Consider the following 72,089-nt stretch of genomic DNA (forward strand, 5'->3'; position numbering starts at 1 on the left):
ATAGGCCACAACCTTTCCAAAGATCCATCGATATTAATATTTTCACAACATTTCACTTATACTGAGTTTAACTGTTGAACTTGAAAGCATGCCTACATTTTTGTACCATTATTTATACTGGATTGTACCTGCGGAGCTCGTCACTACTTTTAGCCCAGAGATTAGTCTTGTTACTTATTGAGTTGGTTGTACTCATACTACACTCTGTACCTCGTGTGCAGATTCAGATGCTCCCGAATACGTCGACTGCTAGATTTCAGAGTTATTTTTGTTGGGGACTATCAAGGTAGCTGCTTGACGTCCGCAGACTTGATTCCCTTCCTGAGTTCCTATTTAGTTATTGTACTGTTCTATATTTTCAGACTGTGATTTTATCAGTCAGACTTTGTATTCACTTAGATGCTCATGTACTTAGTGACACCGGATTTTGGGAGTGATTATATCTGTATTGTGAGATTTCTTCCGTTGAATTTAAATATTATGTTTTTCAAACTTAAAAGATATGGTGGTTTATTGAGATTGTCGGCTTGCCTAGTATTGAGATAGGCGCCATCATGACATGTGAGATTTTGGATCGTGACAGACTCGTGAGACCTAAGTGAACCTAATGCTCTGATACCAAACTGTCACGACCCAAAATCCACTAAAGGTCGTGATGGCGCCTAACACCGACGTTAGGTAAGCCAACGGTGATAGATCAACTTGTTTACTCATTTTATTACTTTGAAATCATAATTTCCATTAATTAAATAGTATAAAAATAGAATTTACTGGTAAAGGGATCATATTTACACGAACTACAATGATGAACAACCTGTAGGAACCCCCAAAACCCGGTGTCACAAGTGCATGAGCATCAACTAGGAACTATAATAAAATACAACATCTGTCTGGAATACAAATTAGACAGGAGAATATAAATAACTCTAATGGAGGCCCTGCAGGTTGCGGATCGTAACATAAAATGCAGCTCACGGTAAAGTCCCTGCAATAGCCGCGCCTTTGTGCCCAAAGACCACCAGACATATATGTACCTACACAATAAGTGCAACAAGTGTAGCATGACTACGTAAATCAACGCGTACCCAGTAAGTATCTAGTCTAACCCTAGAGAAGTAGTGACGAGGGGTCGACATCGACACTTACTAGTGGTCCAATAAGACATGTACGGTAAGAAGTAAAAGAATATAGGGCAGAGCAGATAAACGACATGAACAAATATAAATACGAGGTACAACCTATGAAAGGTAAACTCAAGCTCTCATTAAGCGGTTACCTCCTCATCTGAAGTATATCTAGAATGGACCTCACCAAATAAGTCATCACAACTCAAATCAGGAAAAAACAAATACACGGATATGTTGGTTTCTTGTCAAATATTGCGTACGACACTGCCGAGGCGAACAACCCGATCCACACGAGTGTTTTATAAAAATGTCGCGGCGAATGACCCGATCCCATCATACTGTGCAGCAGAAATGTTTTCTTCGCAAACGCGAATCTGCCTCCGCGAACGCGATTCATAGGCCCCTTTCTCCCATTTTTCTCTTCGCGAGCGCGACCCTTTCCTTGTGAACGCGAAGAAGGGCGCACCAGACCTTAGAAAATAACGGCTCAACATGGCGAAATGACCCGTAGACCCTCTGAAACACACCTGAGGCCCCAGAGACCCCGTCCAATCACACCAACAAGTCCGAATACATGACACAAACCTGCTCGAGGCCTCAAATCATACCAAACAATATCAAAACTACGAATCGACAATCGAATCTTTCTTTAAACTTTCAGACTTCGACGAACGCGTCCGATTCATACTTAAACATTCCAGAATGACACCCAACTTTTGTACAAGTCATAAATCACGATACGAACCTATTTCAAGGCTCGGAACCCCAAACGGACATCGATAACATCAAAGTCCACCTCAAATCAAACTTTGGAAATTCTAAAACCTTCAAAATGCGAACTTTCCATAATAAGTGCTGAAATGCTCCCGGGCGACCCGATACTCAATCCGAACATACACCCAAGTCCAAAATTATCATACGAACCTATTGGAACCTTCAAATCCCGATTACAGGGTCGTTTACTCAAAAGTCAAACCTTAGTCAACTATTCCACTTAAAGCTTCCGAATTTAGAATTTAACTTAATTAGTCTCTCAATCAATGATCCAAAATACACCCAAACCTCTCGGGGCCCCGTCAAATCATACCAACAAGTCCCAAAACATAACACGAACCTACGCGAGGCCTCAAATCCTGAAACATAACATCAAAACTATGAATCGCACCTCAATTCAAGCTTAATGAACTATGAATTTTTAATTTCTACAACTCGCGCTGAATCATATCAAATCAACCCGGAATGACGTCAAATTTTACATGCAAGTCTCAAATGACACAACCGAGCTATTCCAACTCCCGGAATTACAATTCGAACCCGATATCAATAAAGTCAACTCTCGGTCAAACCTCTCAACCTTCCAAACCTTCAACTTTCGCCAAAATGTATCAAATTAACCTACAGACCTCCAAATCCAAATACGGATACGCGCCTAAGTCCAAAATCACTATACGAAGCTATCGAAATCATCAAAATACCATTCTGTGGTCGTCTACACAAAAGTCAAACTCCGGTCAACTCTTACCGCTTAAGCTTCTAAAACAAAAATCATCTTTTCAAATCAATCCTGAATCATTTGAAAACTAAACTCGGCTACACACGCAAGTCATAATACATAATACGAAGTTGCTCGAGACCTTAAGCCACCGAACATGACGCAAATCCTCAAAATGACCAGTCGGGTCGTTACACAAAGCATCTGGTCAATTGGTTGGAGTCTCGTGTTGATAACGTGTTATAAAACAATAAGAGAAAGAAGAGTATTGCATAGAAAAGTAGAAAGAGAATTCTTTTTGATTTGGGATCAATTACAATGAGTAAAACCCCTCTATTTATAGAGAAAAAGTGACTACTTAGCCACAAAGTAAAAAACTCTAAAATCTCTCTAGAAAATTGACATTCACCATAAATAAAATACTATTTATAACATTTTTATTATTTTTATAGCAGTAATTAGAACAAGTACGAAGAATCAGTTCCTTCTACTAAACTTTTGTTGACTACAACTAAAATTAGATAAGATTCTAGTGTCTAAGTAGTGTAATAACATATATGACTTTCAAGGTTTAATAACCGTATAATAAAAAAAGTATTTATTTAAACTACTATTTACCTCTCTCTTAACTACCATTTATCTCTCTCTTAAAAAGTAATAAATACTTCTTTAAAAAAAAATATTAAGTATTTTAAAACAAATTCAGTTTGTTATAATAATTAATATTTGTAACCAAAAAAATATCATTTATCTCTCCTGAAACGTCTTACTTAATTAATCTTACACTAAATAAATAAAAAATCTAAAAGAAGCAAATCATACGTTTATTGGTTAGATATTAATTTTGTTTTCTAAAAAGTAGAGAGAGAAAACAAAAACTCAAATTTACCTACTTGAATACGCTATCAACTTACATTCGGTCTTTATTTTAATTATTAGACACAATCCAACCATGACATGGTGAGCTCGCACTTTTTGTATTAATAGCAACGTAATGGGATATCCCAGACCAATCAAGATCACTCAATCACATAGCTCACATGGAGTTGTCAAAGTTCGAGATCACGTTATAAAGTTTCACCTACAACGACAAAATGTCATCTTATTATCAAAGAACTTTGATGTCCAAATTCAATGGTATAATGAAAATGAATCTTTGCCTAATTCAATTTAAAAAGTTAATTCAAGGGGTGATGATTTGTAGGCATCTAAATTTTATTGGATTTAAAATCATAAAATTATTTAGATTATATTTTAAAATTCAAGATATATTAGTTCAAATAAATTTATTGGGCTAATATAATTGGATTACAAGTCCAATATATATAGATTAAATAAATAAGTCTTAATCCATTAGGCTAGCCAATTTAATTGGGCTAAAGTGATGAGCCCGCTTCATTAAACCCAAGATGTCATCTTCCTAGAGGCCCAGTTCGGCGCTACGTGGCATATGACGTGGCACGCCAAGTCAAGCGAAAGAGCCAATAGGACCATGCCACATGTCAAAATGACAAGGCATGCCAAGTCACATTAAAAGGCCAATGCAATCGCGCCACATGTGCAAGTGATATGTTCTCGCCAATCAAATGCGGCCTTGTCACACTTCAATTTGATTGGTCGGAAAGAGTTTGTTCTTATCATAACTCTTCCCTCCCACAACTATAAATAGAGGTCTTCATAACTCAGAAAAAGGACCAGAAGTTATAACAAGAAGCAAGAGGGAGCTCGTGGATCAAACGCTGCAGATTTCTCTAAAAGCTACAAGCATCCAAGTGTTCTAAGGATTAAAAGATCAAGACGAAGATTCAAGAACAAGCTGCAAGCCCTTGGATTAAAAATACGTCAAGATCAAGATCGGGCCTCAAGCACTTGGATTAAAATAAATTAAAATTCAAGATTAAACTCAAAGGCTCTTTTATTTACTGTTGAAAAGAAGAATCGGAGGATTCATAGAGATTGTAACACTCAATTATTTGAAATAAAATACTACGATTGTTGTAATATTTTTCAGTCTCGATTATTTTTCCTGACGTAATTTATTGTCTACAAATTCTGGCACGCTCAGTGGGACAATCTCTACCTCTTATCTCAACTTTTCAATCACCAAAGTTCAAGAACATTGAAATGGCTTCAAAGAAAATCAACTCTGGTTCAACATCCACCAAGGCTGCTAATTCCAGGTTCTATGCTGATGTGGAAAGCATCCTTGATGTTACCTTTGGAAGCTTTGGACCAGTTACGAGGAGCAAAGCAAGCTCGTTAGGACAACAAGCATCCCAAGTGCCGTCTGCATCAACCCCTGTTTTCGGATCTTTATCCTCAAGAGAAGCAAGATCTTCCACAAATTCACCCGAAGGAGGAAGCGATGTTGCTAAAAAGATCAAGAAAACTCTTGCTCTGCTTGACCTCTCCGCATCCAAGAACTCTGCTGTGAAGGAAGATGATGATGTTTTAAGTGATGAATCCTCCCCACTTACACCGCATAGCGTGAGACATTCGAGAATCAATCATTGTAATAATCCATGCTACTCCCCATCATCTACAACAATCATGCAAGCCATGGTGACAAATACTTCATCTATGGAAGAGCAGTTTGCAAACTTGACGGAAGCAATCACTGGCTTGACCAAGTGCATGCAAAATCAAGATTCTAGAATCGACAAGCTAACAGATAGGGTGGGAATCTTGATGGAAGAAGAATCCACCCATGCACCTGGCAAACTCCCGGAAGTTTAAAAGATTGATCCTCCCCCACGACAAGTTGCATCCACTAAGGAAATTCCAGTCTCTTCGGAAGGGATTATTCTAATCAATCAAGTAAAGGAGTTCATTGAAGGGGCTATAAAAAAACAAATATGAAGTCGCTTCCAGGTCCTCCTTTACCTATGCAAAGACGTACACTTCAAGGATCGATATGTTGAAGATGCCTGCTGGCTATCAACCTCCAAAATTTCAACAGTTTGATGGCAAAGGAAATCCAAACAACATGTGACGCACTTCGTTGAGACATGCAATAATGCTGGGACTTATGGAGATTACCTCGTCAAGAAGTTTGTCCGCTCATTAAAAGGAAATGCTTTAGATTGGTATACGGACCTCGAGGTTGGATCTGTTGATAGCTGGGATCAACTAGAGCAAGAATTCCTCAATCATTTTTATAGCACGAGACGTACTGTGAGTATGATAGAACTTACAAATACTCATGAACGAAAGGGTGAACCAGTTATTAACTTTATCAATCGTTGGAGGAACGCAAGCCTCAACTGTAAAGACAGGCTTAGTGAAGCTTCTGGCATAGAGATGTGCATCCAAGGCATGCATTGGGGATTGCACTACATCTTACTAGGTATCAAGCCTAGCACATTTGAAGAACTTGCAACTCGTGCCCATGACATGGAATTGAGCATGGCCTCCGTTGGAAATGAAAGGCTACCCATCTATGAACCTCGCAGAGGGAATGACAAGCAAGAAGTTAGAAAATGGAGCAAGTTTGTACCAAGATCTGAAAACAAAGAATCTATGAATGTCAACACATCACCTGTGAAGTTCACGACGAAGGTGAGCACGAAGCAGAGTATGAAATCCACTTCGTTTCAAGATAAGCCAAGTGGAAAGTTGACTCTAAAAGAAATGCAAGAGAAAGACTACCCATTTCTGGATTCTGATGTGCTATCCATTTTCGAAGAACTCCTCGAGTTAAATCTCATTGAGCTTCCGGAGATGAAGCGGCCAAATGAAGCTGGGAAAACAAATGACCCAAATTACTGCAAATACCATCGACTTGTAAGCCACCCTCTGGAGAAGTGCTTTGTCTTCAAGGACATAGTTATGGACTTGGCTCGCGAAAAGAAGATCATGCTTGAAGATGAGAAAGCAAGTACAAACCAAGTATCTATCACTTTTGGCTCATTCAGTCCGGATGAATTATGTGTTTTTAAAGAAAGTAAAGATGAAGAATTACTGGAGAACGACAAAGCTGAAGTCAATCAACCTGATGATAATGAAGGTTGGACGTTAGTGACTCGTCGTAGGCACCACAGAAGGAGCCCACGAAAAGAATCAGTAGAACAACCAATAAGAAAAATAATGGTAAAAAGACCAAGAAGATGGAATCCGGTTAAGCACTTAAAGAAAGAAAAAGTGGAGGTGCACCACTCCCAAAATCCACGAAATCCAGTGACCTTGGAGGAGTTTTTACCAAGCTGGTTCCGCATGAAGATTTCCCATGGGGGTATCGATGCCTCTTGTTGCCATGCTGACGAAGGGAAAGAAAAGAGTGATGACCTACCGTTGGCACCATATTCGGAAAAGCTCATCGATTCCACTCCTCAAGAAGTTAATGCTTGTGAGAAAAAAGTCACGTTGATCTTTTGCTAGGTGACACTCTTCATAACTGCCCATTGTACCTGGTTGGCTATATGTGTGATGAAAGGGTAAATCAAATTTTGGTTGATGGCGGATCCTCAGTGAATATTTTGCCAATTCGCATTGTGAAAGAACTTGGTATTCCCATGAACGAACTCTCAGAAAGTCGTGTGATGATCCAAGGATTCAACCAAGGGGGGCAAAGAGCCATATGTGTGATCATGTTGGGAATCACCATTGAATATATGCAATTAAGTGCATGGCTGCATGTGATCGATACAAATACTTCATACAACGTCTTGCTTGGAAGGCCTTGGATACATGAGAATAAAGTGGTTCCTTCTACCTACCATCAATGTTTGAAGTACTACAAGGGTGAAGTCAAGAAGAAGATAGTTGCTGATGATGAGCCATTCACCGAGGCTGAGTCACACTTCGCCGATACAAAGTTTTACTTGAAGAACCGTATTGTGAAGGAGCTAAAAGCTGATGATGGCATGAAAAGCAAGAATGACGAGCCCACAACTAAAAGAGCTGATGTGATTGCTGGTAGAGCCAAAGCTGTTACTGAGGAGGTACAACCCAATGCGAATAAATCTCATAGAGGGGATATTGCATCTTATGGCAAGAAAGTAAGTCCTGTACTCCAATATGTCCCTAAAAGAAAGAAAGATGAAGGCGAATCATCTAATCTCCAAACTAACATGCTAAAGGAGTTAAATCTTCTGGTAAAACGAATTGAGGCAGTAAAGTTGTCCTCAAAGCCACTTGCAAGGTTTGTAGCCCAAAATGGTTTACAGAATGTGGCACTCCCTACAAAGCAAACAGATGAAGATTTTGATCCTAATGACAGGCTATTTGCAAAAGCTGGATACAATCCCAATGAGCCATCAAAGTGAGGGAAGCTCCCATCAGAAGATGCGACGGCGCAACCACGTGAAGTTTTAGGATACAAGCAACCGTCACCAGTGCGCATCTCCATGAGAAGGGTGAGCAGCAATTATATTACTGTAGAAGACGAATCTGCCGCTTCTAACAGGCCTTCTGTCTTTGATCGACTTAGAAAATCAACTATGAGAACTTCTCCATTTGAGAGATTGGGTCCATTAAAGAAGGGGAATAAGTTCCAGAGAAATTATCGAAATACAAAAACAGCCACTTTGCCCAAAATTCAGAAGATCTCTAAAGATTTCCAAAGTTTGGTTCCTTCTAGAATGAACCGACAAACAAAAGTCATGGTTTCGTGTGATGAGGTGCTGAAGGTGAAGCTATACATTGTGATCTACACTAAAGAACGTGATGAAGACGAAGAAAGTGTGGGTTCTTCGTATCATGTTACTGCACAAGGCGAGCATGGTATTTTATTTCTAATGGAGGATAACAAGATATTGGATGATGTTTCACCGTGTAATCACAAATCTTTCAATAATGGGGACCCTCAAGAAGATGAAGATGCAAAATATGCTCCACCTGAGCTTGAAGAAGGAGTGAAGACTACAATTGATGCCTTAAACGAAGTTAACCTTGGCACCGATGAAGAACCAAGACCCACCTACCTAAGTGCTTTACTAAAAGTGAATGAAGAAGGCACTTATATTGAGTTACTCAAGGAGTTCAGGGATGTCTTTGCTTGGAGCCACAAAGAGATGCCTGGCTTGGACCCGAAAGTAGCAGTCCATCACCTTGCCGTCAAGAATGGTGCTCTCCCTATTAAACAAGCCCAAAGGCGCTTTAGGCCGGACTTGGTTCCCTTGATTGAAACCGAAGTTAACAAACTCATCGAAGCTGGCTTTATTCGTGAAGTTAAATACCCGACATGGGTTTCAAGTATTGTCCTTGTAAGGAAGAAGAATGGCCAGATTCGAGTGTGCGTCGACTTCAGGGATCTCGACAATGCGTGTCCCAAAGATGAATTCTCGCTTCCTATTCCAGAGCTGATGATCGATGCTACTACTGGGTATGAGCCAATATTGTTTATGGATGGTTCGTCAGGCTATAACCAAATTTGCATGGCACCAAAAGATGAAGAGCTTACTGCATTCCGCACCCCCAAGTGTATTTATTGCTACAGGGTAATGCCTTTTGGCTTGAAGAACGTTGGTGCTACTTATCAAAGGGCTATGCAGAATATTTTTGATGACCTTCTCCACAAAAATGTCGAATGCTATGTGGATGACTTGGTGGTAAAATCAATAAAGAGGGGCGACCACTTGAAAGACTTGAGAATGGTGTTTGAGTTGCTCTGGAGGTACTAACTTAGGATGAATCCATTGAAAAGCGCCTTTGGAATTACTTCCGGAAAGTTCCTTGGTTTCATTATCCGACATCGAGGGACTGAAATTGATCAAGCCAAAGTAGATGCAATTATGAAAATGCCTGAGCCTCGGGATATTCACGAATTAAAAAGTCTGCAAGGAAAGTTAGCGTACCTTAGGATATTCATCTCAAACCTAGTTGAGAGGTGCCAACCATTCAGTCGCCTTATGAAGAAAAGTGTCGCTTTCAAATGGGACTAAGCGTGTAGCAATGCCTTTGAGAGCATTAAATCCTACTTGATAAAGCCTCCGGTTTTGGCAGCCTCTATACTTGGAAAGCCGCTGATACTATACATTTCAGCACAAGAAAGGTCTGTTGGAGCATTGTTGGCCCAAGAAAATAGTGAAGGGAAAGAAAACTCCCTTTACTACTTGAGCAAGATGATGACACCAAATGAGCTGAATTATTCGCCAATTGAAAAGTTATGTTTGGCACTAGTCTTCTCAATCAAAAAGTTGAAGCACTACTTTCAAGCTCATGTCGTCCGTCTTGTTTCTAAGGCAAATCCCATCAAGTTCGTGATGTCAAAACCTGTTCTTAGTGATCGACTAGAGAGATGGTACCTCCAATTTCAACAATTTGAGATTTTGTACATCCCTCAAAAGGCTGTAAAAGGACAAGCATTGGTAGACTTCTTGGCAGATCATTCGATACATGATGACTGGGAGCTAACTAACGAACTACTTGATGAGGACGCAATGGTCGTTGAAGTTCAACATCCATGGAAGATGTATTTTGATGGTGTTGTGCATCGTGGAGGAGCTGGTGTGGGCGTAGTATTTGTCACTTCCCAAGGTGAAGTCTTGCCCTACTCTTTCACCTTGACACAACTCTGTTCCAACAATGTTGTTGAGTATCAAGCATTAATACTTGGGCTTGAAATAGCCGTTGATATGAATCAATTGCAATTGCAAGTCTTTGGTGACTCCCGGTTAGTGGTCAATCAGCTTTTAGGTAGTTACGAGGTCAAGAAGCCTGAACTACGCCCATATAATGATTACACTAAAAAATTAATAGGGTGGCTCGATGATGTGACTATTCAGCATGTGCCAAGGAAAGCAAATAAAAAGGCTGATGCTTTAGCTGCCCTAGCTTCATCGTTAACCTTGCCTGATCAAGCGCAAGTTACTGTCTGCCAAAAATGGGTAGTACCGCCGCCAAATGAGGCTGAAGGTGAAGAAAATTAACTCAAGCATCTTGTCGTTGTTTCTGAAGTTGAGAAAGAAGAATGGCGACAACCCATTATCGACTACTTATGTTATGGGATACTTCCAGAAAATCCGAGGAGAAGGACCAAAATCCGTCGTCGTGCACCTCGCTTCCTTTACTACAAAGATACTTTATACAGAAGGTCATTCAAGGGAGTACTTTTGCGATACTTACGGGAAGAAGAAGCACTCCAAGATTTGCAAGAGGCACATTCTGGGGTATGTGGGTCACACCAGTCTGGACCAAAGCTTCGCTTCTATATAAAAAGGATGGGATATTATTGGCCAACGATGGTAAAAGATTTCTTGGACTACAATGAAGATGCAACGCTTGTCAATTCCATGTGAATTTTATTCATCAACCTCCTGAAGTGTTGCACCCGACTGTTGCATCCTGGCCGTTTGACGCTTGGGGATTGGATGTTGTTGGACCACTGCCAAAGTCCTCTGGTGGGCACCTATCCATCTTGGCTACAACTGACTACTTCTCAAAATGGGCTGAAGTTGTTGCTCTTAAGGAAGTAAAGAAGGAAAATATTGCAAGTTTCATCCAAGTAAGCATTATCTATCGCTTTGGCATTCCTCGTTACATAATAACGGATAATGGCAAGCCGTCCGACAATAGGTTGATGAAAAAGATTTGTGAACTCTTTGGCTTCAATCAACGTAACTCTTCTATGTACAATGTTGCCGCCAATGGTCTAGCCGAGGCATTCAACAAGACTCTATGCAACTTGTTAAAGAAAGTCATCTCCAAATCCAAACGGGATTGGCATGACCGTATGGAGGAAGCTTTGTGGGCATATAGGACAACTCACTGCACGCTAACACAAACGACCCCTTATGCACTCGTTTATGGAGTTGAAGCCGTCTTGCCACTCGAGCGTCAAATACCTTTATTAAGATTAGCTATTCAAGAAGGCATCACTAATGAAGAAAATGCTCGACTTCGATTAGCAGAGTTGGAGGCTCTTGATGAGAAAAGGTTGGAAGCTCAACAGAGTCTTGAATGTTATCAAGCTCGATTGTCTCGCGCCTTCAATAAAAGAGTTCGCCCAAGATCTTTCAAGTAGGAGATCAAGTCCTTGCCATAAGAAGACCCATTATTACTTCCCATAAACCTGACGGGAAGTTCACTTCAAAATAGGATGGGCCATATGTCATGCAAGAAGCTTATTCAAGTGGGGCTTACAAGCTGGTTGATGCAGATGGCATGCGAATCGGCCCTATCAATGGCAAGTTTTTGAAGAAGTATTATCCTTGAAGTTGCAACGCTCCTTGATGCATGAGCTTAAACTGCACGTTCCTACACTCCTAGCCCGCATGAGTCAAAACTGTGTACGGCCCACCAAAATAAATAAATAAATAAAAGAGTCTGCTAGGTTGAAAACCTCGAAAGAGGCGGCCTAGGAAAAAGTTAGGACAATAAAAAAAGATCCTGCTAGGTTGGAAACCTGGAAAGAGGCGGACTAGGCAAAAGTTAGGACATAAAAAAAATTAAAACAAAAAAAAATAAAAAAATCACCCATTCTGAACTACGGTATGACTTGATCCTCTTCACCGAGGTACGTAGGCAGCTTAGAGTTTCATTCTGAGTTCAATCGCATGATTTCAAAAGATACATAGTGCCCCAATCATTGTTCGAATGAAGTACGATGGAATGTAATCTATTCAATCAGCACTTGAAAATCGAGCTGAGATACCATTTTTCTGTTAAACTTTGGATCCCATTTGATTTAAAGGGGCAACCACTATCATTATAAATCAGTGTCTTCAATAGGGCGATTATAGTCTTTTAGGAGGCTACCAAGTATTTGCACTGAAGTTCATGGATTTACTATGTCTTCATGTTCACCAAATCTTTAAGTCCTCCGGTCATCAAGTTTGTTGCTCTTCAAGTTGAAATGTTTAAACCCTCTAAGTCTCCAAGTTGAAGTCTTCAACTCCGTCGGTCTTCAAGTTGAAGTCTCCAAGTTGAAATCTTCAAGTCTGTCGGTCTTCAAGTTGAAGTCTTCATGTTTGCCACTCTTCAAGTTGAAGTCTGCAAAGTCTGCCAAATCTTCAAAGTTTTCAAATATTCAAGTCAATGTCGTCAAGTCCACGAAGTCTTCGAGTTGAAGCTTTATAACTTTCCAATCTTAAGGTGGACATATGAGTCCCTTTTGCACCTTAAGTTGGCCTCTTCGTGGGTTTGTCCTTAAAAGAAAACTATAACTTTCCAATCTTAAGGTGGACATATAAGTCCCTTTGCACCTTAAGTTGGCCTCTTCGTGGGTTTGTCCTTAAAAGAAAACTATAACTTTCCAATCTTAAGGTGGACATATAAGTCCCTTTGCACCTTAAGTTGGCCTCTTCGTGGGTTTGTCCTTAAAAGGAAACTATAACTTTCCAACCTTAAGGTGGACATATAAGTCCCTTTGCACCTTAAGTTGGCCTCTTCGTGGGTTTGTCCTTAAAAGGAAACTATATTTTCCAATCTTAAGGTGGACATGTAAGTCTCTTGAGAGTAATCTCTCCGATAGTCGGGGCACATTGAGAATAATCTCTCCGATAGTCAAGGTACATTGAGAGTAATCTCTCCGATATTCGAGGCACATTGAGAGTAATCTCTCCGATAGTCAAGGAACATTGAGAGTAATCTCTCTGATAGTCGAGGCACATTGAGAGTAATCTCTCTGATAGTCGGGGCACATTGAGAGTAATCTCTCCGATAGTCGGGGCACATTAGAGTAATCTCTCCGATAGTCGGGTCATTTTGAGAGTAATCTCTCCGATAGTCGAGCCACATTGAGAGTAATCTCTCCGATAGCCGAGCCACATTGAGAGTAATCTCTCCGATAGCAGAGCCACATTGAGAGTAATCTCTCCGATAGTCAAGCCACATTGAGAGTAATCTCTCCGATAGTTGGTTCATTTTGAGAGTAATCTCTCCGATAGTCGAGCCACATTGAGAATAATCTCTCCGATAGTCAGGTCGTTTTGAGAGTAATCTCTCTAATAGTCGAGCCACATTGAGAATAATCTCTCCGATAGTCGGGTCGTTTTGAGAGTAATCTCTCCGATAGTCGAGCCATATTGAGAGTAATCTCTCCGATAGTCGAGTCATTTTGAGAGTAATTTCTCCAATATTCGAGCCAAAATAAGTACTCATCCCTTCACACTCTAAAACATCCTTTTTCATGTGTGGATCATCTTGTTAAACAAGAACATATATCTTTCTTGTTTGACCTACAAAGAAAACAGTAAAGGAAAAAAAGCACAAGAAAATAAGAAAAAATTACCTTCGTGTCAATGCTTTCAAGTCGTCAAAAGTAGACTTCAAGTGGTTTGCAAACGCTGAAAGTGATGCTAATAGAATAAAAAGTATACTATATTTATAGAGATTTCAAAAGGCATTATAGAACATATGGGTTCGATGTGGGATTGGGTGTAAGGCGGTCGAACGCTTTCTACTCCAAATAGAATTCGAATTGTGAGATACCGTGCACTTTCTACTCCAAATAGAATTCAAATTGTGAGATTCCGTGAAAAGTTACCTTAATTTGGAGTCTTTCTCCTTAAAAGTTCTAATGCAGTGTACTATTTGTTTGACTCACGTGTTCCACATCAAAGCAATACAAGGACTTTTCCTTGGCAATAATCACAAATGGGACAATTGAGCATGCCGTTTTCTGATTTTCTCTTTATTTGAGATGTTACCCATTTCATAAATAAACTTTCCAAACAAAAAGGGATTGGAAAGTTTAAATAAAAATGGTACTTCAAGCCTCATCTTTTAAGTTGGACATATCTACGTATCGATAAGTCTTGAAGTAGAGGGCACTTGTAGGCATTTAAATTTTATTAGATTTAAAATCATAAAATTATTTAGATTATATTTATAAGTCCAATATATATGGATTAAATAAATAAGTCTTAATCCATTAGATTAGCCCATTTAATTGGGCTAAAGTGATGAGCCCGCTTCATTAAACCCAAGATGTCATCTTCCTAGAGGCCCAGTTCGGTGTCACGTGTCATATGACGTAGCATGCCAAGTCAAGCGGAAGAGCTAATAGAATCACGTCACGTGTCAAAATGACAAGGTATGCCAAGTCACATTGAAAGGCCAATGAAATCGCGCCACATGTGCAAGTGACATGTTCTGGCCAATCAAATGCGGCCTTGTTACACTTCAATTTGATTGGTCGGAAAGAGTTTGTTCTTATCATAACTCTTCTCTCCCACAACTATAAATAGGGGTCTTCATAAGTCAGAAAAGACACCAGAAGTTATAACAAGAAGCAAGAAGGAGCTCGTGGATCAAACGCTGCAGATTTCTCTAAAAGCTACAAGCATCCAAGTGTTCTAAGGATTAAAAGATCAAGACGAAGATTCAAGAACAAGCTGCAAGCCATTGGATTAAAAATACGTCAAGATCAAGATCAGGACTCAAGCACTTGGATTAAAATAAATTAAAATTCAAGATTAAACTCAAAGGCTCTTTTATTTACTGTTGAAAAGAAGAATCAGAGGATTCATAGAGATTGTAACACTCAATTATTTAAAATAAGATACTACGATTGTTGCGATATTTTTCAGTCTCGATTATTTTTTCTAACGCAATTTATTGTCTACATGATTATTGAAAGCTATATAAAGAGACCAAAACTCGCATTCTCAACCGATGTGGAATATCTAACAACCCCTCCACACCCAGACTACAACTGGAGTGTGGACAATATTAAATGAGGGCTCAATATTGGGCAATGAATTCGGATATGCCTTGCTCTGATACCATGATAAAAAAAAATAGATCTTAGGTCGAACTTAATTCCAAAAGTTAGCTCAAGAAATGAGAATTATCCTAAAGTCATATAATCATATTCCCATTCCAACCGATGTGAAATATCTAACATACAATTTAATACTCCACCTAATAAGAGAAAAATAAGTTACTCTAAACGTATTTATTAAGTAGTGTACTTATAAGGCATTCCAATCCATTTTATATGAAAAGTCGATTTATCTTTTTAGATAAGATAATAACACAATTCAACATGGCATAAAGTTAATTAGACTCATTTACTTGGTTTATCCCTTGTTGGCCCCTTTATATATTGTCTACGCTTTAGTTGATAGTACTGGGCGTGCCGAGAGTGTTAAATTTCCACACCAATTGTGAATGATAGATTTGATCTCCTTATACAATCTTAACAATCCTCACCTTATTATGATTTAACTTCTGGAGTTGAATAAGGCTCAAAGATCCAATTCTTAATATGACATCATAGCAAACAAAAATTCTAGATTCGCATTTCACTTCCGACCATTATAAAAACGGCAAAGGTCCAAATATACCCTTGTATTTTCGAAAATGGTCTAAGAATACCCCTCGTTATACTATTGAGTTATTTATACCCCTGCAGTCATACTTTGGGTTCAAATATACCCCTCATTTAAATTGAGGGATACGTGTCATCGTCCTGTTGGTCAATTCTAAATATCTCCTAATTAATTAAAAAGTCCCATTACCCATACCCGAAAAGTAATTTTCTAAAGCAATATTTTTTTCTTAAAACTGGAAAAAACTGAATTTTTTTTACTAAAAACTGAAAAATATTTTCTAATACAATGTTTTTATAAAAACTGAAAACAAAAACTGTAAAGCAATTTTCTAAAACAATTAAAAACTGGAAAATTTTAAAAAAAAATTAACTAAAAACTGAAAAAAATTAAATTATTTTTTCAGTTTTTACAAAAACAGTGCTTTAGAAAATTGCTTTTCAGTTTTTGTTTTTAGTTTTTACAAAAACAATTGCTTTAGAAATTATTTTTCAGTTTGCTTTTCGGTTATGTGTAATGGGTTTTTTAATTAATTATGAGATATTTAGAATTGGCCAACATGACGGATGACACGTGTCCTTTCGTTTAAATAAGGGGTATATTTGAATCCAAAGTATGACTGCAGGAGTATAGATAACTCAATAGTATAACGGGGGTATTCTTAGACCATTTTCGAAAGTATAAAGGTATATTTGGACCTTTGCCGTTATAAAAACATACTTGGCACCCAAAAAAGATGAAAGCTGGCACGTGATCGGGCATGTTGAATATGTCATTAATTAAATAAATAAAAGTATATAATGTCTAATAGTTGCTTTTGATAAGATAGTTCACAATTCAATAATTTTATATTTTAAAGTTGCTCTGTTCTATTTTATGTGATGGTGTTTAGGGGTGTTTGATTGTATATTAAATTTAAATAATAAAGGTAGTTCTTTTGAGACATAACCTAAATAGATCTGACCTACCAATATGTAACCTATTAACAATTAAAGGTGGCAAGGTTCCTCATGTCAGTTGTCACTTCCTATTTCTCTTTTCTAATATAAACACGATCTCTATATCATGTGGTATCCCAAAATATCATGTCATATTTTAAGGTATCATACAAGATGGTTACAAATGTGCAGCTAATACTTATACACGTTCAGCTTTGGCCTATCACTCTTTTGAGGTAAGGAGAGATCGAACGTGGCCATAATCTTGATAATCAAATCATGAATTTGGATATATTTTTTTAACCGACTCGCCAAACATGACCAGTAATTAGTGAATTTGATTCCAATATTCCATTCCGAATCTCATTCCATTTAAAAGCTAAGGCATTGGTGTGGCAAAATTTCCAACCGTTGCAACAAATAAGGTGGTAGTTACTAGTTACAAAACAAAATAATTAAAGAGATGCAAGACACTATAAATAACGCAGGTTTTCACCGCATGTTGAATGCTCCAAATATTTACAAAGAATTCTGGTACAAAAATAACAAATTTAAAAAATATCCAGATCATGTGTAATCAGAAGCAGATCCAGAATTTTTACGCGATGGGGGCACATTATTCTGCTCAACCAATGCCCCATAAATATTTTTAGTGTTCAGGGTGTCAACTGCTTTAAATTAACCATTTTCAAGGCATATACGTATATATATACAAGATTTTGGCCGAAGTTTACGGATTCCGGTGACCCCTCACCATACACATGGGTCCGCCTCTATGTGTAACCCCTATACTGGGTTACATGTACGCTGTTCTGTAATCGTATTAAAAAAGATCTACAATATTCATAAGATACTAAATTCTTCCATTTGTTAGAAATGCTCAATGTTCCATGTAGGTTTTTATATTGGTGCGTAACACATTAAAAGGATTTATAACCTTCTTTGTTTTACTTCACCGCCTATCATCTAACGTTGCAGATCAAATGTTCAAGTTTTTATACCAAAGTAAAGATCAAATGTTAAAGTTTTTATACCAAAGTAAGCAAAGATCTTACATTTGAGTGTCATTATCCTCTACTAATAGACGATTTCATCAGAGGTGAAGCCAAGATTTTAACTTTATAAATTCTAAACTCTAGAATAATATGTTAATAATAAGGTATTAATTTTTATATATATTTAATGAATTTTTTATACGAATACAGGAATTTGACCAAACCCTTATTCCTCATCTTGTAATCATGATATACCAAAGACTAACATATAATTTGGTGATCTAATTAAGCTAATTAAGGGTGACTTGTGAGTGGTGACTTATATAGATCCAATTGGTATGAATTAAGAGAATGTAACATTAATATGTGAGGAAACAACAACGTGAATATACGATGGGATATAGTTGTCTCTTGTCTTAACAAAAAACAATTAAAAGGCATGTTTTATGAATAATAGTGGGGACAATACCACGTGGCTCAATGCTCAGTGTACGGTACAAAGTACCCATCAGAGTAAGAAGAAAGTCTACGATATCATACCTAAAAGTACTTAAACAATCAGTTAGGCTTGCATGGAGATCCTAAAATATGACAGTTGTGTATGACGATGTAATCATATTATGTTCTGATTATTTCTTTGTTTTGTTTACTCGAAATCATTACTTTTTGGGGGGCACGAACTTTTTTTTTTTTTTGAGATTTGCTATTTTATTTTATATAAGAAAAAACAACAACAACAATAACCCATTAAAATCTCACTAATGGAGTCTGAGAGGATAGTGTGTACGCAGACCTTACTCCTACCCCGAAGGAGTAAAGAAGTTGTTTTCGAAAGACCCTCGGCTCAAGAAAATAAAAAGACAAAAGGACAAAAGGAGACAATATTAGTATCACTACAGCAATCATAAATTTTATTTAAGGAAAAAATCTAATGTAAAGAGACAATGTAGCCTTCAAGTAGGGGTGTTCATAAAAATCCGAAAAATCGAACCAAACCGAAATCGAATCAAACCGACCAAAAAAATTGATACTTTTTAGGTTTGGTTTGGTTTTGGTTTTGAATTTTAAAAACCGATCAAATTTGGTTTGGTTTCAGTTTTAATAAAAAAATCGAACCAAAACGACTCTAGAAGTATGTATTTAAATTTATATATAGGTATATATTAGTTATTTGTATTTGTAGTCTAGTTCTTTACTATTATAATAATCTAATTCTTTACTTTTATATTCTAGTTTGATCGGTAGTTTTCTTTTACTAAGTACAATAAGTTATTTCATGCTAAAAATAATCGATTTTTAGTTGAGTAATTAAATTATTCATTAGTATTTGATTCAATTGCTATCAATATATCTTGGTAAAAGATAGATTACTCAAAGAGCAATTGATTTGATAGTGTTACGTTGAAAATGTACTCGCCGCAATATGTGTTTGGAAGTGTATGTCTCATATTAAAAAAAATACCGATAAATAACTGAAAAAATCGAAAAACCGAAAAAAATTGAATCGATAATAACCGACCTAATTGGCTTGATTTGGATCAAATATTTAAAAAACCGACTTAATTACTTGGTTTGATTTCTTTTTAGAAAAAAATTGATCCAAACCGAACCATTAACTAACGCCCCTACCTTCAAGAAATGGGGTCATGTGGGTTTAGGATTTTGACTTTGTGCTTATAACTCGAAGGCAGTGAACCCAAAGATTATTTATGGCTGCGCGTTACAACTCAAGTACTTAAGGGTCGTTTCGTTCGCGGATTAAATTATCTCGGGATTATAATGTCTAGACTAATTTATTCCACTAAAGAGGTAAGATAAAATAATAACTAGTTTTGATGGAATAAGACGGGATAAGATGAGATATTCAAGATTAAGTCTGACACTACGTTTATACCATATTTAGTTGACGATATAATTTTATCTCAAAAACAATTTATACCATCAATCAAACATGATATAATTTAGTACCATACTTTAACTTATCTTATCTCACCTTATCTCGTGTACCAAAGACCTCTTAGGTTTTGTACGAACTCTACCTTCGTACTTCTGTGTTGAAAGATGAGAAAATAAGAAAATAATTTCTTATGTTTTGGGATAGGTTTGAAGTAGTCCCTGAAATATGCTCCTGAATACGTTTGGCCTTTAAGTTTTAAAAAGTGAGCACTTTTGGTCTCGGTCAAATATTTAGTGAATTCCAACGACTGAAACTGTAAAAAGAAAAAAGGAATTAACCATGAACACTAGAAAAGTCCCATAAAATCCTAGAAACTGCACAAACCACAAAAAACACATCAAAAATAGCAAAAATTGCACCACAAAAAACTACATCAAACTCTAAAAGTATACCAAAATAGTAAAAACTGCATATCCAAACATAGTTTGTTAAATATTTGACAAAGACGAAAAACATATTCATTTTGACAAACTTAAAGGGTCAAAGCTACGTAAGAACAAATATATATTAAGGAACTATTTAAAACTTTGGACAAGGTGGGTTGCTCTGATGGTAAGCACCCTCCACCCTCCCCAGACTCCACTAGTGAAATTATACTGGGTTGTTGTTGTTGTTGAACTATTTTAAACTTACTCTAGAAATAAGGGATCATTCTTGTTATTTTCTTGTTAAACCACATTTACAATTTCTACTTTTTATGCAGCATGCATGTGTACTTGAAGTGTAAAGCGTTGCAAATGAGACACCGTTCACACGAAAGAAAACTTATTCATAAACATCTGATTCAATATAACACATGACTTGTTCTTTTATCAAGAGTAGCATGAATTAACCATAGTACTTAACTAGTACACATTCTCAGCCGATTTTTAATCATACAAATTAATGTACTTAAAGTGTAAACATCATATAGTAACAAATTTTAAAGGTTCGTATAACAGATTTTACATGCATTGGTCAATGGAAACTTTAGCTAGCTGTTGTGTAAATAGCTTTGGGGCACTTAAATTATGTCAACAGAAAAAGTACTAACTGGACACTTTTATACCAGCAAATTAATGTTTTTATTAATTATTACTCCCTTTTATTCATTTTAATTGATTTTTTTAGCTGTTTTCACACATATTAAGAAATTCACACTTTAGCATTAATTAACAAAAATATTGATCATACTAACCTTATTGTTCATTGGAAATACAACAAATACTCCTAGACTATTTATTCCAAGAACAACTTTCGAAAAAAGAAGTTAATTCCTTTTTGATAAGCGATAAAATCAAATATTATGAACTACAAAAGAAAAGTCAATAAATCAATTAAAGTGGACCGAAGGGAGTATCAATTTTAATATATCTATACAACACGTAAGTACTATTTTATAAAATCAATTTCAACAATTAAAAATATTTTTACGCATTTATTTGTAATTAACTACTTTCAATTAGTTAATCAAGCCAAATGTGCTCTTAATAGGACGAAAATGCATTTGATCAATTTAGTTAATTCAAAAAGGTTTTAAATTTTAATAGAAGAAAGAATAGAAACGTCAAAATCTTGGAGGCAATTATCCCTGTTAGCCCCTTAATTAAATATCGGGGTCGGGGGTTCAGAGTACAAGGTCAGGGTGTGGGTTCAGAGTTTGGGTTATGGAGTATAGGTTTCCTAAGTCGAGGTCCGGGGTACAAGGGTCAAAGGGTTTGGGATCGAAGCTCGAGGTCATGGTTGGAGGCAAGGGCGAAGCTACATGTTTTAAAGGATGGTCAACTAACCACCCTTATCGGAAATTACACTTCATATATAGGTAAAATATTAGGTTTTAGAGGTATGTAACATATACTGAACACTCTTTGTCGGAGAATATTTTTTACTTCTTTCAAGTTTGAACACTCTTGAGTAAATTTTTAGTTTTGCCACTGGTTGGAGGGAGAGGTAGGGGTCATGTTTCAGAGGTTAGGGTCGGGTGTCAGTGTCAGGGGTCCTGGGATTGCGGTTCAGGGGTAGGGGTTCCGGTGCCTAGGGATCGAGGGCATGCGGAGAGGGTGGCGGGATTGGTGTCGGGAGGGGTGGGGTAGGGTGGGGGGAGGCAGGGGCATGAGTTGGTTGGTGGGCGAGGGGTGTGTGTGTCGGAGGTGAGGCAGGGTGGGTTATGGTGGGTCGGGGCCGAAGAAGGGGTGGTGTCGAGGTTAGGGGTATGGTGCGGTGTGCCAGGGTGCGATGATGGCGGACGCTGGATTGTGGTAGGGGTGGGGTAGGGAGCGTTGAAAGAGAGTTTTGAGAAATATTTTTCCTCCTTTTGGGAGGGAAGTTATTTTTCTTAAATTGGAAAAAATAAGTTCATAAAAAAAATAATTTGTCAAATATTTAATCCAACCAAACATGAAACATATTTTTTAGAATATGTTTTCCTCCATAACAAATACACCCAAAGTGAACTTGGATTTTATCTAATAGAAGTCCAAGCATGAAATGGGAACAATTCAAGATATCTCAACATTCATGGTAGAACAAGAATTTTCTAGCATTATTTCTTATTAATCCTCTTCTTTCGGTTAGTTTGTCGCATAATAATTGTTTAACATGACCTTTTCTAGTTTTCCGATAGGTTGTAGGTTATCGGAGGAACTTCAAGACTGGGTACACACATACTAAGAAAGAGAAAGCATAATAAATTGGTAAAAGTAGCGTTTGTCAACCACAAAATTGAATGCACAACCCCCAATAATTTCTTTAAACATTTAATATTGTTAAACCTATAAAATAATCACTAAGACAGGGCATATGAGTATATCAAATTGGCACTATATACGTAGAGGTTTGAATGTTTCTTTGAATTTAGTAATTAATCTGTCCTTTTAGACTTATCTAAACACTTTTTTGTTGGTATTAACTCATCAAACCCCTAGTCTTTTCTCTTTATGGGGTTTTCTAGTCAAATAGTGGGTCATCCAAGAAATATGTATGGAAGTTTCATATAACTTTGAGCTTCCACTTTCTGCAATATACTACTACTATTGAAAGAGGCGTGTCTATTTCATTAATATTCACCAACTCAAAAATACCTATCCTAAACACATGTAACCTAAGCAAATGCATCATCAAATAATTGAACACTTAAAAATTCCTAAATAAAAAATTGTATAGAAGATCAGAATACACAACTCAAGATATAAATTTTAATGTATTTTACCTTGGGGTCATGAATTGGTTGGATGGATTAAGAAAAATAAAATCTCATATAAAATAATTATACAATATTTGGTTGGACGGATTAGGAAGAATAATCATATTCCGGCATAACTAATGCAATATTTGGTTGGTTATATAAGAAAAATAATTTCGCATAACTAATACTATAATGCAGTATCTGGCTGCATGTATTAAAAATACCACAATTAAGCTATGCAGGGATAAATATACTACTCTATACAAGATAAACTAACCCATACACGTGTTAGCAATGCAAAAATTAATGTATTTAAAGAAAAGTGTTCTAAAGGTAGATAATCTCTTTCCATGTATTACTATTTACTGTGTAACAATTTATACATAACTATTCAACGCATATATAATTTCTGCATTATAATATATGCATATAACTTGCATCTGAACAAAACAGCCCCGTAGTGATATGTCAATATTTGTTTTTCCAAAAAAAAAAAAGAATATGATTAAATTTTGAACATCTCTATTCTCTTATCACTAATTTTGACTTAAAAAATGAGGAATTATTGTATTCTTTTGTATAGCTCGTAGGTCATGCGACTAAATTTGTCAATGTTATTAGTTTTAAAACCTTGGAGGTTAGGCTACGTTTGGCGTTTACTTGGATGTATAGAGCTTAGCATTTACGTCAGCAATGGCGATTTCTACCAACAAGGTCAACGTCGTCAGTGTTAAATTTCCTAAGAACATACTAGAATTTGACTTGAATAAGAAACTGATCAACTTCCAAGTAAAAGTAATTTTTCTTTGCAAGACGATTTAAATATGCAAACAAAGTAAACTTGCTTCCACGATCCATTAATATTTTATTATTTGTCACTCTGATTCATCTCTAGCAAAAAACAAAAGTAAGATCATAATACACAACTCACAAGTTATAGAATTTTCGTGCATTTTATCTTTGTGCATGATTTGTCAAATTTTAAAAAGAAAAATATGAATATATTTTGAATATTTTATTCTCTTATCTAGTCTTGTTAGAGATTCATACATCAGTATAAAATATAGCTAGATCTGGAATATATTTTTTATATATAATTCGACTGAGATGAGCTTAAATGGAACCATATGAATGGTGACATTTTATATAGTCGATTTTGACTTGTTTGGAAATGAGATCCAATAATTGTTGTTGTATTACGATCTTATCACAAAATTGATTTGAGGAATTATTGTATTTTTTGTTTATTACTTTTAGTTTCACGCGACAAAATTAGTTATTGTGATTAAACTTATCTAAATTGTTTTTGTAAAAAAAGAAAAAGAAAGAATCTTGGAGGTTACGGTACGTTTGGCGTTTACTTGGAGATATTGAATTTGAAGCTTAGCAGATTATATTAGCAACTGCGATTTCTAATTTCTACTAGGTCAACGTCATCAGTGTTGAATTTTCTATTGAAGATACTATTATTTGACTTCAAAAAAAATAAATAATAAAGAACTTCCAAGTAAAAGTCTTGTAATTTTCTTCTTTCATTTCTCCACAATTTCTGTTAACCTATAATGTCGCTATAATCTTTGAAATGTGGGGTAAACGCGTTATTCATTTATTTAGGGTAAAAAATCGATATTTAACTGCTAGCTATTTGCTTCTAAAATTCTAGCAATTTGCAAAGACTTTATCAATCAAACGATGCTTGAAAGTTCTAATAAAGAAAAGACAAGTTACACTGATTAACAAAATACTAAAAAATAAGTAAGAAAACAATTTATTTTTTACGAAAACAATTTCCCTGAAAATATTCTACCAAACACGCATAGTCTTAAATGTAAAAGAAAAAACCAACTTGAAGAGAGAATTTGGAAAATCAAAATAAAAGTTAAAAGAAGAAAACTAAAGTGGTTAAGAAAAATGATTTTACATTGAAAGAGTAAAAAAGGTTAAAGAATTCCTTTACTTTGAAAGAGTAAAAATTGGTTAAAAAATTCCAATTTTATAGCGTCTTAATTCCCCAAAGTCTATTCCACGTGCTTTACCCCACTCGTCCAACTAACACAGCCCTACGTGTGGTTAGTGTTAAATTTGGGGTATTATTACTTTTACTTCGCGCCATAAATAATTAAATATAATAGTCAAAAAAATATATAAAATTTGTATAATTTTTATATATAATATACATAATATATATACATACAAAAAATATAGCGACTATATAGTGTCATTTTTTCGTTAAATTTCCTATAAACATACTAGAATCTGACTTCAACAAGAAACTATACTTTCATGTAAGTAATTTTCTTTTGCAGGCGATTTAAATATGCAGGGATATTATTAGTGACATAGTGGTCTTGCAGCCACTATCTACTATAATAATTTGTCATTTAACTCCACAATTGATATTAATCTAAGTCGTTATAATATTTGAAACTCATGCATAAACGCGTAATTTGTTGAGGGTGAAAAAAATACTCCCTACGTTTCAAAAGTCTTTTTATTCCTTAAACTTTATACCAAATCAACTATATTATCTAAATTGAAAAGGAGGAAGTATCATTTAATTAATAGTAACTGACTATTTCTAAGAATAGCATGTTGTAAAGGCTTTTATCCATCAAAAATGCCTATCCAGAGTACATGAAACCCAAGCAAATGTATCATAAAAAAATCGAACACTTAAAGATTCCTAAATGCAAATGGTATGTAAGATCATAATACACAAGTCACTAGTTATAGAATTTTAGTGCATTTTATCTTTGTGATTTGTCAAATTTTCAAAAGAAAAATATGAATATTTTTTTGAACATTTTATTCTCTTAACTAGTCATGTTAAAGATTCATACGTCAATACACAATATAGATAACTTCTTGATCTGCAGAAATAATTTTTATAAAATTCGGCTGAGATGAACTTAAATGGAACGATATGAACTACGAGGTCTCATATAGCCGACTTTGCTTGTTTGGAATTGAGCCTCAAATATTATTGTTGTATTATGATCTTATCACAAAAATTGATTTAAAATTTGAGGAAGTATTTTTGATGATTTATTACTTTTATTTTCATGCGACAAAATTAGTTATTGTCATTAGACTTATCTTGATTTTTTTTTATCTTGGAGGTTACGGTACGTTTGGCGTTTACTTGGAGATATTGAAGCTTAGCAGATTACATCAGCATTTGCGATTTCTAATTTCTACTAGGTCAACGTCATCAGTGTTGAATATTATACTATTGAACATACTAGTATTTGACTTCAAAAAAGAAAAAGAAAAAAAAGAACTTCCAAGTAAAAGTCTTTTAATTATCTTCTTTCGTTTCTCCACAATTTGTGTTAACCTATGACGTCGTTGTAATCTTTGAAAATGTGGTGCCAGGGCCGGCTCTAACAGGGCAAGGCTCGTGCCTTATGCCACCAAATTTGGGGGGCCATTTTTAAAAACAATAGTTTTATAGGTATTTTAAAAAATAAAATTTAGTACTTTTAATACAAAAGTAGAGTTTTAATATAAAATAAAATAAAGCTCTTTAGACATGTAAATAAAGTAATAATTTGTCATATTTAAAAATGGGTAGTTTTCTCAACCTTTCAGTTTTACTCATTCATTAGATAATGTATAAAACTTTTACTCTCCCTTTCTTAATATGTAAGTTAATCTTTCTTTTTCCCAATCTCCTCATATTTCGGAAACCCCTACTTATTTTTTGTCCTTCTCTTTAATATTCTTTTTTCTTCAAGATTTCATTACTCACTTTCTTTCTCCAAGATTTCATTAGTTTCAATGTTCAACAATACTTCTAAGCTTCCAATAATTCTATACTTCTATTGCTCTATAAAATGGTGTATGTTGTTCGTCGATAACATAGTGCTAATTGATGAGTCACGAACCAATGTTAACGAGAGGTTGGAGGGTTGGAGACATGCCCTTGAGTCTAAGGGTTTCGAGCTGAGCAGGACGAAGACGAAATACCTGGAGCGTAAGTTCAGCACTGAGCTGAGGGAAGTGGGCGTGGAAGTGAGGCTTGAATCACAGGTCATACCAAGTAGTGGCAATTTCAAGTACCTTGGGTCGGTTATCGAGAGGGAATGGGAGATTGCCGAGGATATCACACATCGTATTGGGGTGGGGTGGATGAAGTGAATGTTAGCATCTGGAGTCTTGTGTGATAAGAGAGTGCCACTGATACTCAAAGGTAAGTTTTACAAAGCAGTGGTTAGACCGTCCATGATGTATGGGGTTGAGTGTTGGCCTGTTAAGAACTCACATATCTAGAAGATGAAAGTAGCAAAAATGAAGATGTTGAGGTGGATGTGCGGACACACTAGAATGGATAAGATTAGGAATGAAGATATTCGGAAGAAGGTGAGTGTGGCTCCTATTAATGACAAGATGTGGGAAACGAGGCTCAGATGGTCCGGACACGTACAATGGAGAAGCCCGGATGCTCCGGTAAAGAGGTGTGAGCTGTTGGCTTTGGAGGGTACCAGAAGAGGTAGAGGACGACCTAAAAAGTATTGGGGAGAGGTAATCTAGCAGGACATGGCGAGGCTTCAAATTTCCGAGGACATGGATCTTGATAGGAGGTTGTGGAGGTCAAGTATTAGGGTTGTATATTATGAGGTAGTTGAGTCTCTCTTACTTCGTACCTTTGTGAGGCTAGTCTGGTAGGGTTTTTATCGATGTCAGCTAGTGGCAATGTTGTGTCTTACTACTCTTTTATTTTTCATAGTGTCGGGCCTATGTACTGTCTATCGCGTTTGCTTTGCATCTACTTTCTTATTTTCATGATGTTTTTCCTATGGTTTCTATTGGTGATACTGATATTGTCTCATTTCCTCTTCTTGAGCCGAGGGTCTACCGGGGTAGGGGTAAGGTCTGCGTACATACTACTCTCACCAGACTCCACTAGTGGGATTTCACTGGTTTGTTATTGTTGTTGTTGTTGTTGTATTGCTCTATAAAATCTTATCTAAGATCAACAATTTCTCAAGAAAGCTTAAATGAGTTGGCTATATTATCAATTGAATAAGAATAATTAGAGAAAATCGATTATAAAAAAGATTATTAACAACTTTGTATTTCAAAAAACTAGAAGAATAGACTTCAAATAAAAACATATGTTATAACTTTCTTTTAAAAATTTAGGTCTCATATTAAACTTTGGCTTTAGGCCCCGCACATTCTTGAGCCGTCCATGTGTGGGGCAAATGCGTTATTCATTTATTTAGGGATTTCACTGGTTTGTTGTTGTTGTTGTTGTTGTTGTTGTTGTTGTTGTTGTTGTTGTTGTTGTTGTTGTTGTATTGCTCTATAAAATCTTATCTAAGATCAACAATTTCTCAAAAAAAATTAAATGAGTTGGCTATATTATCAATTGAATAAGAATAATTAGAGAAAATCAATTATAAAAAAGATTATTAACAACTTTGTATTTCAAAAAACTAGAAGAATGAACTTCAAATAAAAACATATATTATAACTTTCTTTTAAAAATTTAGGCCTCATATTAAACTTTGGCTTTATGCTCCGCATATCCTTGTGCCGTCCATGTGTGGGGCAAACGCGTTATTCATTTATTTAGGGTAAAAAATCAATATTTTACCAAATACACCCAAAATGTCTTAAATGTAAAAGGAAAAAGGTTTTTTTCACTTTTAACCCGCACTAGAAACTATTTACATTTTATAGTCGAAAAAGTGTATAAAATATATATAATTTTTGTATATAACATACAGAATGTATATGCATACGAAAATATATATTTTTCGGCTATTATTTTGAGAGTGACTATACAGTGTCATTTTCCCAAAAGAAAAAACCAACTTGAAGAGAGAATTTGAAAAATCAAAATAAAAGTTAAAAGAGGAAAACTAAAGTGGTTAAGAAAAATGATTTTACTTTGAAAGAGTAAAAATGGTTACGAATTCCATTATACTTTGAAAGAGTAAAAATTGGTTCAAAAATTCCAATTTTATAGCGTCTTAAGCCCAAAGTCTATTCCACGTGCTTACCCCACTCATCCAACTAACACAGCCCCTATGTGTGTGTTTGTGTATGTCTCTCTCTTTTTCAATTTCCTTTCTTCCTCTTCATTACTATATATATATAAATCAGCTCATAGCAATCAGTGTAAAGAACAACAACGTTATAACACAACAGGAATAGCTCAGAAAAAAGGAAATCTATTTCAGAAGAACAAAAGACAGCCAATTGATTTCTCTTGTCCCATATATATTAACCCACCGTTACTCTGCTTTTGTGTATATTTTCTTCATCTCCATTTTCTTGATTCACTCAGCTTCTTGCATTGAGGTAAAAAAACTCTTTTTTCTTTTTTATTGATTCTCTGTATTGGTTTCTTATGAAAATAATGGTAGTAGTTCTTGAAATTCTGTTTTTTGACTAGTTGGATGCATGATCTGTGATTTGCAGACATATTCTTTTTGTAATGTGTGTGTGTGTATACATTATGATCATCGTCTGAAATGGGGTGTCTGAAGTTTTGTGTGTATTTATATATATTCTGATCTAGTTTATGAGGTGTATAAGATGTTAAAAATTTTATTTTTGAAATTTGGTTCTTGTAGATTCTTTTTTGATATTTACCAATGGGTTATATAATGTCAAATAAGTATACGCTTTGTTTCTTCCTTTCTTGTTTGAAACATTCTCTGCTTTTTCTTGGAAATAACAGTATCTTTTTGACCAGTCCAAATTTTTGTAAAGTTCTTCTATTGTTTAATTATTACTAGTACAAGAGTTGGTTTCATAGTATAAAGGGTATTAGTACAGCTGCATAATATGGTATTCAAGTTTTACATTATGTGCTTACATTTGGCATTAGATCCAAATATGAATTATTCAACTAAAAATATTTGTTCTTTTAACAGGATTTCAGGTCTAATAATCTGTTCAAGATCCATTCTGAAGTCGTATGGGGATATCGTTTTCGTGCCCATTTTCTTCTCATTGTGATTTGGAAAACAGTCTTGAATCTATTATTGTGAAGTCTATCAACTTTGGTGATAATGAACAGAAGACACTGTTACATTCCATTAGCTTCAAAAGCCAAGATTCTGAACCCATAGTAATGCAATCAGATGGTTCAGGAAATATGTTGATAGAAAAATCTGTCAGTTTTAAGACAAAGGAAAATGCAATGGACATGTTTAGCATGAACGAAGAAACTCCGAAATCGCCTTTGGTATATAGTAACAGCCCAAAACATGAGGCAGCTCTGAAATTGCAGAAAGTGTACAAGAGTTTTCGGACTAGACGAAAATTAGCAGATTGTGCCGTTCTTATTGAGCAAAGTTGGTATGTATTTTTCTCTAAGAAATTATTTCCTTTCAAAAGATTGTATTTGATTTCAGATTTTCCTGATACAATTTTCAATTTGTTTCAGGTGGAAGCTATTAGATTTTGCAGAACTTAAACATAGTTCTATTTCATTTTTTGATCTTGAGAAGCATGAGACTGCGATTTCGCGCTGGTCAAGAGCAAGAACAAGAGCTGCCAAGGTAAACTTTGATCACAACATTTTTGTATGTTATTCTTGAAACTTTCAATAGAATTTGTGGAATTACTAACTTCTTTCCTTCTTCGTGCAGGTAGGCAAAGGCTTATCTAAGAATGGCAAAGCACAGAAACTTGCTTTACAACATTGGCTTGAAGCTGTAAGCAATTATCTATGCTACTTTGATTTTGTTATTTTGGTTAATTACGTATCATCTGGCGCTGACATATAGGTGGTGGTTGTGTTTAATAGATCGATCCAAGACATCGTTATGGACACAACTTGCATTTCTATTATGTTCAATGGTTGCATTCTCAAAGTAAAGAGCCCTTCTTCTACTGGTAAGTCTGGTCAAATTTATACATTTGTTATGATCATGAACATATAATTCTTCTCATTTGCTAATGATTTTTTCTATGAAGCAGGTTGGATATAGGAGAAGGCAAAGAAGTGAATCTTGTCGACAAATGCCCACGATGGAAACTTCAGCAGCAATGCATCAAGTACCTTGGTCCGGTATGTCTTTAGTCCTTCTATCAATCTTAAGTACTTTCTTGCATATTTAGATTACATGTTTCTGAGATTTTGAAGTTTTACTTACTATAATTGGTTTGACAACAGATGGAAAGAAAGGCTTATGAAGTTGTAGTGGAAGATGGGAAGCTTTTCTACAAGGAAACTGGGAAGGTACTTGACACAACTGGTGAACCAAAAGGTGCTAAGTGGATATTTGTCCTTGGCACATCTAAAAACTTATATGTTGGAAAGAAAAAGAAAGGATCATTTCAGCATTCCAGTTTCTTGTCCGGGGGCGCCACATTAGCTGCTGGAAGGATAGTTGTGGAACAAGGAGAATTAAAGGTATAGTCACTAGAAACCTTTTCTTTCAAAATAAACGTAGCAACTTATCGATGAACATCTCTCTCGATTCTAAATCTTATATTGTTTGGTGTTTTCAACAGGCTGTTTGGCCTCATAGTGGACATTATCGACCTACTCCAGAAAACTTTCAAGACTTCATTTCGTTTCTTAGGGAGAACGACGTTGACCTAAGTGATGTTAAGGTACAGAATTTTGCACTTCAAGATTGAGTCATGATTTTCTGTTACATTTTAAGTTCCAATGCTGAATAGTATATCATATTATGCAGCTTGATTCTGTTGATGATGAAGATGATTCTATTGGCAAGAAGAATGGCGTATACTTCAGAGATAACTCTTCTGATGACGAAATAGCTCAAAAAGATGATCCAGAGATTACATTAGAAGTCTCAACTTCAGAGAAAAATGAGTTGAAAGAACACGCGACGATGCCTGCTGCTTCACCACTTAACAAGTTAAGACCATCTCATAGCTTCAGTGACAAATTGCCTAATCTAAAAATACCAAGCCACGACGATTTACTAGAGAGATTAAAGAATGAAAATGAAACCGTTAAACTAGAATCACCAACAGATGGATATGAATCAGCTAGAGAGTTATTTGCTTCTGAACAAGACAGTAAAGAAGAGACAATTCCACAAGAATGTATACTCCAGAGGATAAATTCACATAAAGAAATGAAGTCATTTCAATTAGGAAAGCAACTGTCTTGTAAATGGAGTACTGGAGCTGGACCTCGAATCGGATGCTTGAGAGATTACCCTTCACAGCTACAATCTCATGCATTAGAAGAAGTGAACTTATCCCCTAGAAGTGCTCGTCGTCTCAATTTTTATTCGAGGTCATCAACCCCAACGAGCTTTAGCAGAGAAATGCAAGAGCCTTTTCTGCATTCGCCTCATGACTCAAGAAGACATTCCTCTCCATTTTGTAAAGGACTCTAAATTCAGTCGTGGAACCTCATAGTAATGACATAGGATTAGATATCATTTATTCATTTATTGTGAATAGTAAAGACATAGGAATTCTTTCACATTCTTTCTAGGAATTCTTTGACAGTTCTTTTTTTTTGTCAATTCAAATTTGTATACATTTCTTGTTCTTATTATCAGAAAGCAGGATTATCATTGTAGAACTTTGCGAGTTCCTATATGTTGTAGTTGGAAAAAAAGAAATGAGAAACAAAAAGAAGAAATTTTTTCTTTCATCAAAGTTCCCTTTCAATTAAACATTTGATCTTTGAGAAGATGATATCGAGATGTATTCTGGCAATGTTGACAGAAAAGAAACAAAGGGGACATTCATTCAATACCCCTGGTTTTGTATTGACTATGACATTGACTTATAGTCTACTTGCTTAGTTATTAGCCTTTTTTTTATAGTCAAATACTTTGTAAAGTGTTTCAGTTGATCAATTATAGTGTGTTAATTCTTTTATGTATTCCCACCTCTGCTTCCCTCTTTTATGCTGTGTAATCATTAGTAAAATAGAGCTATTGATGTTGGAAACTTCTTTTTTTTTAATGTCAATCTTGAATAACTCATAGACAATATAGTATTCAGATTTCCCATAAATTGCTCCTGCATTCTTACTAAAAAACAAATTCCAAAAAATAATGCCAAACACTTGTACATACTCTCATTACTTATGAATGAGTCCCTATAATATAACTTTAGATAAGAAGTTGAAAAATTATTATTTGTATTTTGATGATTCTTTTCGAGTCTTTTATATATAATTATTCCATCGGCGAATTTCAGCTATTATCATTGATCAATGCTCCACTAGCTAATTAGGTGGGGGAAAAAAAGTTAGAAAATGACATTGTATAGCCGCTCTCAAAATAATAACCGGAAAAATGTATATTTTTTGTATATGTATACATTATGTATGTTATATACAAAAAAATATATAAATTTTATACACTTTTTCGGCTACTAAATATAAATAGTTTCTGACGCGGGCTAAAAGTGAAAAAAGCCCAAAACAATATACAAATTCATATGCGAGTAATGGAAGCTGCGAGTGGCTAATTAAAACCACGTTTAAGAGAACCTAGTATTAGGTTTTTTTACAATCACCTGATACATCTAGACATTATACGTAGTCTGAACAAGACTGATGCAAATGCATAACTACTTAATTAGAACTAATGAATTAATTAAATACTCAATCATTGTAACGTACTTCTAACTTCAGGACGGATATAGGATTTAATAACTGCGGGTATCATTATTTCTGAAATATAATTGGTGCATATTGGTTCCCAACATGTAAGACACATTGGTTGTCACATGTTAACCTCTATACATCAAGATGCACAGAACTAAGAATACTTTATATTAGAACTCAAAACAGTGGATGATGTTGGTTTTGAGCTAAATAGGAACTTTTGGTGGGTGAACGTTGAGACATCAAAAGAAGAGGTCATGTATGAGTCCACGAAGAATTTCTTGATAATGAGCGTTTCACTCCCTTATTAAAGGTGATTTGACCACCCTTAACAGAAAAATTATATTGGGTATATAGGTTAAATATTCGATTTTAAAAGTATATAATACATATTGAACATCTTTTGTCGTGATTTTTTTTTTTACTTCTTTTAAATTTGAACATCCTTAGAAAAATTATTGGTTCCGCTACTGCTTAGTGGGCGTACCCAGCAAATCGGGATTAGTCTAATTACTGAACGAATAATTAAAAAGAAAAAAGAAGAAGGGAACGTGGTCTAAAAGATTTATGACAATATGATGGGCTTATGTTGGATTAAGATTTGCATTATTTCTAAAGCCAATTGTTAATGTCTTCAAGATACAAAACAAGGGATAGTTGAAAGTACAGACAATACCTTAAAAAAAGGAAAAGAATATTTTCTGCAAAATATGTAATTATCAAACTCAATGTTTGTTGGTTAAGTTCATGAATTAGTCAATAATTATGGAATTTTAGCAACACTTTTTAAATGCATTCCTAACAAAAGGCTGCAGACTTTAATTTGCTATGACAAACTTGCCTTAATTTGAGCGCAAAAGCTTTATGTCGCATGATTGATCAACACTTGTTGGGGTCGTTTTGTTTTCACTTATGGGGATTAGAAAGTAACTTTAATATAAAATTCAGTATTATTTTATATCTGTGTTTTGTTGTCATTTTATTTTCAGTATAAGCAATACATACATGACTTTATACAAACAATTCCAATATTATTTAATAACATATTTAATTTATGATAATTTATACTATCTTTCCTAAGCTAATTATTTAAAAATACATTAAATATATTATTGTTATTGTTGTTATACATGCCTGCGCCTACGGAGATAAAACATCTAAAGAACAAAATAACCTTGATTTCAACTTTTTAGTACTTCAAAAGCAAAGGTGAAATTGTAAACATTGACATCATACGTTGCGTATCTATTTTTAATACAAAATATTCACTGATTCACACACAAAAAAAATTATACTCCATATGTAATAATTAACACGATGATTATTAGTATGTGTACTATTTTAATATAATTCATGTATAACCTTGTTCGTGAACCTAAAAATCTTTTAACATATTAAATAATTGTTGCGTCATTTATGGGTATTAAGCTATCTTTGCTTTCGGCCCAAACAAAAAAGATTAGCTTCTTTTTGTCCGAAGAAAAAAATTGGATATTGTGATTCTTCATTGAGTTGCTTTCTTTTTTTTTTCTTTTTTGTTTTTAATTTTAATAAACGAGTTGCTTTTGCTGGCTTTATAACATCTTATTTTCTAAAACTATCTTATATTATGCCATTCAACTACCTTTCATTTTAATTTTCTAAACCATTTTATAAAACCGCTTTGACATTTTTTTCTGTTTCTTAATTTTATTTTCTAAAACCGCTTTGACTTTTCTTCTCTTTCTCTTTTTGGTTGTCCTTTTTTTTAAAACATAAATGTTGATGTTGTCGTTCTTGATTTGGTAATTTCGAACATATCATTGTTTTCTTACTCTAATTCCAAACCCCATCTTTTTTATATTTGAAGATTTCGCAAAGCCAAATCAAGTAAATAAATAGATTCTAGCACTGTCTATAGCTCATGTAATACTTTTTTAGATATTGTATACATAAGTTAAATATTTTTTATATATAAAAAAGGTAGCTCGATGTACGAAACCTTATGTGTTTACGCAATTCAGGAAAGGTTGCACCCCAAAAGAACTTGATATCGGTAGCTTGCCTTAGGTAAGATTTCATAGTTTGAACTCGTGGCTTATAATCAGATGAAGAGATCTTTACTGTTACTCGAAAGCTTCTTTTTTAAACATATTTTATATGTCTTTACCCTTAAATCGGATAACAATTAAATTTATACGCGATTTTAAGGATATGTGATTTAATTCAACACAAATAATCAAGAATATTAGATAAGCGAAATAAACGATCAAACCAGTTGTAGTGTTATAGCCTAGCCCAAACCTAGGTTGAACAATGACCTCGCCCTCGATTGGACCCTCGGCTCGAACCCAGTTATTAATGAAGAACAGAACAATTAAATAAGGACTTTAGTTGTAGCTACAAAGCAAAAAAAAAACTTGAATCTCTTTGATTTGCGTGTTATCATGTCCGTTACAAAAGAAAAACTTCTCTTTTATATAGAAGGAGAGTTTCAACCTTAGTATATGTCTAAAAAAGATAAAAATCTTATTTTCTCTTTAATTATTAATCCGTAACCGACATCGAGCGAGATCTGCGCCGTGATATCCGGTTAGATACGAATATCACGGCCATCTATTTGTTGTGTATAACCGTTTCCTGTGTTTCCCAAGGTCTTAGAACTCGTTCTGGGTCTGGGACGCGTTACTTTATCATGTCCGATAATGAACACAGCTTTCGCCTTTCATGGATCTCGATACGAAGGACTCCCAGCCCCGATTTCATTCTCGTACGTCCATGACCTTCTTCCGTTTTCTTCATCGGGAAATCGGGGTATGCATTACCCCCGATTTTACCCGTATACAGATAGTCCCCTCGTTTTCCAGAGAGTAGGTTTACCGAAATGATGGGGAATGATAGATGAAACCTGGTTTCTTCCTTCGTACGTTACAACTGAGATGGCGGGTAAATCGAAACGTCCCATCAGTTGCGTCATTCTTACTTCGGAACACGTGTCAATCACCGACTGGCTGCCTTCGAATGCGAAACGCCGCGCATTGATTGTTTTACCCCTATAAAAGGTTCAACCTTTTTCACTTCTTCTACTTTCCGATTCTAGATTTTACCCTCGAATTCTCTAATGGCGTTTAACTTCTCCAAATCTTTATACATTGTTATTTGAGCCTTCATAACTTCATCTTCAATCCTCATACATTTTCTTTGAACCTTCAACCCATACCTTCATACTTTCATACCATCTTCAAATCTTCATATTTTTTGTCAAACCTTTATACTCTTATTCATATTTCCCATATTACAATGGCAAAAACCTCCAAGTCAGTGCCTCAGCAGGCTGCTCCTTCATCTTCCCACTCGGCCGCAGATGCCAAGGTGGCCGTTCCCGAAGTGGCTCAGAAGTCCCCCATGAAGAGCTTCATACCCGGGGGCTCTATCGGGAACGACTTCAATGTCGAGAAGGCCTCTAGTCAACAAGTCCGAGCGGACTGTAAATGAGAGGGTAAGGACGTGGTCGTCCCCGGGCTCAATGACGACATCACTACTCATGTGAAGGGGTATTTAAGTGTTTACACTTACCCCTTCACGCTCGCCCCGTTGGACCCCATAGTTCTTGCTTTCTACAAAAGGTATGAGGTGTGCCTTGGAAAAATCCACTCGTGCTTCTGGAAGATCGTGATCCTCATACGCCATTTTGTAATCAATACCGAATCCCCTCGGTTCACCCTTGACCATCGACTCCACCTATACAGTCCCCGAATTTTCCGAGGGGGCTGATCAAGCTTGTTCGCCGAGCAAGCAAGGCTCCTTTTTCGAGCATTGATGAGGACCGAGGCTAGCAGGGGAGGTTCGTTCGGGTGAAAACTGAAGACCTGATCCCTCTCGAGTTTTTTCAGTTCCCTGAGAAGTGGAATGTATCTCGTAAATATTGTATTTCTAGAGTATTCACTTATCTTTATTCCTTCTCTCATTACCCGTGTTTGTTCTCGTGCAGCTGTTGCCCAAGTCCCTAATGCAATTCCCCGATTCAAGGAGTGGATCAAGGGGATCTGCAAGCAGATGCCGTACTCTGAGCGCACATGGAGAAAGCTCTCTAAGGGAAAATGGGAGGCCCGATCCCATAGTGAGGTTCTTTCCTGAGTAATCACTTCCATGTTTTTAGCTTACACAATGCTAACTTTTTCTCCTTTCTCACATGTTTGCTTAAGATCACCGAACTTAGGACATTAGATGAGGATGAGGATCCTTCCTCACTCGTTGAACCCTTCGTTTCGGGGCAGCCCGGGGTTGCCGCGAAGGAGGAGGAGAAGAAGAAGAAAAAAGAAGAAGAAGAAGAAGAAGAAGAAAAGAAAGTCATCGGCTTCCGCGGACACCGAGGCGAAGAAGAAGAAGGTGACCATCCGGTCCGGAAGCCCAAATAGAATACCAAGTTCAGGGTACCAGAACCCGATTCTCTCTACCGGCTCAGAGACGAGGCCGAAGACGACAACCTTTTTATTTCTCATGGTTGAGGGGGAGCAAGCAACAACCGAGAAAGAGGACCATGAGGTCAATCGCCCTCTAACTCGGGAACCAGAGGGAGAGACAGAGGTTGCGGCCCCCCAGGAAGCCACTCCTGTCCTGAAGGAGACAACCGGTGTCATTGACATCGTGAAGACACCCTCCTATACTGAGTCCATGGTCGAAGAGGCCCAAGAGGGCAAAGAGAAGTTAAGCAAGGTAGTGCAGGGCCAAGACGACGCCATTAACACGTTCTTTGATGGCATAGATATGGCCGCATTAGAGGAGTTTTCCGGGTTTGGTCACCTGGAGGTCCCGAAGAAGTATGAGTCATCGGGAGCAGGCGGGCCAAGTTTGAGCCCAAGGCTAGTGAAGCAATTCTATGCTCTGAGCGTGGACCCTGAGCGCAAGAGAACATGTCGTTCTTACAATCCACAAGGATGCCCGGGTCCTATATGCTCTGATGTGCGTAGCCTAGCTACCTCCGATGCCTGGTGACCGAGGAGGACCGGGCAAAGATGAACAAGGTGGGTATGTTGAGCCTCTTCAACGAGGCGCAACAGGCACTGAACCGGGTAAGGCGCCAGCCCTTTGTAACCCTTTGTGAATCTCACTTTGGTTTTTGATGTCCTCTACTAACTTCATTGTTTTTTAGGCTTTAGTGTTGCATTATGAAATCTTCCTCTGGCACCACTTGAAGATTAGCCAGCTGAGTTTGAGTTCAAAGAGCAGGTCCGGAAGAAGGACATGTACATGGCTCTTAGTGAGCAGCAGGACGAGGCCCTCAAAGACCTCCCTATTCTCCAAGCCGAGCTGGAAAAATCTTAGAAGGAGGACTCAACCCTGAAGCGGGAACATGCCGACCTTGTTGAGAAGGTAAAGATCTTTGAGGCTAAAAATGAGAAGCTAGTCGTGGTGACTAACAACACAACTTCACAGGTCCAAGAGAAGATAGACTTGATCGACCAACTTCGGGTTGAGATGGATGAGGTCAAGGCCACGACTGAAGTGTGGAAGGGCAGGATGGACCTGCTGGCTTCGAAGAAAGAAGCTGCAAGGGTAGAACTGGCATTGGTCGAGAACCAACTTCGGGTGGTGAAGGACAAAGCCGATAAGTTGTCCCGGCTTAGTGATGATCTCCGGGCATAGCTGAGCTCGTCCGTCACGAAACGGGATGATCTCGGACAAGAATATACCACACTGAGGTCCAAATTAGATGTAACCTCTGTCGATGCCGAGGAAATTGTGGCCCAGTATAAGGCCGATGTGGAGGTACCCGAGACCCGCTTAAAGATGAAGATTGAGTACATAAAGCGGCTATCCCGGAGAGAGACCCTCAAAGAGATCCATGCCCGAGGTTTTGACCTATCGGCCGAGATTGAATAAACTATGAGGCTCTAGGCTGAGGCAAAAGAGCTCTACGAGCCTGAGGGCCCCGAAGGCTCCGATGGTTCCGACGACGAGTCGGGCCTCAGTGAAAACCAGGCGTAGATACCTTAGTATTTTCTAGTTTTTCCTTATGTATTTTTTTTTGTTTATGTTAAGGTCGTTCTATTGGGACTTTGTAAATATATTTTGGAGTATATAAAATTTTTCGCTTTCTGGCAATATCGTGTCTTTACTTTTTGAGCATCTACTTGCAATTTCTATTTGCGTATTGTTTTTTATGCCTTAGCATAAAATCAGATGTAGTTATGGAGCATCTATTTTTTGGAGGTTCAAACGAAGCCCGACTTCGATAACTTTGGTTTACTTGTGGTTTCGAACCCTCGGTGAGACTGAAGGTTTTTAAGATGCTTAAGTGTTTTTAAACGATGTTTTTTGCAGAGGGTAACCTTTTAGTAGGTTTCAAATTTTCGTAAGGGCCTTACTTTCTGGTTACAGACATCGGACGTCTCAGAGCCGTATTTAGGGTGGACGTAGCCTTTTATATTCGGCTACCGCCTAGTGGGTTTGGTGCCTTTGGGATTCGGTAGCTCCGGTCGTTCGAATTTTCATCGGGCGACAGTCCCCGAGTAGGGGTAGCCCGTGGGCTTGATAGTCCGAGAGCAGGGGTAGCCCGTGGGCTTTAGGATCCAGGATCGAAGAAGCAAAATGTGCAGTAATAAAGTGTAAGGGAAGTAGAAATTTCTTTCATTGCTTAGTATGCAAGGTACATGATCGAAGGCCCATAACAACTTGTGTCATGGCTAGAGTGGACTATGTGGGCACGATTCATACGACCGTTTGGCCCTTACAACGAATCCTAACCACCAAGCCTTAGCTTTTAGCACATAAAATTTTCTTTTTTCCCTTGCTAAAGATCTTAATTCGAAGGTAATGGCCCCCAGTATTCGAGGTCGAACTCGTGAGGGCTCGGATACTGTTGACCTAAAGTAAACGATCATTGATTCCAGTTTGAAACCGGTCTTCTAATCTAAGGTAGCATGTTTTACTGTTGCCTCGTTAAAAACCTTGCCGAAAAACCCACTTCGGGACAAAACTGGTTCAAGGAAAAAAGAGTGCAACACGTGATTTCAGACCTAATAGCCACATCCGTCCTTGGCTGATTACCTGCATATGTTAGTCTAATATATAACATGATTAAAAAGTAATTGAGTTCTTACCTTAGCAGTAGTACCGCTTTAAGTGTGTCACGTTCTAGTTGTTTGGTAGTTGTACGTCATTTCCCGCTTCCAGTTTATATGAGCCTTTGACGGTTATTCCGACAACTCGATATGGTCCTTCCTAATTCGGGACCATTTTTCCCTTGTTCAGGTTCCTGGTATGTAGTGTTACCTTTCTCAACACCAAGTCCTCAACTTAAAAGTGTCAGAAGCTAGCTCTTCGATTGTAATACATTTCTATTCACTGCTTCTAGGCTGCCAACCGGACCACGGCGACCTCCCGCCTTTCATCCAATAGTTCCATGCTCATGATCATGGCCTCGCTATTTGGCTCTTCGATCGCATCCTGGAACCTGAGGCTCGGTTCTCCCACATCGACTGGTATTAAGGCTCCGGCTCCGTAGACCAAAGAAAATATGGTGGCCTCGGTGCTCGATTTCAAAGTTGTACGATATGCCCACAGGACTTCGGGAAAGATCTCATTCCATTTCCCTTTTGAACCGGCCTACCTCTTTTTCTGGTTTTGATGTATAGTCTTGTTCGTTGATTCTTCCAGCCCGTTCCCACTAGGATGATAAGGCGTCGATAGTATCTTCTTGATCGTGTGATCTTCGAAAAACTTACTAACCTTACTGCCAACGAATTGTTTTTTTTTGTTGTCCCAAACAAACTCGGCTGGTATCCCAAATCATCATATTATATTGTCCCAGATGAAGTCAATGACTTCTTTTCCTCGGACCTTTTTCAAACGCTTGGGCCTCAACCCATTTGGAAAAATAATCGGTCATGAATAGTATGAATTGAGATTTACCGAGTGACCATGTCAAGGGACCGACGATGTCCATTCCCCCACTTCATAAATGGCCACGGGGACAGGACTGAGTGGAGCATTTCTTCCGATTGATAGATCATCTGGGCGTGTCTTTGGAACTCGTCGCATTTCCATATGATGTCCTTTGAATTTTTATCCATTTCTTTCCAGTAGTAGTCGACTCTAATCAGTTTTCGAAGCAAGGATTCTTCCCTTGAATGGTTCCCACAAATGCCTTCGTGAACTTCTCTAATGTCGTATTCGGTCTCTCCTGGTCCTAAGCATCTGGCTAGTGGGCCAAAGAAGCTCATCCTGAACAATTCCCCTTCAACCAAGCTAAATCTGGCAGCTTTGGTGCGCAGGCTCTCTATTCTTTGGTATCTGAAGGCAATTTTCCTGTGTTCAAGTAGTCTGTGTATTTGTTTCTCTAATCCCAAGTTAAACTCGTTGAGTTCGCTTCGGCGTGACCTTCTTCTATCACCTAGTTCATTAGTTGAACTACTGCTCCCGAACTGAACTCATCATAATCGACCGACAACCCCAAGTTAGCCAGTGCATCGGCCTCACTGTTTTGATCTCGGGGTACATGGTGCAGGGTCCATTCCTTGAATTGATGTAGGGTTACCTGTAATTTGTCCAAGTACCTTTGCATTCGTTCCTCTTTTACGTCAAATGTTCCGTTAACTTGATTTACCACGGGGAGGGAGTCGTACTTAGCTTTGATCACATCGGCCCCAAGGCTTTTAGCCAATTCTTGACATGCAATCATTTCCTCATACTCGGCCTCGTTGTTAGTCAATTTCACAGTTCTAATTGATTGCCTAATTACATTTCCTGTGGGGGGATTTAATACGATACCAAGCCCGAACCCATTCACGTTCAAGGCACCGTCCGTGAAAAGGGTCCATATTCTTGAAGTGGTCCCCGAGGTTAACAACAATTCCCTTTCGACTTCGGGTATTAAGGTCGGCGAAAAGTCGGCCACAAAGTCTGCCAAAATATGAGATTTTATGGCGGTTCGGGGTCGATACTCGATATCGTACCCACTAATTTCCACGCCCTATTTGGCCAACTGGCCCGAGAGCACGGGCTTGTGCATGATATTCCTTAGCGGGTAATATGGGGTGGCACTAAAAGTACGACTTTAGCTTCCTAGAGGTGCTTAGCAAAGCGAGCGACAATTTTTTCAGGTGAGGATACCTTGATTCGGCCTCGCCTAGGTTTCTACTGACATAGTAAATAGGAAATTGCATACCTTCTTCCTCCCGTACTAAGACTCCACTTACCGCCACCTCGGAAACCTCCGACTAAAGGTATAATTGTTCGTCTGCCTTCGGAGAGTGCAATAAGGGGGGACTCGATAGGTACTGTTTGAGTTCCTCTAAAACTTGCTTTCATTCTGGGGTGCAGGAAAAGTTCTTCTTCTTATTTAATAGTGAGAAGAATCGATAGATCTCGTCCGAGGACCTGGAGATGAACCGGTCCAAGGCGGCTATACACCCGGTTAGTCTTTGAACGGCCTTGACGTTATCCTCCACGGTGATATGCTCTATGGCCTTGATTTTTTCGGGGTTAATTTTGATCCCTCGATTGGATACCATGAACCCGGGAATTTTTCCGATCCGACCCCGAATGCGCATTTCTCCATGTTTAGCTTCATATTGTATTTCTTCAGTATGTCGAAGGCCTCCTGCAAATGGTTCTATGCTCGCAGGGACTTGACCAACATATCGTCAATATAAACGTTCATTAATTTTCCTATCTGTTCTTCGAACATCCAGTTTACTAGGCGTTGATAGGTGGCACCCGCGTTTTTTAATCAAAACGGCATTACATTATAACAGTAGGTGCCAAATTTAGTTATTAAATAAGTCTTTTCTTGATTGTCCGGGTCTATCCAAATTTGGTTGTACCCGGAATAGGCATCGAGAAAGCTGAGTATCTCATTCCCAGCCATCGTATCGATCATCCGATCAATGATAGGCAAATGGAAAAAAAATCCTTAGGGCATGCTTTGTTTAGATCTTTGTAATCTACACACATTTTTAGCTTATTCCCTTTTTAGGCACTACCAATACGTTAGCTAACCTGTCTGGGTATTTAACTTCCCGGGTGGATCCTATTTTAAGAAGTTTGGATACCTCATCCTTGATGAATGCATGCTTGATCTCGGACTGTAGCCTCCTCTTCTACTTAACCGGATTGAACTTCAAGTCCAAACTCAGCTTATGAGTGGTTACCTCCAGTGGGCTCCCTGTCATGTAGATGGGACCAAGGAAACAATCTACGTTAGCTTTAAGAAAATCAATGAGTTTGTTCCTAAGCTCGGGGGTTAACCCCGTGCCCAGGTATACCTTTCTATCCAGTAGGTGTTCAATTAATATGACTTGCTCCAACTCTTCGAGTGCCGATTTGGTGGTGTCGGTGTCATCAGGAGCTATGAATGATCTCGGGACTCCGTAATCATCCTCCTCGTCTACTTCTCGTTCCTACGGTTCGGTCGAGACCGGTATCAGTGATTGTTATTTAATTTCTTCCTTTCTGGTCGGCTCTACATTCCTTAATGTCGAAATCGCGAGCACCGAGATTACCTCGTCGGCTGAGAACATCTCCTTTGTGGCCGACTGCTCTCCGTGTACTGTCTTGACTCCTCCTGATGTAGGGAATTTCAATGCCTAGTGCAAGGTCGAGGGTACCGCCCTCATATTGTAAACCTACGACATTCTGAATAGAGCGTTATACCTTATGTCCCTTCGATCACGTAGAACTTTGTCTATTGGATCGTACCAGTGGTGTTTACTGGTAGGGTTATCTTCCCTTTAGTGGTTTCGTATGCCATGTTAAAATCGTTCAACACCTGGACCGCTGGCACTATTTGGTCCTGTAACATCAATTGCTCTACGACCCTTGATCTAATAATGTTGGACAAGCTACCTGGATCAATCAACACACGTTTAAATCGAGATTTATTGACAAGTACGGATATTACCAATGCATCATTGTGAGGTTGTACGATGCCCTCGGCATCCTCGTCACTGAACGAAATGGTTCCCTCTGGGACATAATCTCGGGTGCGTGTTTCCCTTGTGATAGATTCCTTAGAGCGCTTTATCATTGGTCATTGGGGGCATCGACCCCTTCGATGATCATATTGATGACGTGTTGAGGCTCCTCTTGTTCAACCTGTTTGTTGGTGTCCCTATTCCTGAAGTGGTTTTTGGCTCGATCACTCAGAAATTCTCAGAGGTGCCCATTTTTGAATAACCGGGCAACCTCTTCTCTCAATTGTCGGAAATCCTCGGTCTTATGACCATGAGTGCCATGATACTTACATATTAAGTTAGGATCTCTTTGGGTAGGGTCAAACTACAATGGTTGAGGCCATTTGGTCTCTTTGATGCACCCGATGGCTGACACGATGTTGGCAGCATCAATGTTGAAATTATACTCTGATAATCTCGATGTTCCCTATTCCCGAGCGGCCTCTCGAAACCATTTTTGTTCATGAAACCCCGGTTATTGGGCCCTCAATTGCCTCTCTTTTCGTTCCTTGTGGGGTGACGCCCAGACCCATTTCCCTTTTGGTATGCGCTGTATGGTTGGTACCGGTACCAGGCCGGTCCTTGGCTCATGATCAACAACTCTCTTAGACTTATCGTCAGCCCTGATAGGATAAACAGACCTAGTAGGAACTCCGAGTTGGTCGTCCTCGACCATGATCTTTAACTGGTACTTGTTGTGGACGTCGTTCCAGGTCACCGCCGGGTACTCTACCAAATTTTATTTTAGTTGTTGAGAGGCCAAGGAGATTCGGGGGTTAAGCCCCTGAGTGAATGCCTGAACGACCCAATCATCTGCAACCGGAGGCAGGTCCATCCGTTCCATCTGGAACCTTGATACGAAATCTCTGAGCATCTCGTTGTCTCTTTGTTTAACCTTGAAAAGGTCTGACTTTCTGGTCTCGGCCTTAATGACCTCGTCATGGGCTTTTACGAAAGCATCTGCAAGCATAGCAAATGAGTCAATGGAATTTGGGGGTAAGTTGTGATACCATATCATTGCTCCTTTGGACAAAGTCTCCCAAAACTTCTTCAGTAACACTGACTCGATTTCATCGTCTTCCAAGTCGTCCCCCTTGATTGCGCATGTATAGGAGGTCACATGCTTGTTTGGATCCGTGGTTCTGTTATATTTAAGGATATCGGTCATACGAAACCTCTTTGGGATTGGCTTCTGTGCCGTGCTTGGAGGAAAAGGCTTTTGGATAAATTTCTTGTAATCCGACCCCTTCAATATCGGGGGTGCTCCCGAGATTTGATCGATCCTGGAATTGTATGTTTCCACCTTCTTGTCATTAGCCTCAATTTTCTTCTCACCTGACTCTACCCATTTTGTTAATGCTTCAAGCATTTTCATTATCTCGGGATCGACCCTGGGCTCGGCTTCTCCCCGTCTCTCGGTGATTTGTTTATTTTTTTGGGTGCTTTTCCGAGATTGTTCGGGCTCAACCCTGTTGGGGGCTTGGCTTCGATTATGCAACTGCGCTATTGCCGCCTATTGAGTCTATAACATTTTGAAGATTAGCCGTAGGCTCACTCCATTACCTTCGCCTTGGGGCGCTTCTCGAGCTGTTGGTCAGGGTCCCCCGCGAAATTTTCGGGATCAGTTGGCAAGTTGACGTCGATGGCCACCTGTGAGTTAGCATCGACCGAATAGGAAACTGGGACACCGTTGGGATCAGTAGGAGGCACCTCGTTGCTATGCACCAAATTATTAATTTTTCCATGATGGTCAGACTCAGTGTCAACGTTCAAGTGGGCAGATTGAGAATTTGACATTTCTTTAAGACTGTAAAGAACAAGCGTAAAATAAGGTGTGTTATGGAGATTCATAAAAATCACCACTATTATCCTTAACCCCACGGTGGGCGCCAAACTGTTTACCCTTAAATCGGTAACAATTAAATTTATACGCGATTTTAGGGATATGTGGTTTGATTCATCACAAATAATCAAGAATATTAGATAAACGAGTTAAAGACAAAATAACCGATCAAACTAGTTGTAGTGTTATAGCCTAGCCCGAACCTAGGTTAAATAGTGACCTCGTCCTCGATTGGACCCTTGACTCGAACCCAGTTATGAATGAAGAACAGAACAATTAAATAAGAACTTTAGGAGTAGCTAGAAAGTAGAAAAATAAATTTGAATTGCTTTGATTTGCGGGTTACCATGTCCGTTACAAAAGAAAACTTCCCTTTTATATAGTAGGAGAGTTTCATCCTTAGTATATGTCTAAAAAAAGTAAAAATCTTCTTTTCTCGTTAATTACTGATCTCTAACCGACATCGAGTGAGGTATGCGCCGCGATATCTGGTTAGGTACTAATATCACGGCCCTCTATCCATCGTGTGTAACTGTTTGCCATTTTTCGAGGTTTTAGAACTCGTTCTGAGACTGAGGCGCGTTGCTTTATCATGCCTGATGATGAACACATCGTTCACCTTTCATGGATTTCGATACGAAAATCTCGCAACCTCAATTTCAATCTCGTGCATCCATGACCTTCTTCCATTTTCTTCACCGGGAAATACCCGATTTAACCGTATACAATATGTTTCTACAAATTGGATATAATCTTGAAAATAGTTGTAAGCAATCATAATGAATTGTCGAAATACGACACTTGTTAGAGATGCAATTTCACAGCAACTTCCTCAAACGAGAACAAACATTAAATTGCGAAGTGTACTGTGACTTTAGATATCTTCCTTTATATCTGTTCGACTGTTCCAGCTCATTAGGTGTTGGAGTTCAACATTTGTTTCTTTTCACAGCTTTTTAATCTCTAATTGCAGATTGCATATCTAGGAACTACGAAGTTGCTTCCACAGGATCTAGGAAGATTACATTTGAACTAAAAATCAAATATCTTATGAATTTACTTCCAAAAAAAACATGATATTAATACGTGATTGGATTCCGACATGATTAAATTGCGAACTACGGGAGGTTTAGGAGAGAGATTGAGGTGTGACGAAGCTTCAGGTTGGATTGAACCCTTGTTGATGTTTCCTTGTTGATGTTTTTTTTTAATAAACGTGGTATTCGCGCTAGTTTGCACGCATTTTGACTATTTTACCAAGAATTTGTTATTCCTACCAAAACAAGTAAATTTGTTACTCCCTCCGGTCCATAATAAGTGGCCAATCTGACTTTTTATTTTGGTCCAAAATAAATGTCTATTTATATAATCAAAAAAAAAATTAATTTGTTTTTTCAAAATTACCATTATGTACGTATCCCTAAAAAGTCTTTTACTCCTCACATTAACTATGCTGCAACATTTAATTAAGGGTAGTTTAGTCACACTAACTACTTTTGTCTAGAATTTTATATTTCCTTAATGGGTGTGCCCAAATTGGTCATTTGTTGTGGACCGGAGGGAGTATCTAATTTAAGGTATGTAACTATTAACCACTATTATTTATAAATACATAATATGGATCAGTTTTATGATTTTTAAAATATCCATATCTAGGAGCTGACTTAGATGGCTTTTTTATATATAGTGAAACCAGCAATCACTTGGGGAATTAAATTAGCCTTAGAATTTCTCTTAAGTAAAGATGAGTACTTACTACTTAACCCTAAATAAAAATTAAGTAGGTACAAAAAGAAAGTCAAAGGCATTCAAAACAACTGGCTTTCTTTTGCTTTTATATTTTATAGCTAATTTTCCTATGTTCATATCGTCGTTTTAGTTATTTATGGATTCATTTATTTTTCTCTAGTTGATTGATTTGCTTGTTTGGTGAAGAGAGTGATATAAAATACCTACATCTGGCACTTAGTTGACCAGACAAAAAGATTGCCTAATTAATGTATTTGATTAGCCTCGTTAAGAAGAGCTGGCACTGGTAGTTCAACCAACTACATCCCATATCTCGCAACTTTATTAGATTTGAAATTTTACGTATTTATGCTACGTTATGAACCTAATTAGAAATTATCATTATTAGAGTGGTTCTCATTTAATTACATATCCTATGTATAATTATTAATTGTATACAGCATAATGTATTACGATCCGATCTTCCTATTTTAGGCTCCAATCTTCCATTCTCTCCCTCTTCTCTCCCCGAATTGGATTTTCTAAAATTTCTTTGGATTTCTTCTGTGTTTCATCTCCACAGATGAACGACAAACTATGCCAGATAAGGAAACAATAGAGTTATTCAATTTTTTTATAATTAATCAACAAACTTAAGTCTGAACTGAATAACTGAGACTACTACGTGTCTTAAGAGATAGTGAGTTCCTTCAGAAAGATGCCACGCTTGTTCATGAGTTGCTTTGCTGAAGACTGAACTCTACAGAATCCATGTGAGGCTTCCTCAAATCTAAGAACCAGTACTAATATAAATGAAGTTTGAATGCTTGTACTTCTGTGATCCAATCTTGTACTTTAGATTAAAAATATTTCCGATTTTATAATAAACATAAAATTTATCGAAATGTTCCATTGACAACTGCTAAATTAAAGAGGCAAGGCCAGTGAAGAGAAAATTACTCTGCTTTTTTCATTGATATTATGTCCTATATATACAGAGAAATAAGGAGCAACCCTAAGTATCCTAAAAACTAGGTTAACTAATTACAGAATATTACTAATATCATATTTACAGAAAAAACAGCTTCGAGGCAAAGTGAGTGTGTCGCACCTGGCATAGCACTCAACCCGGGTGCTATCTTGGGTGCGAGGCACTGAGGATGACACTGAATTTGGGTGCTATTGGGTGCTAGGCACTAAGGATAGCACTCAAGATATATATACACACGCTAATACCCCTTAAATCGGTGCATGGAGATTCAGGAAGCCCAACTTGCGCATGAGATGATTATATTGCAACTTTCCCAAGGCATTCATAAAGATGTCTATCATGTGAATAAACAAAAGTGGTACAAATATGTATGTGAACAATCTCATCTCGAATGAAATTACAATAAACTTCAATATGTTTGGTTTGTTCATGAAAAACCGAATTCTTGGCTATGGACAATGCCGTCTGACTGTCACAATAAAGGCTAATGGAAGAAGTAGAAGAAACTCCCAAACTAGATAAAATTCCTCTCAACCATTTCAACTCGCATATAATCATTGCCATCGATTGATACTCTGCCTAAGTTGATGATCGAGACATAGTATGTTGCTTCTCTTAGTCTTCCAAGATATTGGAGAATTACCCAATGATATACACCAGTCGGTGAGACAGCGACGAGTTAATGGCAGCCCGCTTAGTCCGAATGTAACGATCTGACCGGTTAGTTTATGTATTTGAGCCTTGTTTCCCTATTTGATATTTTTTGTATCCTTGTTAATTATTTTGGGACTTGCGGGGATGGTTGTTTTGGTTCCGGGAAGATTTTGGAGTGAATTGAAACACTTAGTTCCTTTGTTGGAAGCTTTAATTGTAAGAGGTAACCAAGGTTTGACTTTTATGTCGATGACCTCGGATAAGTGATTTGATAATTACAGTAGGTTCGTATGGTGATTTTGGACTTAGGCGTATGTTCAGATTTAGATTTAGTGGTTCCTAGGATATTTTGGCTCTATTTGCCAAATGTTGGCAATTTAAAGGTTTCGAGAGTTCACAAGTTTGACTCAGAGTTGACTTTGATGATATCGAGTTCAGAATATTGTTTTGGAAGTTGGATAGGTGGTTCGTCATTTGGGACTTGTGTGAAAAGTTTGGTTACAAGTCGGATTGGTTAGGCTTGAATCGAATGCTTAAGAGAAGCTCAACTTGTGTTTTGATCGTTGATTCTTGGTATTAATATTACTCGTGGTGTTTTGAGCATTCAGACAAGTTTGGATAAGATATTGGGACTTGTTGGTATGATTGAATAGGGTCCCGAGGGCTCGAGTGTGTTTCGTGGTGGTTTTAAAACCATTTCTCTTTGTGTTGGAATTGTTGGTTTTTTTATGTTTAGTGGTCTTCGCGATCGCAGAGCTTGTCTCGTAATCGCGGAGAAGGAAGCTGATGGTAGGTTAGAAGCATAGATTTTGGTCTCAATTTCATCTATATTTGATTGCATCTCAATAGTGTTTTGAGCTTACTTATAAGAAATTTGTACTTTTGACGTTGTTTGTGTATTCAGGACTTAAATCCGAGCCATAATGAAATATGGAGCTTCGAAGTCTGAGTACAAGCTTCAATTGATCGTTTGGGATCATATACGGGGCTCATGGACCAGCATTGCATACGAAAGTTGGAAGAAAGCGCAAGGGCTAGAGCAAAATGTACTAGTGTGTCGCATAAGACGTGGCATGGAGCGACGCATTAGTACAAACGTTTGTCAGAAGTTTATGAAGTTCAGAGATTTGGAGTTTTTGGGTCTGACAAGAAAATACACTAATGCGACGCAGGGTGTGTAGCATAGTGCGCACATTAGTACAAAAGTTTGTGAGACAAGCTAAATTCAGAAAGTTGACAATCGAGCAAAATACACTAATGCGACGCAGGGCGCATAGCACTGTGTGACGCATGAAGTGTAAAACATTTTCCATATTTTTCCACTTCGGCTCAAGGAGGGTAGTTTGGTCCAGGCATATTTCGACTTCGTATAAATACACTAGGAAACACATTTTTGGGGGGACTTTTGACCTACGGAGGATTGAGAAAGCATTGGAGGTTTCAAGACACAAGATTTCATCTTCCTTCCACCAATTCAATACGCGAGTTTGGAAATCCGAAAAAATTAACAAAATTCAAATACCCATTCAACAACGAGTCCAACCATATAAAAAAATTACTCAATTCTGATCTCAACTCGACCTTCAAATCCCCAAATTAAAGACTATAGAATTTCTATAATTTTCCCAATTTTTCCAACCCCAAGCACTAATTAAATGGTAAAAAAATGATAGATTCATGTATATTAACCAAATCCGAGTTAGAATCACTTACTCCAATCAATTCCTTGAAAATACCTCTAAGAATCGCCTCAATCCAGGCTCTCAAAGTCCAAATATGAAATAATACTCTAACCCTCATTTTTGAAATCTTATATTCTGCCGAGATATGCTGCCCTCAAAGTACCCTTCGGGAACGTGTACAAACCATCGCGAACGGGATGCATAAGATCATCAACTTACGCGATCACGGACTCCTTCACGCGATCGCGAAAAATATTCGTGTGGACTTCCCAGCCTCCTTCTTCCATCTTCGCGGACACGACCCAACACATGCTTTCACACAGAACTGACTCCCAAAGCTTTGCGATTGCAGACCCATTCTCGCGAACGCGTAGAAAAAATTCCCTAGTCACCCAAACAACCCTTCGCGATCGCGGACTTCCACTGGCGATCGCGTATAAAGAAACCAACAACAGTCATGATAGCAATCCAACAAGTCCAAATATGAGTCGAACATGATCTGAATAACACCCGAGGCCCCCGAGACCTCAACCAAATATACCAACAAGTCCTAAAACATCATACGAACTCGTTCCAAGCCTCAAATCATATCAAACAACACTAAAACCGCGAATCACACATCGATTCAAGCCTAATGAACTTCTAACTTCCAAAACTAATGCCGAAACATACCAAACCAACTCCGATTAACCTCAAATTTTCACACAAGTCATAAATAACACAACGGGCCCATTCCAACTTCCGGAACCACAATCGGAGTCCGGTAATAACAAAGTCAACTCTCGGTTAAACTTCTTAACTCTCCAAACCTCAACTTTTCCAACGTTTGCCAATTCAAGCCAAAATCACTTACGAGTCTTCAAATCAATATCTGGACACACTCATAAATCCAAAATCACCATACGGAGCTATCGAAACCATCAAAACTCCATTTCGGAGCCATTTACACATAATCAACATTTGGTCAACTCTTTCAATTTCGAAACATCCCTGGAAACAAACCAACCACCCCGACAAGTCATATAATAATAAACAAACATAAAATAAGCGATAAATGGGGGAACGGGGCTATAATACTCAAAACGAACGGCCGGGTCGTTACATTCTTCCCCTCTTAAACAAACGTTCACCCTCGAACATGTCTAGAATCATATCTGGAGTCTCAAATAGATGTGGATGTCGGCTCCGCATCTCCCGCTCGGTCTCCCAAGTAGCCTCCTCGACTGGCTAACCTCTCCACTACACCTTCACTGAAGCTATATTCTTTGACCTCAACTTTCGAACTTGCCGATCCAAAATGGCCACCGGCTCCACATCATAAGTCAAATCACCATCTAGGTGAACCATGCTGAAGTCCAAAACATGAGACAGATCGCCGAAATACTTTCGGAGCATTGAAACATGAAATACTGGATGAACACTCGATAGACTAGGTGGCAATGCAAGCTGGTAAGCTACCTCCCCAATCCTCTCAATCACCTTAAAAGGACCAATATATTGAGGGCTCAACTTTCCCTTCTTCCCGAACCTCGTAACACCCTTCATGGATGAAACTCTAAGAAATACCTTCTCCCCCACCATGTAAGCAACATCACGAACCTTCCGATCTGCGTAGCTCTTCTGGCTAGACTGCGCTGTGCGAATCCGATCTTGGATCAACTTAGCCTTTTCCAAAGCATCCTGAACCAAGTTAATACACAATAGCCTAGCCTCACCCAGCTCAAACCAACCAATCGGAGACTGACACCGCCTCCCATACAAGGCCTCATATGGAACCATCTGAATACTCGATTGGTAGTTGTTGTTGTAGGCAAACTCTGCAAGCAGCAGAAAATGATCCCAGGAACCCCCGAAATCCATGATACAAATGCGTAGCATACCCTCCAATATATGAATAGTGCGCTCGAACTGTCCGTCCGTATGAGGGTGGAATGTTGTACTCAACTCCCGTGTGCCTAACTCTCGATGCACTGTTCTCCAAAGCTGCGATGTGAATTGCGTGCTATGATCTGAAATGATAGACATTGACACACCGTGAAGGCGAACAATCTCGCGGATATAGATCTCGGCCAACCACTCTGAAGAATAGGTAATCCCAACTGGAATGAAATGCGCGGACTTAGTCAACCGGTCCACAATCACCCAAATAGCATCAAACTTCTTCAAAGTCCGTGGGATCCCAGGTACGAAGTCTATGGTGATACGCTCCCATTTCCACTCAGGAATCTCAAGCAACTAAAGCAAATCGCCCGACCTTTGATGCTCGTACTTACCTTCTGACAATTCAAGCACCGTGCTACAAACTCCACTATGTTTTTTTTCATTCTCCTCCACCAATAGTGTTGCCTTAAGTCCTGATATATCTTCGCGGCACCCGAATGAATGGAATATCGTGAATTGTGAGCCTCCCCGTGAATCACCTCTCTCAACCCATCCGCATTGGTACACAAATCCAACCCTGCATCTGCAACATCCCATCATTCCCAATAGAAACCTCCTTGGCATCACCGTGCTGAATCGTGTCCTTAAGGAAAAGAAAATAAGGGTCGTGATATTGACGCTCTCTGATGCGATCATATAAGGAAGACCAAGAAACCACACAAGCTAGAACCCGACTAGGCTCCGAAACATCTAACCTCATGAACTGATTGGCCAAGGCTTGAACATTTGATGCAAGCAGTCTCTCACTAATAGGAATAAATGCAAGGCTACCCATACTCACTGCCTTCCTACTCAAGGCATCGGCCACCACATTGGTTTTACCGGGATGATACAAAATGGTAATATCATAGTCCTTTAGCAGCTACAACCCCTCCGATGCCTTAAATTTAGATCCTTTTGTTTGAACAAGTGTTGAAGACTCTGATGATCCGTAAATACCAAACAAGACACATCGTAGAGATAATGCCTCCAAATCTTCAATGCATGAACGATGGCTACCAACTCTAAATCATGGATGGGTTAGTTCTTATCGTGAGGCTTCAATTGGGGTGAAGCATAAGAAATCACTCTACCCTCATGTGTCAAGACACACCCAATACCAATCCGAGAAGCATCACAATACATTGTATAAGAACCCGATGTTGAAGGCAAAACTAGAATAGAAGTTGTGGTCAAGGCAGTGTTGAGCTTCTCAAAGCTCTCCTCACACTCATCCGACCACCTAAATGGAGCACCCTTCTAGGTCAACCTGGTCAAGGGCGCTGCAATGGACGAGCAACCCTCCACGAAGCGACGATAATATTCGACCAAGCCGAGAAACCTCTGAATCTCAGTATCTGAAGACGGTCTGGGCCAACTCTGAACTGCCTATATCTTCTTTGGATCCATCTTAATCCCCTCACTGTACACTACGTGCCCCAAGAACGCCACCAAACTGAGCCAAATTCACACTTGGAGAACTTGGCATAAAGCTCTCCTCCCTCAACCTCTATAGTACAATCCTCAAATGTTGTGCATGCTCCTCCTGGCTATGTGAGTACACCAAAATATCATCAATAAAGACTATGACAAACGAATCAAGATATGGCTGGAATACACTGTTCATCATATTCATGAATGATGCTGGGGAGTTGGTTAGCCCAAATGACATCACAAGGAACTCATAGTGACCATAGCGGGTCCTAATTGCCGTCTTCAGAATATCCGAGTCCCGAATCTTCAATTGGTGATACCAAGACCTCAAATCAATCTTAGAGAACACTCTAGCTCCCTGAAACTGGTCAAATAAGTCATCAATGCGCGGAAAAGCATACTTATTCTTAATTGTAACTTTGTTAAACTGCATATAGTCAATGCACATCCGCATAGTACTTTCTTCTTCACAAACAGAACTGGTGCACTACAAGGAGACACACTAGGCCTAATGAACCCCTTATCAAGAAGCTCCTAAAGCTGCTATTTCAATTCCTTCAATTCTGTCGATGCCATACGATATGAAGGAATAGAGATGGGCTGAGTGCCGACACCAAATCAATGTCCCTGTCAGGTGGCATGCCCGGTAGGTCTGTAGGAAACACATCTGGAAAGTCTTGCACTACTGGAACAGAATCAACAGTAGAAGTATCAGCACCAACATCCCTCACAAAAGCCAAATATGACAAACACCCCTTCCCAACCATCCTTTGGGCCTTCAGATATGAAATTACCCTACTGGGGACATAGTCTATAGAAACTCTCACTCGACTAGGTAACCACGGCATCGCCAACATCACAGTCTTAACGTGACAATCCAAAATAGCATGATATGGGGACAACCAATCCATGCCCAGAATTATGTCAAAATCAACCATGCTAAGCAATAAGAGATCAATCATAGTCTCCAATCCCCCAATGGTCACCACATGTGACTGATACACACGGTCAACAATAATAGAATCGCCCATCGGCGTAGATACATGAACAGGTAAAACTAAGGACTCACAGGGCATATCTAAGTAACGATTAAAATAGGATGATACATATGAATAAGTGGAACCAGGGTCAAATAAAGTGGAAGCGTCCATGTGGCATACTGAAACAATACATGGGATCACTGCGTCTGAAGCAACGGCCTCTGACCTGGCAGGGATAGCATAGCATCGAGCCTGACCGCCACCTGATCAGCCTCCCCCTCTAGAGCGACCTCTAGCTGCTTGAGCCCCACCCAAGCTGGCTGAGCAGGTGATGAAGTAATTGGTGCAGAAGTTGCAGCCTGAATCCTCTACTGAACTGGACCTCCCAAAAGGCAGGGACAATATGTCTTCACATGACCAAATTCCCCACACTCAAATAAACCCCACTCTGACAATGGTGGTAGGTACTGAAGTGGACCTCGAGAACTAGAATAACTACTAGAAGAACTTGGTGCAGATGAACCCTGAACTGATGGAGCACGAGATGAACTCTAAGTTGGAAGGGCACTGAAAGATGACTGACCTGGATGAGCATTGTATGAACCATGGCTAGCTGATGCACCACGATGAACCGAACGAGTCATTTGAGTGGGCCTATAAGGACAACCCCTACTATGGTGTAGCTGACCTCCAGAAGGAACACCGCTGAAACCACCTGAACCACGAGGCCTCTTGGCCTCCCTCTCCTCACGCTCCTAACTACGGACCTGCTCTAGCCACCTAGCAATATCAACCACCTCGTCAAACCTAGCACCTGATGTAATCTCCCGAGTCATGACAAAGCGCAATCCATAGTTGAGGCCACCAATGAACCTACTAATCTTCTCCCTCTCTGTGGGAACCAACGAGATCGTGTGATGAGCTAACTCTGAAAATCTCATCTCATACTGGGTGATGAACATACCCTCCTGGTGTATCTGCTCAAACTGCCTACGTAACACCTCTCTGCGGGTCTGTGTTACAAACTTCTCCAAGAAGAGAACGGAGAACTCGTGTCACGTAAGTGGTGCAGCACTAGCTGGCCTACTCAATTCATAGGCCTCCCACCATCTGAAGGCTGCCCCCACAGCTAAAAAGTAGTAAATAAGAGTCCACTAGTCTCCAGAATACCCGTCGTGCGAAGAATCCACTAGCACATGTCCAAGAAGTCCTAAACATCCTTTGACTCAACCCCACTAAATGATGGAGGCCTAAGCCTCCCAAACCTATATAGTCTCTTCTGCTCCTCGTCACTCATCGGTGGACCCACCTAGGCCTGAGCAGCTGCAACCGGCTGGGCTGGTAGTATCCCCGATGTCTGAAGTCCCTGAACCACCTGCTCTGGAGTACGGGCGGCAAGAGTCTGAGCACCTCCCCCGGCCTGAGAAGTGGTTGGTGCAGCCGGAACTGAAACCGCCTGAGCAAGGCTAGTGCATACGGTCAATATAGGGCTAGAGCCTCCTAAAGGTATGGAATCACAATGGGCACAATTGGTGCCTGAGTTGATCCCATCATCTCAACCACATTTGGGATCTACTCCTGAGCTAGAGCAACTGGTGGGTCTATAGGGGCTGCTCTAGCTGCTGTACGAGCTGCACCTCGGCCTCTACCGCGGCCTCGGCCTCTCATGGCCCTAGCTGGTGGTACTGGTGGTCTTCCACCCGATCCAGTAGCACGTGTCCTCACCATCTGTGAGAGAATAGAATAATAGAAGTTTAGTTTTCGGAATCAATAAAAAAGCACGCCAAGAATACAAGAAAGTGAAGTTTTCCTAATGGTTCGGCAGCCTCTCGAAGATAAGTACAGACATCTCTGTACCGATCCGCAAGACTCTACCAAACCTTCTCATGAGTCGTGAGACCTATGGAACCTAGGCTCTAATACCAACTTGTCATGACCCAAAACTCAACATGTCATGATGGCGCCTATCATAGTACTAGGCAAGCCGGCAATCTACAAATAACCACGCATCTTTAAATTGAAAACATAATGAATCAAGCTTAATAGTGAAAATATCATGATTAACTAATAAGAAAATACCGTGACTCAATATAAAATCCCCCAAAATCTGAGTGTCACTGAGTACATGAGCATCTAAATGACAATATAGTCTAACTGCTAAAAACAATTGTCTAGAATGATAGAATAATGCAAATAAACTGAAAAGAAGGAGAGTCGAGTTCTACGGCGCAAAGGCAGCAACCTTAATAGTCTCCAAGCAGATGAAGCTCCACAGCTAGCAACCACCGTGTCCAGAAGTACCTGGATCTGCACACGAAGTGTGGAGTGTAGTATGAGTACAACCGATCCAATGTACTCAATAAGTAACAGGATTAACCTTCGGCTGAAAGCACTGATGAGCTCAGAAATGTACAATCCAAATCCAGATTATAACAGTACAGATATGACAAGAAACGAAAATGGCAGTAATATCTCAAAGAAAACTCATAATCAGTTAATACACAGTACAAGAATGTAGGCATGCTTTCAAGTTAACAGTTTAAGTTCAACACGGATAAAATATGCCAAGTATGACTAATATGAGGAATGTTACATCTCTATATCTACATACCAATTTGCATGTCATATTTAATGCATCACAATGATAGCCTCACGTACTCCCACTCTCATAGTACTCAATCTGACTGTCTCAACTCTCACTCATCACACTCAGTCACTCAACATTGTACAGTTCCTGCGCTCACTGCTGGTATGTCAGACTCCGGAGGGGCGGATCCTGCCCAAGCGCTAATAACACCGGTTGTGGTATGCAGCACGATCCCATCATGAATCAATAATAACTGCTACGGCGTGCAGCCCAAATCCATCAATATCACTTACAATTAGGCTCTCGACCTTACTCAGTCATCAATCTCTCCAGTCTCTCGCACTCATAACACTCATGCCAATCAGCCCAAAACAATGATACATGATGTAACAATAAATGGAAACAGAGACTGAGTTTTGATATGTAAATGATAAATGTGACTGAGTAAATAACTGCAATTTGAGCAAATAACTCAACAGCAAAAGAACGACCTCTGTGGGTCCCAACATTACTAGCATATAGCCTAAGCATGATTTCTAACATGAATCACAACTCAATTTTTCTAACACAAGCAGAAGACATGAATAATATCAAGATTTGATAAATACACAAACAACAACAACAACAACAACAATAACATACTCAGTATAATCCCACATAGTGGGGTATGGGGAGGGTAGTGTGTACGCACACCTTACCCCTACCTTTGTGGAGGTAGAGAGGTTGTTTCCAATAGACACTCGACTCAGGCAAGCATAGGTACCACAATAATAACAAGAAACAAGACGAGACAACACCGAAAAATCAAGTAAAAGCAACATACACAACAAGATAGTAAGATGATCGTAATGTAAAAACAAATGCGAGAGTACCAACCAACCAAATGCGAGAGTACGTACTAACACTACCTGTATGAATAATCTAGAATACCTAACCTACTATCCTAATCTTTGACCTCCATACCTTTCTATCACGGGTCATGTCCTCGGCCAGTTTTAGTTGCGCCATGTCATGCCTAATCACCTCAACCCAACTCATCTTCAGCCTACTTATACCTTTCCTAAGGCCTTCCAATGTCAACCTCTCACACCTCCTTATCGGAGCATCTGTTCTTCTCCTCCTCATATGTCCAAACCATCTAAGTCGTGCTTCCCGTATCTTGTCCTCAATAGGGCCGACACCCACCTTTCCCGAATAACTTCATTCTGAATCATATCTAATCTGGTGTGCCCGTACATCCATCTCAACATCCTCATCTCTGCTACCTTCACCTTCTGGACGTGAGAGCTTTTGACTGGCCAACACTCAGCCATATAATATAGCCGGTCTGACCACCGCTCACTAAAACATACCTTTAAGTTTTGGTAGTACCTTCTTGTCATACAAAACACCGTACGCAAGTCTCCATTTCATCCATCTCTCCCTAATACGATGTATGAAGTCTTCATCAATCTCCACATTGGATTACTCACTCAAGATACTTAAAATTTCACCTCCTGGGGATGACTTGTGAATCAAGCCACACCTCCCTTTCTACTCCCTCAGTAGCACCACTAAACTTACACTCCAAGTATTCCGTCTTAGTTCTGCTCAGCTTGAAACTTTATACTCCGGGGTCTGTCTCCACACCTCTAACCTCGCATTAACATCGTCTCACGTATCTTCAATCAAAACAATGTCGTCTATAAATAACATGCACCACGATACCTCCTATTGGATTTCATAACTACACAGTTCCACAGAATAAATAGAGTCACAATTACTACGGTGCACACCCACACACCCATCACCTAGCATGTGCGTCACTTCAACACCAACCACATAACACGTATTTCAAGGATTCATACCCTCAGAACTAAGTTTAGAAGTGTCACTTACCTCAAATCGCGCAAATCTCTACTCCAACAAGCCCTTGCCTCGCGAATCGGCCTCCGAATAACTCGAATCTAGCCACAAACAACTTCATACGATCAACACAAGCTATAGGAATCAATTCCATATGATAAAGTTAGGTTCTTTAACAAAAGTCAAAAAGTGGGCACAAAAAGTCAACCATGGGCCCACGTCTCCGAATCCAAAAAATTAACAAAATCCGAACACTCATTCAACAACGAGTCCAACCATACCAAAATTACTCAATTCCGATCTCCACTCGCCCTTAAAATCCCCAAATTAAAGCCTATAAAGTTTCTACAATTTTCCCCAATCTTTCCAACCCCAAACACTAATTAAATGGTAAAACAATGATAGATTCATGTATATTAACCAAATCCGAGTTACAATCACTTACTCCAATCGATTCCTTGAAAATTCCTCCAAGAATCGCCTCAATCCGAGCTCCCAAAGTCCAAATATGAAATAATACTCTAACCCTCATTTTTGAAATCTTATTCTGCCCAGATGCTCCTCTTCGCGATCGCGGAAAGTCCCTCGCGATCGCGAAGAACAACAATTATGCAACCCTCAAAGTACTCATCGCAAACGCATAAAAACCATAGCGAACGCGATAAACAGAATCATCAACATACGCGATGGCGGACTCCTTCACGCGATCGCGAAGAAAACTCGCGTGGACTTCCCAGCCTCCTTCTTCCTTCTTCGCGGGTGCGACTCAACACACGCGTTCGCATAGCACTGGCTCCCCAAGATTCGCGTTCGTAGACCCATTCTCACGAACACATAGAACAATTTCCCCAGTCACCTAAACAACCCCTCACGATCGCGGACTTCCACTCGCGATCGCGTATAAGGAAACCAGCAACAGTCATGACAGCAACTTCAGTAGATCCCTCAAATGAGTCGAACATGATCCGAATCATAGCCGAGGTCCCAAGGACCTCAACCAAAAATACCAACAAGTCCTGAAACATCATACGAACTCGCTTGAATCCTCAAATCACATCAAACAACACTAAAACCACGAAACGCACATCGATTCAAGCCTAATGAACTTATGAACTTCTAACGTCCAAAACCAATGCCGAAACATACCAAACCAATTCCGATTAACCTTAAATTTTTCACACAGGTTATAAATGATACAAAGAACCTATTCCAACTTTTGGAACCACAATCCAAGTCAAACTCAACTCTTGGTCAAAATTCTCAACTCTCCAAACCTCGACTTTTCCAACTTTCGCCAATTCAAGCCAAAATCACTTACAGACCTCCAAATCAATAATCGGACACACTCCTAAGTCCAAAATTACCATACGAAGCTATAGGAACCATCAAAACTCTATTCCATAGCCATTTACACATAAGTTAAGATCTGGTCAACTCTTTCAACTTAGGTTTCTAACCGAGGGACTAAGTGTCCCAATTCATTCCGAAATATCCCCGAAACCAAACCAACTATCCTGGCAAGTCACATAGCAACAAACAAACTTATAATAAGTGATAAATTGGAGGACGAGTCTATAATACTCAAAACGAACGGCCGGATCGTTATAACTAATCATCGAGCGAATTCGTGAGAATCATTAGAACATTAGAATGAATTGAACTAGAGTTAGATACCGAATAGCTATCTTGGACCTATCCTATCACGACCCTTATTTCTCCCATTAATTATTTTTGTGTTGTTTAACTCTTGTCTTTCCGTGATCAATTGTTAATTGCTTTAGTTTTAATAGTTAATTTTAGTTCATAATCATTCCAACCAAAGTATTAATCATCCTGAATAGCATTTAAGCACGAAATTACTTGAATAATATTTAAATCCAATTCTTATGGAGACAATAATTAAACTATTCTATCTTTGGCTAGCAAGTATCAATTTTATGTAGTGTTTTGCGCTCGTTAAATTTTGACATCGTTGCCGGGGATTGGCAATCAATAGTGTTCAAAATTATTTTTGGTACTAATTCAGGAACAAATTTTAGTTTCTTGTATTCACGTTTCTCACATGTGTAGGTAACAGTGTTGATTTCTCTTGTGTATGACTCGATATTCTTCAAAGGAAATGATACCATACTAGCTGGAGTTGGAGAAACACCTGCGACAGCTGAGAAAAGAGAGAGAACTCACTGGAAATTTCATGGGGTAGTCTTCGACCCAAGAACCCATGGCAAAAAACGGTGATGATGGAGTGGATTTGGCTGCAAGGGAAGCAGCCCAACGATAAGAAGTAGCTGCACGAGCAGGTGTTGAAGAAGCTCTGAGAGATGATGCAACTGTTAATGAGGACGAAGGACGGAGATTCAACCTGAACCGGCCTCTTGGAGAAGATGAATTTTAGAATGATGGACCCAGTCCTGGTCGATCATTAAAATAATATGCTAGGCCAGAATACAATCAAGGACTGTCAAGTGTGAGGCATCCACCTATTGCAGCGAACAATTTTGAACTGAAGCAAGGTCTTCTGCAAACCATCCAAAATAGTTGTGTCTTTAGAGGCAAGGTGAATGGAGATCCAAACACTCATCTGATGGATTTTGAGGAAATCATGAATACTTTCCAATACAACAGAGTGTAAAAAAATGTAGTCTATTTAAGGCATTCCCCTTTTCACTGAAGGGTGATGTGAAGCACTAGCTACGAAGCTTACCAAGTGGGTATATCGGGACATGAGAAGACATGACTAAAAGTTCCTCGACAAATACTTCTAATCGAAAAAATGGGGAAATTTAAAATAGAGATCCATAACTTCTGCCAAAGGACACAGAAATAGTTTTGAAGGCATGTGAGAGGTTCAAGGAGATAGTCAGAAAATATTAGCATAATATAATTGAATTGTAGATGCAACTCCAGGATTTTTAGGATGGACTAACACCTTCCTCACGAAGAACTCTGAGCAATGCAGTTGGAGGTCCTTTAATGAAGAAAACCCTGAGGAGATTCTTGTGATTCTTGATGAGCTATCGGAAGATGCAAACCAATGGCTTGCTGAAGGAAACAATAGAAGAAAAGCAGTAGGGATACATCATGTGGAATCCAATAGCTCAATGCAGGTTCAGCTTGATTCAATAGCAAAGGAGATTAGAAAGTTGACCTCAACTAAGGTCCAAAGTCAGCTACCAACAGTTTGTGATTTTTGTGGGATGGGCCACCCAACACATGAGTGTCAGGCCTCAATTGCAGATGAGGTGGTGAAAGCTGTGGGAAGTTTTGAGTGAGGAAACTATCAAGGCAAAAACAATTTCATGGAGTTCACTTGGTGGTAGTTTGAATGCATGGCAAAAGAATAATCCCAGACTCAGGGAAAAGGAGCTCCAGGTTTTCTAAATCAACAAAGGCAGCAATACTAGCCTCAACAGTCTCATCAGTCTACATGGAAGATCTAATAAAGTCTTTCATTATTAAGACAGATGAGAGACTTGAAACTCATGGCACAGATATCCAGGAACAGGGCACAACCATCCGAAACTTAGAAATAGAGGTGGGATAGATTGCTAATCTATTGTCTGGGAGGGCTCGAGGAACTCTTCCTAGTGATACTAAAAAGAATCAAAAAGAAATAATAAATGCAGTGTCTTAGTGTCCAGATACTGAAGGATCCCATTGCAAAACAAAAGGGAGAGTTGATTAAAAGACAAGTGGAGACTGTGGAGGAGCAGAAAAATAACAAAAATCAAGAAGGTGAAGTGAGGGTAGATCATAGGATAGTCTATAGAAGAAGAGGAAGACCAGAGCTCTGAAAATGAAGAAGAATGAAAATGCAATGAATGAGGAGAATGAGGAAAGCAAATATATGTCTGCTCTACCTTTCCCCCAAATGCAAAGAAGAGAGAAGCTGGACAAACAATTTGGGTGATTTCCAGAAGTGCTCAAGCAGTTGCAAGTTAATATACCTTTCATAGAGGTACCCTCACAAATTCTAGCATATGCCAAGTTTCTGAAGGAGATCTTCTCCAGCAAGCAAAAAGTGGAAGAGACATCGGCTGTCAAGCTCACAGAACATTGTAGTGCTATTCTGCAAAATAAGCTCCCTCAAAAGTGCGGAGATCTAGTGAGTTTTACGATACCTTGCTCTATAAGAAGTACTAACTTTGAAAAATCTTTGTGTGATTCAGGTGCTTCTATTAATCTTATGTCCTTGTCTATTTTAGGAAACTAGAGAAATAAAATGGGTCAATCAGATCTATACATGTCTTTGCAGCTAGCGGATCAGACCAGAATCATACCCCGAATAAATAGTGGAAGACGTGCTAGTTCAGGTGGACAAATTTGCATTCAATGTGAACTTCATTATAGTGAACATGGAAGAGAATAAGGATATCCCTCTGATTTTTTGGAGGCCCTTCTTGGCTACTAGCAAAGTTGTATTGGATATTCAGGAAAAGCGGTTCACGCTAAGACTGGGAGAAGAAAGAGTAGTGTTCAAGCTGAAGGAAGCAATAGGGGCACATTGAGAGGAGTAGGCTGCAAACTTTGATTTTAAGGTAGATGTACTAAAGGAGCTTGCTGAAGAGGACAAGCATGATAAGTGTGGGGTGCGCCCGAAGAAGTAAGAGAAGAAAATCTCAGCATGGATGTGTGCACTAGGTCAGGCATGCAAAGTAGACCTCGACATTGATTCAAACCCAGACTAGACGATTCAGGGGGAGCTTCCTTTACCTCTTGCTTTTTACTTGTATGTTATGAGGACATGGCACAATTTAAAGTGTGGGTTAGGGGATATAAATATGTATATGTGTATTTGTTTTTATTCTTCTTATATTTATGTGTGTTTTTGTCATTATTGTTTGAAAAACAATTGATATTTCCCGGTGATGGATTTCCTCGACTGTCTTCTTGAGGGATTAAAGTCGAAAAAAAATGAAAAAAAAATTGAAAATTCGAAAATATGTCTTTTATTATTTTTATTTTTTTGTTTTAGTTTCTAATGTAGTGTAATAATTTTCCCTTGGTTGTTTTGTGCCGTAATTCTTTTACAAGGGCTTTTCTTTCACCGAGTGTAGTAGGTTTTCTTTTGTTATGAGTAAAGAAAGTCGTGTGCTATGGTGTTAAATGGAGATATTTTGTCTTAACTATGTTGTACCTTGAGAGAGGTGAGTGTCGTAGTTGTGACGCTTAGGCTCATTTCTTGACTCGTATACAAGTGCCTTAAATTGTTTGATTTGATGTTGCTTAACTGCTTTGACTAGAGAGTCAGGATAGATCCCATCCTGAGTGAATTATGTTTCTTTGGTGTGAGTCATGTTTGTTGATATTCTGTGTATGTCAGTTGATATTTGGAACATACCCTGTGTATTTGCAAAGCAAAATAGCAGTCTTGTTAAGTATAGGAAGTGATGTAGGCATTTTTTTTATTGAGCCAGATATATGCCTTTTACCCACCAAAGTTAATGTGTATCTTAGTTAGCCCTTTTGAGCCTGTAAGGTTTTATTTTTATAACCACACTACAAGCCTGACCTCTTTATTTAAATTGACTATTTGTTTGAATCTTTTATCTCTCTTGAGCAGTTGAAATTGTTATGAGCTTGTTAAAAGCTAAGTTGAGGTATAGTTTAATTTTTGAGTGAAACTACAAAATAGGAAGAAGGTGCATTGTTTGAAAATTTATGAGAGCCATTTGTGAGGAAGTAAAAAGGAAAAATAATGAAGTTGCTTGAATAAAAAAATCGAAGCTTTGAAAATAAATAAAGAGTGTGTACGTATCAGAAAAAATATTTTGATTCCTTGGTAGTGGTAATTATCATCTTTTTGTGGTTAAAGAGATTGGGAGCTTGATGATATTATATTGTGAATGTTGGGGTTTGGTTCAACACAAGTGTGGTGTTTAAATTATGAAATTGTATATATTAAAGTGCTCGGGGAGATGTAGTCACTAAAATCCAAATTGTATCATACCCGTCTCGCAACCCATATTACAATAAAACAAAGTCCCACTTGTTCTTTGACCGAATGAGCTCAATTAGTAGAGTATTATATTACGAGAAAGCCTATGGAATAATTTCTGTACCGCATGAATTTTAATTCTGAGAGTGAATGAATTCTTTCTATCTTGATGTCCTATGTGTTCTTGAATTTTATTGTGTGTGGAACTACTCTATATTTTGGTGTAAGGGCACCTGATTTGTGAAGCAAAGGTAAAGTCTTTGTCCTCTGTGTCAGAGTAAATGAGCAGGTTTTGATAAAAATGAGTGGTGCTTGTGAGTTGAATCTTGAGGTTGAGTGGTTACGGTATGGTGCTTAGTCTGCTTTAATTAGTCTTGGCATGATGAGTTAGGGAGGTTGATTGATGAAAACGTCATCTCTATGTGAAGTGAAGTCTTATTGCTCGAGAACGAGCAATGATTTAAGTGTGGGGTGTTGATGGTAGGCTAGAAGCATAGATTTTGGCCTCAATTTCATCTATTGTTGATTGCATTTCAATCGTGTTTTGAGCTTAATTATGAGAAATTTGTAGTTATGACGTATTTTGTATGTTAAGGACTTAAATCCAAGCCAAAATAAAACATGGAGCTTTGAAGTATGAAGAAAAGCTTCAATTGATCATCTAGGATCATATCCGGGGCTCGTGGATGAGCGGTTCATACGAAAGTTAGACGAAAGCGCAAGGGCTAGAGAAAAATGTACTAGTGTGTCGCATAAGGCGTGACATGGAGCGACGCATTAGTGCAAAAGTTTGTTAGAAGTTTGGGAAATTCAGAGACTTGGAGTCTTTGGGTCTAACAAGAAAATACACTAGTGTGACGCATTAGTACAAAGTTTGTCAGACAAGCTAAGTTCAGAGAGTTGACAACCGAGCAAAATACTCTAATGCAACGTAGGGCGCGTAGCACTGTGCAACACATGAAGTGTAAAAAGTATTCCACATTTTTCCTCTTCGGCTCAAAGAGGGTAGTTTGGTCCAGGCACGTTTCGACTTGGTATAAACACACTAGGAAACATATTTTTGGGGGGACTTTTGACCTACGGAGGATTGAGAGAGCATTGGAGGCTCCAAGGCACAAAATTTCATCTTTCTTCCACCAATTCAATACGCGAGTTTGGATTGTAACGCTGAATTTAGGGGTGTTCATGGTTCGATTTGGGTCGGTTTTTCCCTAAAAAGAAACCAAACCAAGTAAGTCGGTTTTTCAAATATTGAAACCAAACCAAACAAATTAAGTCGGTTTTTTATCGATTCGGTTTTTCGGTTTTTTCGGTTATTTGTCGGTTTTTTCTTAAATATGAGACATACACTACCAAACGCATATTCCGGCGAGTATATTTTCAACATAACGCTATCAAACCAATTGCTCTTTGAGAAATCTATCATTTACCAAGATATATTGATGATAATTGACTCAAATAGTGATGAATAACTTAAGTACTCAATTAAAACTCGACTATTTTTAACATGAAATAAATTCTTGTACTTAATAAAAGAAAACTACCAATCAAACTAGAAGGAAAAGAATTAGATTATTATAATAGCAAAGAACTAGACTAAAAATACAAATGACTAATATGTACCATAAAATTTTAGAAACTTTATATAAAAATATACATATATATAGGTGTAATAATAAATTTAAATAGCTACTTTTATAGTCGGTTTGGTTCGGTTTTTTTTTATTAAAACCAAAACCAAACCAAATTTGATCGGTTTTTAAAATTTAAAACCAAAACCAAACCAAACCTAAAAATATCGGTTTTTTTGGTCGGTTTGGTTTGGTTTTCGGTTTGGTTTGATTTTTCCGATTTTTATGAACACCCCTAGCTGAATTGATGCATTCTTATTCTTTAACTTTATTTGTGATGACTTCCTTCATGATTATAGAGTAGTTTACTTTAGGGTTTGATGGATATGGTGTTTTGGTTGATATTTGCGAATTCTAACTCTTATTATTTGCATGAATTCGTTTATGGAGATTTGAATTGATTACAACTTTGTTTACCAAATTATTTAACCGAAAGAGGAATATTTTAGGTGATTATCTTTGCATTATTTTGTTTGGTTTAATTCAGTGATTCTTTTAAGTAATCAAAAGAGCTTGTTGAATTGTTGATTAAACCAAGTTAGAAGAATATTCGAGAGACGTTTTCTTAAAGACTAGTCCATCAACGTAACCTTGCATACCCACAGTGATTTATATTAGTTCACCTCGTAGAGTTCAGATTTAATTGAAAGACGAGTCTTGGCTATACGAATGAACTAATCATCGAGTGAATTCGTGAGAATCATTAGAACATTAGAGTGAATTGAACTAGAGTTAGATCCAGAATAGCTATCTTGCACCTATCCTGTCACGACTTTTATTTCTCCCATTGATTATTTTTGTGTTGCTTAACTCTTCTCTTTTCGTGATCAATTGTTCATTGCTTTAGTTTTCATAGTTAATTTTAGTTCATAATTATTCCAACCAAAGTGTTAATTATACTGAATAGCATATAAACCAGAAATTATTTGAAAATTATTTAAATCTAATTCATGTGGAGACGATAATTAAACTATACTATCTTTGGCAAGCGAGCATCAATTTTGTGTTGTTTTTTGCGCTCTTCAGGAGCATGCATACGGGATTTTCCACTTCGCATTCGTATAGTTGGAGTCACGTTTGCGTAGAGATGGGAGCATGTGCATCGCTTTCGCATGTAGGGGGTCGCGTTCGCGATTGAATGGTACCAGGTGGAAGGATTGCCTTCGCGTTTGCGTGCAGGGGCCACATTTGATTGAATGGTGGTACCAAGCGGAAGGATTGCCTTGGCGTTTGCGGAGCAAGGGCTCGAGTTTGTGTAGTCTTAGTTGGTAGGGCACCTCATTTGCAAGGAGGGACTTCGCATTCACGAAGAAGGGCAATAACCGGGCGGACGTTTTGGCCTTCACCATCGCGAAGGGTGTGTCACTATCGCGATGCATATCACTGGGCAAAACATTAAATGTTATATTTCGGGATTTTACTCATTCTCTACATATTTTGAACCCTAAACTTTGAGAGGTGGAGATTTTGGAGAGCAAGTTCATTACTACATTAGTGGTAAGCAATTTTCACTTGGATTTGGCTTTATATCTTGATTCCCCACGGATTTCAACACCTAAAATTGGGATTTTTGTCTACAACTTAAGAGCGAGTATTTTGGGGATTGGAAGGTCGATTTAGACTTGGTTTTGAAATATAATCACATATTTGGACTCGTGGGGTTATAGGTAGTCGAGATCTACCACTTGACTCGAGTTTTGACTGTGTGGGCCCATGGTATCTTTTGGAGATTTGATTAAAGGCTGAAGCTTTATTGTTTGGACTTGATTCATATAACTTTCTTTGACATTATTGAGTTACTTTTGGCTAGATTCGAGCCGTTCGGAGGTTGATTCGCGTGGGAAGGTGTTTTTAGAGTATTGACTTGGCTCGTTTGAGGTAAGTATCTTGCCTAACTTTGGCTGGAGTGACTAGTTGCTTGAATTATTGATCTTGGTTATGTGCTAGGGATGGCATACTTGCGACGGGCTGAGCCCATATACGTGCACCAAGTTTATCCATGTCCGGGGTAGTCCTTAGGCTATATTATGCCTTGTTTATAATATTTATGGTTCTTGATATCATGTCTTATATGTTTTTATGATTACGTAACTTTGTGAATCATGCTAGAGATTATGTGTAGGCTCATCTTCCTGTTTGAACCTGATTCTCGCTGTTGTGTGGCGTAATCGCCCAATCTGATCTGTAATCATACACTTCGCACATGCATACACCTTAGCATGCTAGTTTATCAGTCTAGGAGTATGTCATATGATATCCATTGATTGTATACATGTAGTCTTGTATATGCTTTTTGTGTTAAGTACTGGTTTGACAGTACGTGAGTTGTGTGTGCGGGTTGGTTTGATGGTGGCACGTGAGTTATACGTGCGGTTGTTATAGCATATGAGTTGTCCGTGCAGTGTGTGAATAAGGATCCATCCCTCCAGGGTCGTCCGCCCATGTTTTTCCTTGATGACGTACATGCGGTTATGGAAAACTCATCAATGTTGAATTTTTGTGTTTCTTCTCTATATGCAAACTCCTTGGGTGCATACATAATTTTTATTGCATATCTCCTCTATATATTAGCTTCGAACTTTATAAATGCCCTTTTTACGCATATCTTCTCTATATGTTGCTTAGTTGATGAAAGGATACTCGGTACATATCTTCTCTATATGTCTCTCTCTGTGTAGTTGACTTGTCTATTTATGCATATATTCTCTATATGCTGAATTGTTATTCTGTAGGATGCCAGTGTATATCTTCTCTATTGCACCGTAGGCCTTACCTGCATTTTATGCATAGATTCCAGTATTATTGATGTCTATATTGGTATTCATGACTTGTACAGATTTATCACGTGAGTATCATTAGTGATTCTTGCCACTATCTCTCTGAGGTTAGTCATGATACTTACTTAGTACATGGGATCGATTGTACTCATACTACACCATATACTTAATAGTACAGATCTGGGAGTTGGACCAAGCTGAGTTTTCGGTGATTTTGCTGCTGGTATAGAGACTTGAGATAGAGTTGCATCCTGACCGCAGTCTCTGGCGTCTCCTTCTATCATTTTTTACTGTTTTTTATTCAGATAGTACTTTATATTATCATATTCGTATTCTTGTAGTAGAGATCATGACTCAGTATTACCAATTCTGAGGGATTTATGTTTGTCGCAGTCTTTATTTATGGTTATTTGACTCTTAACCTTATTTATTCTATAATTTGTTATCATGTTCGATATTGTTTATATTTGGCTTACTTGGAAAGTGGTTTAGGTGTCATCACAACCAGTGGTGGTTTTGTGCGGTAACACCGAATCACACCATCCATATAGCCGCAAGTCACTATCACGACGCAGTAAAATACTTACCCCTGGATTCCCTTTCAAATAGTATACAACGCTTAAAGCAGCTCGCCAATGGTCTTCTTTTGGTTGTTGCATAAATTTTGAAAGCACAAAAATACAATATGACAATTCTAGCCATATAAAATAAACATTCAGTCTACCCACTAACTGTCGATACACGTTCAACATCTTGCAAAGTTCCACCGTCAGTGAGTGCTAGCCGATGATTTTGTTACAAAGGAACACCAATAGGTTTCACGCCCAATAGACCAGCCAATGAGCCACCCAAATCCTTCATATGAAAATATTTGCTCAAATATGTCTTAAACCGTCGGATTGCCTCGGAGTCATTTCCTGAAATAGTCAAATCATCTATGCACACCAAAATGTTAATCACAACCTCACCTTGGCTCAAAATAAAGAGAGAATGGTCTGAATAAGAATATTTGAACATGTAGTCCAGTAAGGCAGCGGATAATTTGGTAAACTAATACTATGGTGCCGACTTCAACCCATAAAGTGATTTTCGATGTCGACAAACCTTCCACGGACTAATAACCTGAAATCCCGGAGGCAATTTCATATATACCTCTTCTTAAAGGCCCCGTGAAAGAAAACATTATCATGACCATTTGATGCAATTTTCAATTTTTCATTACTGCCACTGCCAAGGAAACTTGCACAGTCACCATCTTGGCCACCGGAGGAAATGTCCCAGTGTAGTCGTTTCCTTCTAACTGAGCTATATTTCATATATATAGCATTCGATAGTACCGACGGAGCTCTATTTCACCTTATAGACCCACCTACAACCCAGAGCTTTCTTCCCAGAATGCAAATCGGTTAATACCCATGTCCATTTTTTCCAACATATGTATTTCCTGTGTTATTATCGCCCTCCAACGATCATCTTTCACAGTTTCAGAGAAGGTCATACGTTCATGCGCCATAGAGATAGTTGTAAGAAAATTTTGATGTTGTGTAGAAAATCTCACAATTCACATAATGTATTACGAGATAGGGCGTAACTGAAAGATGCAATAAAGTGGATGATGGACTAGATAGACTCAATTTTTGGATCGCATTACTAACATAGTCATGTAGCAGAACCGACTGTTGTATCTGT

At 38.4% G+C, this 72,089-nt stretch overlaps 1 protein-coding gene across 1 annotated transcript; it reads left to right on the top strand.

Annotated features, from left to right (window-relative positions):
* The first annotated feature begins 29,012 nt into the window (after positions 1–29,012).
* LOC107818709 (IQ domain-containing protein IQM2-like) lies at positions 29,013–32,316 on the top strand. The gene is made up of 9 exons (XM_016644739.2): positions 29,013–29,198; positions 29,777–30,203; positions 30,292–30,406; positions 30,497–30,562; positions 30,655–30,743; positions 30,828–30,918; positions 31,024–31,263; positions 31,365–31,466; positions 31,553–32,316. The coding sequence occupies exons 2-9, from the start codon at positions 29,821–29,823 to the stop codon at positions 32,225–32,227; spliced, it is 1,761 nt and encodes a 586-aa protein (XP_016500225.1). The 5' UTR covers positions 29,013–29,198; positions 29,777–29,820; the 3' UTR covers positions 32,228–32,316.
* The last annotated feature ends 39,773 nt before the right edge of the window (positions 32,317–72,089 follow it).

Source organism: Nicotiana tabacum, chromosome 19, assembly GCF_000715075.1.
Source record: "Nicotiana tabacum cultivar K326 chromosome 19, ASM71507v2, whole genome shotgun sequence".
NCBI lineage: Eukaryota > Viridiplantae > Streptophyta > Magnoliopsida > Solanales > Solanaceae > Nicotiana > Nicotiana tabacum.

Bases quoted from the DNA above. Each gene is read 5' to 3' on its own strand.
- LOC107818709 (XM_016644739.2), top strand. From the start codon at position 29,821: ATGGGGATATCGTTTTCGTGCCCATTTTCTTCTCATTGTGATTTGGAA. The intron at 30,407-30,496 runs GTAAACTTTGAT...TTCTTCGTGCAG, and splicing joins CAAGAACAAGAGCTGCCAAG to GTAGGCAAAGGCTTATCTAA. The intron at 30,919-31,023 runs GTATGTCTTTAG...GTTTGACAACAG, and splicing joins GCATCAAGTACCTTGGTCCG to ATGGAAAGAAAGGCTTATGA.